This window comes from Triticum urartu, chromosome 3 (assembly GCF_003073215.2).
Source record: "Triticum urartu cultivar G1812 chromosome 3, Tu2.1, whole genome shotgun sequence".
NCBI lineage: Eukaryota > Viridiplantae > Streptophyta > Magnoliopsida > Poales > Poaceae > Triticum > Triticum urartu.
Genome location: NC_053024.1, coordinates 733,452,061 through 733,509,467, shown reverse-complemented (window position 1 = coordinate 733,509,467; position 57,407 = coordinate 733,452,061). Strand labels below are relative to the sequence as shown.

Genomic DNA, 57,407 nt, shown 5'->3' with positions numbered 1-57,407 from the left:
TAATATGGTAATTATTTTAAAAAAGTGTTCTCAGAAATGAGCTATCAAGTGTGAAGATTCATGGCTTTCAAGTCAAACGATCAATCTTATGTCCACATTCATGGCATAGTTTGTTCAAATAATCTCATATTGTGTACAAGGGTGCATATTGGAATGGGAAACAATGTTGCCTAAGGAAGTTTTCATTTTCTTTGGACGAAAAAACCATTTTCCATTTTCCGAGTGCCTGAAATGAGTTTTTTTGTGAAGGACCTACCATATATTTGTTGCAAAATTGGACCAAATAAATTTTGTAAAATACTAGGCCATATTTAATGCACAATTGACAAAATGGTTGGGTGTCAAAATTTTTGATCCACCTCTGGTGAAAAAGACAAATTTCCGTCGATTCAGTTGGAAGCGGGTCAAATTTGAACTGCAGCTGCGTCATAGTTTGCTCTTTATTTTTTTAAAAAATCATTTCTAGGTAAATAAGTATCTATTTAATCATAAATACATGGTTTGATGGAGAGACATCGAGGTTTGGACGGTGGCCGAGGGCCCCAACTCTAGAGCGCGTAAGCTCGCATGCCCGCCACGTGGTCACCGCGTGACCGTGGCGTTGCCATATGTTCTGGGCGGCCTAGGAATGTCTAGTGGGTTGGGCACTCCCCAGGTAGGTGCTAGGAAGAAAATCACAACATAAGATTCTCACGAGGAGACCGATCGATGCTCAAACATGAATAAGCAGCCAAGTGTTTGATTAGCGGTACGGGAAATGTACATGGCTAATGGGCGTGAGTTTTGGCTGAGGATGATCAGTTACTAAGAAGACCGTCTTCACAAATTTTCAGCTCAAAAGGAGGAGCCTAGGTGATACTTGCTTTGCAAACCACCACACTGGACATAAATACGAATGTTGAAGCTCGGCTCAAAATAATGAATGGATTGAGCTGGCATTTGGTGGAGGATGGTTATTTGGGCATAGGAAAGCACTGTAGAAAATGGATACTATTTGGACATGCCAAAGTGGTACTTCCTTCACAAACTGTTACTCTGAACAGAATAGGAAAATGAATATTTTTGAATTATTTTTGAACTAGGAAAGGAAGGTTTTTACATATTTGACGAAGATATGACCCAAAGAATTTATGAGATTTTTTTGGAATTTTGGGAATGACAGAAATATAGGTTGCTTCACAACCTAGGGCAAAAACTGCCATATGGACATGACACATAGGCAAAACTGATGAGGTGGCGCCTAGTCATAGCAACCCACCACAATTTACAAGGCTATGACCATCTATATTGGTCGTTAACAACTAGAAATAAGGCAGCAGAGTAGCGCTGTTTGCTTTATGACCATTTCGTGTAAGGAAATTACGACCTTTCTGACCAAAATGGTCGCAATGGTTTAGGGTTTGGAGCCCCCCGAACAGCTTTTGACCAATTGGTCTGAAATGGTCATAGATCTATGACCAATTCTTCCAGGGTCACTGACAGAAGGTCATAAGTTGACATATTTCTTGTAGTGGGCGAGGGTGGCCGCCCCGCAGCACCGACGCGTCGGGCCATGGGCGCCAAGGAGGTTCGGCGCTTCCTCTTCTTCCTCCTCTTCACGCTCTTCTTCACACTCCTCCGGCTCTCCGGCGCTGCTCGGCGTCAAGGCCGAGCCCGCGGCGGAGACGCCGCTCGGTCGGCGCACTCGCGGCGCCGGCATCGTCATCAACGAGGGCGGCCGGCGCGCCTCGTCCTCGTCGGCTCCTCCGCGCTTTGTCAAGCCAAAGACAGAGCCGGGGCTGGCGCCGGTGAAGACGGAGCCGGGGCTGGCGCCGGTGAAGGCGGAGTTCGACGATGACGACGCGGCCCTCGAATGGGCGCGCCAGGACTCCATTGCGATGGAGAAGGCACGCCGGGAGAAGGAGAAGGAGCGCCAGTGCGCCGCCCTACGCCGCTTCGAGGAGCGCCGACGCGGCTGCGAGGAAGGCGGGGTCGTCGTCTTGTGCGACAGCGACGACGACGACGCGCCGCCGCCTGTTCGCCAAGGCGACGCCGGGCAGGGATCCAGCAGGGGCACCCGCGTCAAGGAGGAGAAGGCCGACGACGACGATGGCGGCGACGGTGGCGACGACTTCAGCCCCTTTCTTTTTTTCTAGATTAGGTTAATGTAATGTTTGGACGAATTTCGCCGAAATTTGCCATGTTTGGCCGAAATTTAACTAGTTTTTATCATAACTTCGCCGAACGGTTTTTTTAATACGCGCCTGGGGGCCGACGGCTGGGGGCCAACTCGCCCCCAGGGCCATTTTTTGCGCCGGCTCACCCCCAGGCGGCGCTTTTAGACGCCCCCTGGGGGGCCAACGGCTGGAGATGCCCTTAGGGATGACCTTATAAGTGGGGTGGCTTCGTCTTGCACATGAGAGGCATCTCACGAACGGAGGATAACACAACGGGACCGGGGACCTGGAGGAAGACTAGCCGGCCGCATGACGGAGAGCGATCTACATCGGCGTCGAGACTCGCGATCGGGGCCCTCGGGGGAATAGGATCGTCGCGGAGCGGCGAACTCGCGATGGGAAGAAGGAAAACAGGGATTTCTTCATGCATGTGCGTCTAGGTCGATGCCTCCTCATGGTCTGGGCCATGGGCTCCTTGCCAACCCTGGAAGGGGCCCCTAGATTTCGGGGGCCCTAGGCGGCCGCCCCCTGCCACCCCCTCAGGGCCGGCCCTGCGAGGGAGCGGGTCGGCCACAGCCTTGGACGCGCCCGAGGCAGGCGGAGCTAGCCGCGACGGCCCCCGTCTTCCCACCGGCCAAGGATACAGCCCCGCGTGGCGCAGCGCGGCTGAAGCGGGCGGAGCTAGCTTGCACGGACCCCATCTTGCCTCCAGTCAAGGCCACTGCCCCACGCGGCGCAGCACGCCGGAGGCGGGGGGCGCTAGCTACGACGGGTCACGGCCCCTGGCGGTGCAGCCAGCCAGAGGCGGGCAGCGCTAGCCGCGACAGCTCCCGTCTGGCCGCCAGCTACGGTGCCGAGTGGCGGACCTCACCTCGTCCTCGTCGGAATCCTCTTCCACGAAGTTGTACAAGGAGTGGCTATGGAGTGTGGAACAGCAGCAAGGCAAGGAAAAAAGATATTCTGTAAATTCGGCATGGCTACGCAGCAGCAGACGGCGCGATTATGTTTCTGATCGAGTTAAAAGCACCAGGAGTCCTAAAACTTGCTCTTAATGTGATAGTTTAGTCCTACAACTTGAAAAAGACCCTACCCAGTCCCTGAACTTGCTCAAGATGTGCAAAACTAGTCCTGGCGAATCAGAGAGCGCCATGTGGACTCGTGGGTGCGCACCCGGTCAGCCCGTGCTCTTTTGCAAAGAACCCCCTGGCGTTGCTCTCAATCAACCCGCACTATCAGCACCAGAGCACACCTGAATTTATTAACCTCATTTAATCTGTCGAGGGGGAACTCCTGTGGCCTATCGCAACTCATTCTTCTCCATCTTTGTCTCTATCGGCGCTTGAGCGGCCGTTGTTGACGTCAACAACAATGGCTGCCTCGCCGGAGCAGTTCGGCGGTGCAGTGCCGCCTCCATCAGCTCATCTGGTCCGGCCGCCTGCAGTCTTTCCTCCAGACTATGGTGAGCTCCTCTTCTCTCCACTTTCTCTCCTGTTCCGTTTCTTGATTGTGCCGGCCACAGTACGGCCTCGTACGGCGGATACGTGCGATTGGGGAAGCTGATTCAAGCTTGTTAGTTGCTTCGATCTAGCCAAGTGGCAATCCTGTCATGAATGCAAGCTAGGGTTATGAGCGATGCATTTAGTCTAGGGTTTACTCTTCATCGTTATGGGTTTGGTGAAGGTGAAGAAGATGGGGTTTTTGCATGAAGCTAGGGTTTTTGCATGTTGTGTTCTGTACATTCGCTTACCATGTTATGGTTTTGGTGAAGTAGATATAATCAATCTGAATTTGTTTTGCATGCAGTACATGTTCAGTTAAGTTTTACTGAATTTTTAACAGAATTTGTGCAGTTCATGTTAAGTTAACTGAATTTTTCATTGAATATATCTACTTTTTGTATGCAGTACATGTTCAGTTAAGTTAACTGCATTTTTAACTAGACTTAGGCAGTTCATGTTCAGTTAACTGAATTTTTTAACTGAATATCTCTCTTTTTGGTATGCAGTGTGTGACTCAGCAATGGGACAGAGTGTTCACACTCCTTTCTTTACACTGGAGCTGGAACATGGTGGTCTTTTCTGCGGATCTATCAGTGCCCCAAAGTATTATAACTCTTCTTTGGAGGTCCTTGACTATATTGATGCTTGCACATTTTCATATGCAGCCTTAGAAGAACACCTAAAATGGTTGGGATATCCTGCCAATGAGCACATTATTTACTGGTGTTTACCTGAGAAAACAATTTCAGATGGGTTGGTGAGAATTAAGGGTGATGAGGATTTGCAGCATCTTATCACAGCTAGTGCTCAGCACCAAGTTCTTGCAATTATGGTTGACCATGCAGACTTCATCAGCAATTTCAGAGAAGATTTGATAATGAAGCTGCCATCTGTTGTAAGCCCAGTCGGAATGGGCAACTCAATTGTTGGTGCAAGCAGTGCATCATGTGGTCAGAGCAATATTTCAATGAATGTTGAAGATCCAATTTCAGAGGTTGCAGTTGATGGGACAACAGAAGATGATGTTCTGACATATTTGCTTAATTCTGTTGCTGACCAAAATTTGCTGACATATTGTGCAGAGCCTGACCTGTTTATAAGTGCAGAGCAAGACCTTCTTAATGGTGCAGAGCCAGACCAGGTTAATGCTGCAGAGACAAATGTGATGGTTGCTGCTGCAGAGCCAAATTTGCAACCTGAAAATGCTGTGCTGTCAGATTCAGAGTTCAGTGACAGTGATTATGACATAGATGATGGAGATGATGATCTTTATGAAGAAAATATTGACTTTGATGTTGATGAAGAGGCTGAGCAAGAGGAGGTAGAGGTTGAGCCTGACTATGTCCTTGAAGATGAAGATCTCAACCTCTCCACACAAGCACAAGATCAACTGAAGTACAAATTCAGAGCTTTCAATTCCAAGGTGGACATGAAAATCCCCTGTATTTAAATTAGGTATGGTATTTGCTGATGTGGTTGAGTTGAGGAAAGCTCTCAAGGCCTATTCAATAAGGAACAGAGTGCAGATCAAGAAGCTTAAGAATGACAAGATCAGATTGGAGGTAGTTTGTCAGGGTGGTGGTTGCCCATGGGTGCTTAAGGCTGGAAATGACAACAGGACTGGAGGTTTTGTCACCAAGGCATACAATGGATTGCATAAGTGCCAGAAGAAGTGGAAGTTAAAGGATATGACAGCAAAATTCCTCTGCAACTTTTTCATTGATGAGTTCAGAGATGACCAGAAGATGTCCATTGGAACATTTTCAAGGAAAATAACAAAGGAATTCAATGTTACTCCTAATAGATGGAAGCTTGCTAGGGCTAGGAAGCAAGCACTTAAGGAGATACATGGTGATGAGGAAGAGCAGTTCAGAAAGCTATGGGATTATGGGCATGAGCTAAGGAGCAAAAACCCTGGGTCTACATTTCTGCTAACAACTACACTTGTCAAAGATACAAAATTTCCAATGGGCAGAAAATGTTTGAAAACATTATATTGGTCATATGATGCTTGTAAGAGAGGATGGCTAAAGGGCTGCAGGCCTATTCTCTTTATTGATGGTTGTCATATGAAAACAAGGTTTAAAGGAGTGCTCCTTAGTGCTATTGGAATTGATCCTAATGACTGCATATTTCCCATTGCAATGGGCTGGGTGGAAGTAGAATGCAAAGGTTCATGGGAGTGGTTTTTGACCACTCTAAAAGATGATCTAAACATTACAAACACAGCTCCTTTCACAGTTATGAGTGACAAGCAGAAAGGGTTAATAAATGTTGTGCACAAGGTTTGGCTAGATGGAGAACACAGGTTTTGTGTGAGGCATATTTACCAAAATTTTAATGAGAAGCACAAAGGAGAGGTACTGAAGCAAGATCTGTGGGCCATTGCAAGATCACCAAACAAGGTGAAATGGAGAGAGAACTGTCAGAAAATGGATGATCACTATCAAGCTGCCTTTCACTGGACTGAGAAGCTTGAGCCAAACACATGGTGCAAGGCATTCTTCAGGGAATTTCCCAAATGCGACATCCTGCTGAACAACAACTCTGAAGTGTTTAACAGCTACATTCTTGATGACAGAGAGATGGCAATGCTTAGTATGCTTAATATATCTTCTACAAGATCATGCACATGCTAGTGAGTAAACAAAGGGAATCTATAGAAAAGTGGGTAGGGCAGAGAATATGCCCAAAGATTCAGAAGAAATTGGATATGAATACAGAGTTTGCTGCAAACTGCCATGTATCTGAAGCTGGCCAACAAATGTTCAAAGTACAGTCTGGTAACAATAGTTGCACAGTGGATCTTGCTATGCACACATGTGATTGCAGAAGATGGCAGTTGTCAGGAGTACCATGTGGTCATTGTATAGCATATTGCAGGGAGGAGAGGATTGACCCAGAGACAATGGTTCATGACTGTTATACAGTTCAGACATATCTCAAGGCATATGGGTACACTCTTGTTCCTCTTGCAGACCCAAAGCATTGGGAGAAACAGAATGGGTACAAGGTGCATCCATCAGTGTTTACTAAATAGTTGGGAAGACCCAAGAAGAATAGGAAGAAAGCACCAGAGGAGAAGATCAAGAATGGTGTTAGGGTTCTGAACAGAAAAGGTGTGACAATGCACTGCTCAATCTGTGGCAGAGCTGATCACAACAGAAAGGGGCACTACAAACGGCAGGAAAGTCTCATTCAAGATGGGATAGAGGTGGTTGATGAAATCTATGATGACCCTACCTTTCTTCAGGTATATGCTACTTAACTGAATTGAACTACATTTGTACTGTACTTATGTCATTGTAGAACTTAACTACATAGCAAACACTTAACTACATAGAACTTAATGTGCTTAAATGAATATGTGCGGAACATTTTCCCAAACAATACAGACCCTCTGTTGGATCCAATTGATTCACCAACAAGTATGGTTTTCACCATGGCTCAAAGGGAAATTGCTACAAGAGCTCCTCAAAGGGCATATGGCCCATTACCACAGCAGTCTGCCGTTGTTGCTGCTGCTGGTGCTGCAATACCTCAGCCAGTGATCACCACAGAGATGCTCATTGGTAGGCAGACAAGGGCAAACACAATAGCTCAAAGAGAAGAAGGAAGATCAAATAAAAGACAAAGAAATGCACCTCCTGTTGCAGACAGAGGAACAGGAGCAGATTCAGCTCCAGGCAAAGGAAGAGGTGCAGCTCCAGCTCCAGGCAGAGGAAGAGGTGCAGCTCCAAATGCAGGCAGAGGAAGAGGTGCAACTCCAGCTCCAGGCAGAGGAAGAGGTGCAGCTCCAAATGCAGGCAGAGGAAGAGGTGCTACTCTAGATGCAGGCAGAGGCAGAGGTGCTGCTCCAGATGCAGGCAGAGGAAGAGGTGCTGCTCCAGTTGCAGGCAGAGAAAGTGTTCCAGGTGAGAGGGCATGGTGGCTGTTGTTTGGAGATCAGATTCAGAGGCAAATACCTGATCTCAATGCACCTGCCAAAGATCTGAATGCACCTGCTCCCTGATTAGCTGGCTGTTGCAAGTGCCATTTTTTTGTAAAGGCCTAGACTGATGTAACTTTAAGACTAGCCTGTTAAGTATGCCAAACTGTGGCATGAAGTGGCAAGATTTTCCTTCTTTTGGTGGCAAAATAGTGGCATTCATTGCCCTTTTTGTAACTTAACTAGTTAATGCCTCAATGTGCTCAATGACCTAGTTAACTGAATTTGCCCTCATTGTGTTGTTCTAGTTATCTGAATTTTAATGCATGTTGTTCTAGTTATCTGAATTTTTTGCCTGCTCTTCTAGTTAACTGAATGTGCATAATGATGTTGTTTAATAAAATAAAATAAAATATTCTTCTACTTATGTGAATGTGCACAATGAGCTAGCTAACTCAATGTGCACAATGATGTAGTTTCAAAAAATTGAAAATATTTTTTTTGCCCGAGGCTCGAACCCAGGACCTCAGGTTTATAACGCTGCGTGTAATGCCAGTGGGATAGAGCTAGTGATTTGTTCTAGTAGCACCTCCGGATATACATATTGTAACTTTTGTGGTCCTGCAGTTATAAGCGTGCGTTACGGCCTCTATCTGACGATCGAGCACACCATAGCGTAGTCGTTTCAGTTTCCTCACTTTAAGACGTGGCAACCTGCCGTTCTCCCTTTCCACTCACCGCTCGCACACCCCACTCCTCCACCACTCCGCCAACCACCCAAAAAACCTCGCACTCACCGTCTCGACGACCACGCCACCGCTGCCGCCATGGAGCAGAGTCTCGGATGGCATAAAGCTGTCGAAGAGCTGGCCGGCGACAACCCGGAGCTTCGCGCGCAATACAGAGAGATCGCGCGGTTGTTCCCAAGTGTTCAGATGATGAAGATCCATGCACGTGGTCTCGTCAAGGTGATGACGGATGCTGAGAAGCGCCGTGCCTTCCCTGGCGGCATCAACGTTCCTCCGGTGACCATCCTCCTCTGGGCAATGCGCGAGGTTCAGCGCTCCCCTGACCCCAGGCAGCGGGCCCGCTGGTGGATGTACCGCTCATCCACTGCGGCACCGGCCCAGCCGGATGCAGAGCGCGTTGTGTCCAGGACCGAGCACGTCCACGACTTCGTGCTTGCCCTGCCGACGCCCGTCAACGCCACCTACTGGGACCGTCAAGGTCCATCTGTCCTCTTCGGGCCTGACGACGACTCCGACGATGAGTCATCTGACGAGGAGGTGCCAGAGGTCATCGTGTTGTCAGACGATGAGCCAGAGGTGTAGATCGTTGCGCCGGTCAGAGCCGCCGTGGATGGTGGCCGCAACGTTCCCATTGAGGTGGACGACCTGCCAGATCTGCCTGAATCCGCTATCATCAAGCATGAGGTTGAGGAGGAGGAGGTGGCGCCGGCTGTTCAGGAGGTTAACAAGAAGAAGAGAGCAGCAGTGAAGAGGGCAGCTGTTGTGGAGGTGCACTGCTCCGAGCGCCTGAAGCTGCTCAAGGACTGAAGAATGATGCGTTTGCAAATGGTGCTGCTTAGGTATATTGTTATACCACAGCATATAAGTTAGAGATATGATGTTGTTTGGTAGGTATGCTGATATATATGACAGCATATAAGTTAGTAAGATGGGGCTGTTAGCTAGTTATGCTGCTATATCATCACAACATATAAGTTAGAACTCTTTTGGACATTCTATGGTTAGGTGTACTACTATATACAGCACATAAGTTATCTGTAATTATCTGAATATGCATGATGTTGGTATGCAACTAGACTGCTTTCAATCTTGCAAATGTGGTGTGCTGCACTGCTATGATGCAAATGTTGCATACAGTATTGCTTTACTTGTTTCTTTCTCTTCTTTCTGCATGTGGAAAAGCTTGATATACCAAATGGAGCACTTACTATAAATAGCAATCTGTACTTACATATGGTACATCATGCAGAAATTCAGGTTTCAGACTCATTTTTTAGTGAAAGTTCAGTTGAGTTTCAGTTCAGTTCAGTTAAGTTAGATTCAGTTTGGTAAAAATTCAGTCTAGTTCAGAGTGTTAGGTTAAAATTCTGTTAAGTTATAATTCCCTTTAGTTAGAGTTCAGTTAATTTAAATTCAGAGTGTTAGTTATAATCTAGTTAAGTTCAAATTCCATTTAGTTAGAATTCAAAGTGTTAGTTATAATTCAGTTAAGTTCAATTTCAGAGTGTTTATTACTTTGGAAACTAACATTTGACTCTAAAATTGGGCTTACCTACCACCATAAATCTACTGCCTACCTACCAGCCACCATTTCTACTATATAAAGCACCCCCATTTGCCACAAACAACAGCCACAATCCCTTCTCCTCCCCCTAGCCGCCAGAGAAAACCCTAGGACAGATAGAGATGGATCTTGGAGAGGTCGTCGATGAAGAAGAACATGTGCCAAGGGTAGCCAGGCGCAGAGAGGCAAGAAGGAGGGAGAGAAGGCACATGGCTCAGCGGATCCTTGCAGCACGCAACCGCAAGGACATGGAGCAGTTCCAGGAGGCATTCCCCCTTGGCTGCAACCCTAGTGATGATGATGTCATCCACTAGGCAAGGAGGAGGGCAAACTTCCATCCCTTTCAGGTCACTAGGATGAGGTGGAGTAGAATTCTATATCCAGATGAATAAGCTGTTATGTGATGCAGTATACAGATTCTCCTGGCTATCTACATGAATTATGTATCCAGATGAATAATTCTGTATCCAGATGAATAAGCTGTTATGTGATGCAATGTAATAAATCCTAGTTCCCCCTTCTATGCTATGTGATGCAATGTATGCAATGTATGAAGTAACTTAATGAAATCCTGGATCTACCATTATGTGATCCAAAATACCAGTTTATGTAACTTTCAGTTAACTGAACAAAGAACAGTTAACTCACCCATATTTAGTTAACATTGTATAGCAAACTTCAGTTAACTTCAAAAATAGTCTTATACAAAAAAGTTGCTAAAATATTTCATTGTATATATAAAAAACACAGTAAACTGACATAACAAATCAGTAAACTGACATAACAAATCAGTAAACTGAAACCATGTTCAGTTAACCAAAGAAATACTCACTTCACTGAATCTACAGTCAGATAACTGAATAATAGTTAAGTTCAACAGAAAAGCAATTCAGTTAACTGGCAGAGCATTGATAATCCAAATTCACTTAACCAAATTTAGATAACATAGTGCATATTAGGTCATTGCAGCAAATAGTACAGTGCATCTGGATACAGGGCATCAAAGATAACCCAAATTAACTAAACAAGTCCACTGATAATCATTAACTAAACAAGTCCAGATGATCACTCAAATTCATCTAGCAGCTCTCTAACCTTCCTTTTCTTGCACTTGGTGTCGTCTTTATGCTTGAACAGGTCACTAATCATATACTCTAGCTTCTTAATCTCTTTCTTCAACACATCCCTTTCTTCCTTCAATTTGTCCCTCTCTTGCTTCATCTCATCCCTCTCTTTCTCTGCCTTAGCCCTGACCACCTGATGAATGTTGGTCACTGATTTGTCAGCCATTCTCTTCTTCTAAAGTTCTAGCTTTAGGTCAGACAGAGCTAGCCTTGTGTTGCCCAATTCAGTAATTGCCTGCTCTTTGTCAGCCACCATCTTAGCAAAATCAAGTTTAAAAAACCTCAGGTCTTTTTCCATGGCTTCCTTCTCTTTCACAACCCTAACATTTTCTTCAGCCTGAACAATAGCTTCCCTAATCCTGGATGTGACCTCATCTTCATACATGCCCCAGATCCTAGCTAGACTGGTCCTCAATTGTGGAGGCCACTCTGGGTCAACCCAATGCACATAGGGGCATTTAGGCCCATCCTAAAATTGGTGAGGAAATGCATAATTCAGTTAACTGAAGAAAATACAGTAACACTGAATCAAAATGCAGTTAACTGGACAAAACTAAGTAAAACTGAATCAAAATTCAATTAACTCACTGAATCAAAATTCAGTACAGCATGTCTATTTGCACAAAACTACATATTTGGACAACTAAAATAAACTAAATGGCACAGAACTATGAACTATGAACATGGCACAGAATGGCACAACACAGCAAGTTCAATATCAAATGGACCAATCATTTACAACCATGAACTAGTACTAGAGCACTACCATCTCAATCTACAACTACCAACATGTACTAACCTTTTGTGCACAACCCAGAATCTTCTTCCACTGTCAACAGACTCAAATGCAACAAGCTTCTCACACACTGCTTAGTGCTCACACCTATCAGGTAGATCTGCAGCAAGGCCTGCCCAATCGGTGCTCTCAATGGTGCGAGGACCCTAAAACAAAATCTGGTAAGAAATCACATTTTTTCCGAAACCCTAGATGCCCATTTGAAGCTGGACAGGATCTCACCCGACTGGTGACTTCGTCGCCACTTGACGCGTACGAGCTGGATCCGGAATCACTCCATGAAACCATGGCCGCTAGCTTGCTTGGTGGCTGCGGCGGGCTGGACGGCGGCGACGAGCTGCGGCGTCGAGCAGAGGAGCAAAGGAAGAAACAGAGAGGGAAGTGAGCTGCGGGTTGTCTGGATCGGGGGGGCCAGACAGTGGTCTCCTTTAATTAATTCAGGTGAAATGGTGGTAGTGCGGGTTGATTCGAAGCAACGGCAGGGGGGTCTTTGCAAAATGCGACGCGCTGACCAGGTGCGCACCCACGAGTCCACATGGCAAGCTCGGATTCGTCAGGACGTGATTTGCACATCTTGAGCAAGTTCAGGGACTGGGTAGAGTCAATTTTTAAGTTGTAGGACCAAACCATCACTTGAGAGCAAGTCCTAGAACCCCCAGTGCTTTTAACTCTTTCTGATCCTTGGGTCAGGTTCTAATAACGGACCTGATCCACGGCTCGGCTCGTCAAGCGTAACGTGCATTTCAAAAAAACGAGCCCGGGCGCTGGCGTACATCACTGTTCATCCCCGTATGCCGCCAGTCGACATCAATTTCTTCCACACGTATTTCCTGCCACGGACCCACTAGCTCTAATCCCTATAGCTGGACGTACCATCAAGATAACATGTTCAGATGCCGCCCATCTCAGTAACGCTGCTCTCGGGTGCCTAGGCCCTGTCTGTTTATGTTTTCTGTACTCCCTTTCTCTCAGTTTACAGGGCGTGCGCGTACCTGACCAACCTAATACAAGTCATATATTACAAAAAATATACCAATATAAATGTTCTATTTTCAAACCGTATATTTTTTGTGTTATATAGTTTATATTAAAGTGATAAAATTGACAACCTAGATATACGCACAGGACTTGTAAACTGAAACGGAGGGAGTACTAGATATTACTATAAATATGTTTTCCGAAACACACTAGAAAATTTACATTGAGATCCTTGGGGTGCCGAAGCCCTGTCTGTTTTAGCTTCAACAGGCCTTAAATTAGTGTTGGATTACTTCACTTGCAAAGTTGCAGTGGTTGTACTTGCAACGTTTGCCGAACACCCCAGTTGCAGGATTAGCTGCATATTTACTCTCAAACCTATATATGCCAAAGGAGATAGTATATACTCCCTCCGTCTCATAATATAAGAGCGTTTTTACACTAATATAAAGCTACAGCAAGAGGCATTTATTATTCTATTTTATTTTCATAAAAGAGAGGCCACCTTTTCCGATTTCTATTAAAGAAACCAGGGTTCAGAACTGACTGTCAAATACATAAACTGCTCAAACCAAATAAGGAAGGGCAGACCCGAACTAATTAACTTGCGGAAGCTCGAGCTAAAGCACAGATCAACATCAAGACCTGGGGGCGGGGGGGGGGGGGGGGGGGGGGGAGGGGGGGGGGGTAGCATAAAGAGAACAATATAAGACTCCAGCTTCATTACAGCAGAAGAGGAAACAGCTAGTCTGTCCACATGAGACATCTACATATCTGAGTTACAACCAGTCTGTTCTTGGCATGTCAATGAATGTAGCTAACTGAAAGCGCGGCAATACATACTTCATAGAAACATGATTCCTACTCCAGGTACCCTGGATGTGCGGAAGCAGCTTCATAAAGGAGCCGCACGCAATCAACAACAGAAGAAATCTCAGAATACGACCCGGCCATATAATCGAATTGAACCTCCTGCTGCTCCTTGGTAGATTCCCAGGGTGATGGTGTCCATATCAACAGCATACTTCTCTCAGCGGAAGGCATTTCTCCATGTCTTGGGCTTCAGAAGACTAGGCTCTGTTTCACAAATGATGTCATGGAAAATTGGTAAGTACTGTATATTAATGCAGCATCAAAGTTTACACTGAAAAAACGTGCACTGAAGAGACGAATAATTTACATACAATTGATATTTACTCCAGTTTTGGGTTGTAGTACTAGTCATGCGGTTATCATTATCTTTGGTGTGTGCTATTACAGTTATCTAAGAACTTGATTAAATATGCTCTCTACTCTAGTGTAGTAGTTAGTGTAAGTGTGCATGAATCAGGACCCCTTAATTATGTAGTAGTAACTAGCTAGAGCAAACAGATCCAGCTCGAGTAGTAGTATATGTGGAAGGATGTCTGAATTTGTTGCTGAGATATCACAAATCAATAGAGAAGCAAACTGGCGCGTGCGTACCTTGATGACGGGCATCTAGAAATTTTGACACAAGGCAGCTTAGCCGTTGCTGCAGGCATGCAGGGAGACTCTTTATGCCAGGGCAGTTTTTAACGGTAAGATATTGGAGGGATGAGTATGCTTGCGGCCCGTCTGGTAGGGATGACAGGGTTTTGCATCGTGCAATGTGAAGGACCTCCAACAATGGCATCTCTCCTGATTGAAATTCTACTGATCTCAACTCACCGCACCCATTAAATATTATTTCCTTGAGGGACGGCGGAAGATTGAGGACCCCTGTTAAGCTGTCACACTCCCGTATGTCTATTTCTTCTAAACATGGAAAGAGAATATGCTCCTCCATGGCCATGGCTGATGACCCTTGAATAATCGACGATGCCGACTCTCCCTGCTGCAGCCTACTGCTGGATATAGACTTGAGCTTGCTGCAACCAGTAATTCTCATTTTCCTCAGGGATGCAGGGACTTCGAAGACCTCTACCATGCTTTTACAACCATATATATTGAGATACTCGAGACGTGGCAGGAGCTCACCCGAGGATTCTGATGCTGTTGGTGGCTCAGCTACAGGAGCTTGTGCATATCCAACCAGTTGTTCACAGGATATAATCTTTAGACTCCTCAAAGATAACAAGCTTCGGAACTCTTTCTCTGGCCAGTGCACAAGCGCAGCAGAATCTTTAATGCATAAGCGCTGAATCTGCACAAAACATGCACATAGCTCAGTTACACCCGACCTAAAGCCAATTAACTCCATATTTGCCAGAGGGAAATCACGACGATTCCATTTTTCCATGACGCCCACCACTTGTGTCAGACTATGATCAGCTGCCACAGAGGTTGTTTCCGAGTCATCATCATGCCTTCGCAGTGTCAGATTGGTCAGTGAAGTCATATGTGTCGCTACCCACAGGAACATTTCTTCCTCACTTCCCAGCATCTCGAATACACTGAGCTTTGGTGATTTAGCTTTTGTTGACAGCTTTGGACAAACATTTTCTTGTTCTGATAATTCTGTCATCTTTTCACAGCCTATAACAGACAACTTCTCAAGCTGAGGAAACATTATCTCATCTTCTTGAGATCCATTGACTGCTCCCCATCTCTCAAAGCTCATTAAATCTCTCAATATGAGAACCTTCAATGCAGGAAATGCTGAGGGTGCCATACCATAATCCCCACCAAACGGTGCTTCCGGTAATGCGGTCAGCAGAGGGCAGTTCTGGATTGTAAGTTCCTCAAGCCTAGGAAATACAATGTGTCCTCTTTGAGTTCCTTCGATTGCCTCCCATCTTCGAAAGCTTTCCAAGTCATCCAAGTAGAGCACTTTCAATGCTGGAAATGCTGACCGTGCCATTGCACCATAAGATTCTGCAAGCAGTGTTGCTTCTGGTAACGCTGTCAGCTTTCCACAGCCAGCAATAGATAACTTCTCAAGCTGAGGAAATGTCATCTCTTCTCCTTGTTCCTCGTTACTTATGTCCCACCAGCTCTCCAGACATTCCAGAGATTTTAGTGTAAACTCCTTCAGATTTGGAAAAGTGAAGGGTCTATCACAACTGAATAACCGTTGCAGTTTTTTACAATGAGAAAGATGGATCTCAACCATGTTTCGCCACAAAGCCATCCATGTCGGAAAGGTGGTGCCTCCGTAGGATTCTATCCTTACAGCTTGCAGACCATCATGAGGTTTGAGACCCTCGAGCACTCTTGCATCATTGATGCAACCAACAGTCCATTTTAATGTGAGTTCTCGGAGTTCCTTCTTCTTTCCGAGATTTGCCGCTTTTGCATCTTCTTCGGTCACATTCTCTAGCTGATGTAGGTCCAGCTGACCACCGAGGTTTAACTGTTGCAACTCTCCAACACTGCTGCACTCAGAGCCAATTGGACCTGCTACAAAACATGTAAATGTCCGTAGGGAAATGAGTTTTCGGAGGTCACTAGGCATGTTCCTCATCTCTGGACAACCATGAGTGTAGAGGTGACGGAGGGCAGTCATATACTTCATTTGTCTTGGAAGCCAACGAAGCTCGCGGCAGAAAGATATGTTCAATGTTTGCAGGTTGTATAGAATGCTTATATCTTCAGGAAGTGATGCGATACCACTTCTTGAGAGATCAAGGTACCTCAGGTGATGCAGATGCTTTGATTTCAAGGGAAATGATCTGCTCCATGTACAGAGCCGTAATGCCTTCAAAGAGCTGTATTTTGATAAATGCTGCAATGGATCTTCCATATAACAATCACACAGAAGTGTCTGCATAGCTGGAGATCTTTTCGCCATAGAATCATTCAAAATAGTTTCTGGTTCTTCACAAGACAAAAGTAAGTGGCGAGCTGTATCTGAAAGCCACTCAATCTGACTTGGTTCCTCGGGTGCATGAGCACATTCTTTTTCCATTGTCGACAGTGCAACATCATGCATAAGATCGTGAATTTTACATGTATGTTGGGAATAACTATCCCCGATGTGCATAGTTTCGTGGAATGAAACTTGGACTTGCTTCACATCCACAAAGAATGACCTTGAGGCTAGCTCACTGAAAATCCGCTTGCCAATGGTTTCAGGACTAACTTCATTTTGGTGCTGAATAAACCCATGTGCGATCCACAGTTGGATCAGCTTGTCCACATCAATCTTGTAATCTTTGGGAAACATAGCACAAAAAGCAAAGCACTGCTTCATCTGCGACGACAAGTCATTGTAGCTGAGCTTGAGTATTGGTAAAATTCCAGATTCCTCAGTGCAAACATTGCTTCTGCTTGATATAGCTTTCCATTCTTCCTCGCTGCTCTTTGTATGGAGCACAGAGCCCAGTGCTGTTGCCGCCAAAGGAGAGCCACAGCATCTCTTGACAATTTCACCAACCATATTAACTAGCACGACAGGCCTTTCTTCTTCTTTCTGCAATCTGAATGCTCTCGTCTCGATAATTTCCTGTATGAAATTATCCTCCAAAGGTGCGAGATTATAGGCTTTAACTGTACCCATTATTTTTGCAACTCCTTCATCACGAGTAGTTGTCAGAACCACACTACCCTTGGCACCATGTGTTAGACGGGCCTTGAGCTTTTCCCACTTATCACTCTCTCGGTTCCACACGTCATCTAATACAAGGAGGAATCTGCGTCCACTTAGTACATCTTGCACTTGGCCTTTGTTGGGACTTGCTGCTTCAGCAATTTTTTTAGCCAGAGAATCAACATTGAAGTTGTCAGAGACACAAACCCAGATCAGCAACTCGAAATGCTTCTGAATTTCAGGTTCATTGTAAATGAGCTGCGTTAAGGTGGTCTTGCCTAGCCCCCCTATTCCAACAATGGGAACAACCATGAGACTTTCATTGCTGACTTGACCAAGTAGTATATCAACAATATTTGAAGTATCTTGGTCTCTTGATCTGCTGATGATTTTCTTTGGATCGAAGATAACAGGATCTGTCTGCCTCCACTGCATGGATGCTGGTACTTGCTGCTGATATTTAAACCCAAAGGCATTCATCTCAGCCACAAGAACCTCAATGGCCTGCACAATGCTGCAGAGCTTCTTCCCCATTTTGTCACGGAATGCAAAACGGTTGTGGGTGGGGAAGAGTTTTACTACCTCGAAGCCGAGCTTGCTGTAGTGCCCATTCTTCTTGGCTTCGCGGCGGAGCGCCTCATACTTGAACTCGTCGAAGATCTCGTTCGCCTCATAAGCCACCCTCTTGACCTCCTCAAGCCAAGCCTTGGCCCCTTCTCTGTGGGACGCCGCCTGCTCAGCATCGGCAACGACGTCCAGGATGGCCAGCAGCTTGCGTTTGAGGATCCTGTGCTGCTGCTCCATACCCTCCATCACCTTGTACTGGTCCAGCAGGTAGCTGGACGCCTTCTCCTTCACAATAGACAGCAGTGGTCCAACTACCATGGTGGCCACCAGCTCTGCCATTGGAGTGCTCAGAGCTCGCGACACACGCAGAGCACAGGGAAATACAATTGCAGTGAGGGTGGAGAAGAGAATGGTGGTGTGAGCAAACTAAGCGTGCAGTACTTGCTTCTGAGCAAAGGAAGCCAGTGCATGTATTGACTTAATGGGGGACAAGTAGATGCGTTTGGTTCTTCCATTAATTACCACAATATAAATTAGCGGTTGCACTTCTTCCGACGAGTAGAGCTTGATCTGCACTCCTTGAAATAATCACAAGTCAACTGTCGAATCTTGCAACAGCTCAGAACTGGGTATTCTTTCTAGGCAATTAGCAGAGCCTAAATAGAAATAAACTAGTCACTGCAGCTGGCAGTACCTCAGCGCAGGGCATTGTTTCTTCGTTGAGGTATAATAATAGGGACAACTAATTGAGCCTTCTGACATAGCACTTTAATAGCGGAGGCATCTTTATTTCTTAACTTGATGATGCCCCGAAGTTGCTGCGGGAATACATGCTACATACCGATGACTTTCTGCAGGCAAACCAAAGAAATGGCTATCAATTAGTGGAAGCAGTAATGTATGAGCACATCAAACCAAAAAAGCACCAAAAACAGTGAAACACAACATTGAAATGGAGTATAGTTGTACCTACAAAATTCTGAGCTAGATATCCTAGAACTACGTCTTCAACAAAAGTAACCCCTACAGCCAAAGTTTTGGGTACCGAATCCCAAAAAAATACCCAGGGGGGGGGGGGGGGGGGGGGGGGGGGGGGCGGTTACCGTGGTTTCCGTTCGAAATTTTTAAATGAGTTCGAATTCAAATATTTGGGGCAAGTCAATTTATTAACGATCTGAAATTATTCACAAACATGTACATGGCGCAGTGGTTGTTTGCTCAGCTTCAGCTAGATGTCTATTGGTGATCTCGAGTTCGACCACTTTTTTTAAAAAAAAATTCTGCTGCACACATCCATATAATTAGCCAAAAAGAAAACCAAGGGAGAATTCGAACCAGCAACGTTGGGTTGGCGTTGAAGGCCGGACGCGCTAGCCACTGCACCATAGATTTATACATGTGCATTGTCGGACGAAAACATCACACTCACCGTGCTTTTGAGCGAAGTACCAGGCCTCGATTATGAAATCCAACGGTACCACCATGGAGGAACTTTGAGATCCCATGGTTCTGAACCACCTTTCACAGTCCGCTAGAAGGCTCTCGACAGCGAGAAACAGAGCACCCTGAGAGGACAAAGTATCATTGTGTTGCGCCCCCATGTCAGAAGCCGAGCAGCACAGCAGGACCATACCATACACAGACATAACTGAAGCCGAAAGTAAGCAAAATGCATCATCCAACCAAATGACCACAGAGCTCAGGCACTCGAGCTAATTGGTAACATTAGTATGTAGGAGATCGCGAAGCTCCCGGGAGGTTCAAAAGCTGTATTCAAGGTTCAAAAGAAAAACTCTAAACATGCTGATTTCACTGCGATAAGCTACTGACAAGAGGATGGATACCTCCAGCAGCGGCAGGAAGTTGTCGTGGGAGATCGTGAAGCTCGCGGGGGGATCGAAGAGGTACCGGAGGACCTGCACGGCGGCGGCGAGGTCGCAGCTGATCCGCACGTAGCCGCTGCCCGATTCGCTGCAGGCACCGTTCAGAGAAATCGAGCTGACTCGCTTAGTCGCTTGCTTGGGAGATGAATCGTTAGCGCAGGAGCCAGGAGGCTGGGTGTTTGCTGACCTGAAGCTGCCGCCGAGGAGGGCGCGGAAGTAGGAGGAGCTCTCGATTAGCCTGCTCCGGTCGGCGCGGACCGCGAGGACGGTCGGGGACGGGAGGGGGCCGGCGAGGGCGGAGACGGGGATGGGGGGAGGTGGAGGCGTGGAGGATGGGGATGCTGCTGCGTCGGTGATCTCGAGGACCACCGTGCCGGCGGCGGCGGCGGCGGCGGCGGCGCCATCTTCCCCGTCGCCGGCGGCGGACATGCGTGGCTGGATACGGGCCGCTTGTTTCGAGCACGGCGGATTTGAGAGTGAGGATGAGAGAAGTCCACCCCTTGGTAAACACGGGCCGGGCCAAAATCAGTTGGGCTGTAACAACTCATGAGAGAGGGGGCGGTGGTGTTAGATCTTGATTACATCACTGCTTTGCAACGTGTTTCTTTCCTAACTAGATGATACCCCGCGCTTTGCGGCAGGAAAATTTAGGTATACATAAAAAATGAAAAGCAGGTGATGAGCATGAATATTAAGTGACATTTGCACCACATGTGCACAAGTATGCATGCCATGCATTTTCTCAAGTAAACTATCACCAAACGGCCGAAATTGTTAATCTAACCACCCTGAAGGGAACTACATTGTGATTTACTATTAGCAACACTACATTTGTTATTTAAAATAACATAACGATCTTGCAGCTAACTGAGGATATTTTTTTTTCTAGTACATTTTTTTAGCATCTGTGCATTCAGATGATGAATGTAAAATTTATTTGTAAATTGGTAAAATCCAATTATTCTCTCTGGGGACCCATAGAGATACAAAAAAGATACTGCGAGCTCCAATCAAGTTATTATGCCGAGGGCCGAGAGCTAATATTACTCAGAGAAATTAATTAACCGATTAAAAAGGGGGAAATGATGTTAGCTCTCGGCATAAGGAAAATAGCAAACCTGAATGCATCACAGATTTCAAAAGTACTTTTAAGGAACAATTGAACAAATTAGAGTGCCTAGCAATGGCATCTGCTTACATGTGGAATCTGCCTTATCTCTAAAGTCGTGGCTGCAATATAAGAGTGTTCCATGTGTGTCACCACATCTCTGTAGGTTGAGCAGGAAATAGGCTACAGGAAAAAAACACAATTAATAGAATAAAAAGGGAATGGCACACGAATAACCTAGCATCTTTTCTGTTACCGTTGCATACCTAGGTTCTTTGTATGGCGGCAACAGCAAAATCAGACAATCATAAACATAAGTAGAAACAAACATTGATGAACTTCTTATTCAGAAATGCAAGCTAGATGTGAGTTCATATTCAGATTGGGGTTTAAGCCCGAATGAAGAGACAAGGGAATTATGTACCATATTGGGCTAGGTTGCTCCGTGGCAATGGCATCAGCAATATTGGGCAGAGGATTCAACAGTGGCGGCCGCATTTTCCGCTGATTTGTTTTTTTTTTGCAATAAAACAAATCCAAATCGTTCCTGGAAGTTATATTCTGAACATCTAGAATGGCGAGAAACTTGCAAAGCATTCGTTAGTATCTTACCTTCTTGATCTGCTAATGATTTTCTTTGGATCAAAGATAAGAGGATCCATCTGCCGCCAGTGCATGGATGCTGGCGCTCGCTATTGATATTTAAAGTCAAAGGCGTTCATCTCAGCCACAAGGACCTCAATGGTCTGCACAATGCTGCCAAGCGTGTTCCCCATTTTGTCACGGAATGCAAAACGGTTGTGGGTGGGAAAGAGTTTTACTAGATCGAAGCCGAGCTTGTTGTAGTGCCCATTCTTCTTGTCTTCGCGGCAGAACACCTCATACTTGAACTCGTTGAAGATCTCGTTCGCTTCGCAAGCCACCATCTTGACCTCCTCGAGCAAAGCCTTGGCCCCTTCTTTGTGGGACGCGTGTGCTCGTCGTCAGCGATGACGTCCAGAATGGCCTACAGCTTGCACTTGAGAATCTTGTGCTGCTCCTCCATGCCCTCCATCACCTTGTACTGGTCAAGGAGGTAGCTGGACGCCTTCTCCTTCACAGTGGATGGCAGTGGTCCGACCAGAGTACTCTTCCAACCACCATGGTGGCCACTAGCTCCATCATCACTTGAAATCATTTGATAGGTGTAGAATGTTGTTGCCAAAGAAGATGGCTTCAGCCTTATTGGTGTATTCTTTTGTAACGTCTTGGTGAATGGAGTAATTAAAAAATGGTTGTATATATGCATCACCCTGATCTAGAGGCCAGGGTCATCGTCCTTTTTGAATTTGTTTTTGAAATAAGCTACTCGATTACCTTCTTCACATTGTTTTTTTCGTTTGACATAGATTAATAGGGACAACTATTCTGACATTGCACGTTAACAGGTCGGGCATCTTTAGTTCTTATCTCTACTTTTATAAAAAATCGAGTTGGTGATGATGGTGTGCCTGCCATCTTACAGTATAGACCGTCTGATCTATATCTGACGGACAGAAAGCAAACTACAGCAATTTTTCAAAAAGATACGCGCACCTCTCTGCACATTTGCAGATAAGCATTTTCATCATTCATCCTTGTCTCCCACAACCTCATTGTTGAGCAATTAAAAAACGAAGCCTCTGAAACAATCTGGCATGGTGGGCGCTGCCGGCATCGGCCATCCCCATGCCTCCGCTCAGTCTGGCCATCAATCACCACCACGCCCCACTCCTCCTCACCTTATATCTCCTCTTTTTCGAGATATCATTAGTTTCTACACATGGGATTACTCCCGCATGGGTCAATCACAACAAGTGTTTTATAAAAAAATGCATCTTGATGTTCCGTACAATGCACGGGCCACAATATAAACTGATGGTTGTACTTGATAAAATACTCCTACAAACAAATCGAGCTTTGATCTGCACTTCTTCAACCAATGGCAATTTATCGCAACTCAACTACCCAAGCTTGCAACAACTCAGCAATAGTTGTTCCCGCTGTCTGTACCTCAGCAGGTATTGTTAATTTCTGGATTGACGTGTAAAAACAGGGACAGCTAACCAAACCTTCCAAAATGTAATAGCAGGTATTGTTAATTTCTGGATTGACACACTCCAAAATGAACGGTTAAAGGGAGTATCAGCTTACACATGCAGCTGGCGATATAAAATGAGCCTTTGTACAACGGCAGTCTTGACTGATCAACTCAATCAAAGAACGGAAATACCAAAGTCCCTTTCTACACCCGAGCTCTCAAATGAGCTCGGGATGAACAGTAACTCGAAAAACATTTAAGGATGTCCAAAAACTCTGAATTTTTTTATGGAAGACTTTGCCAAATTTTCTAAGGGCTTGCAGAATTTCATTACGAAATCACAATTCTGGAAGTCGTGGCAAACAAAATTTAGTGCTCTGAAATGCTTTCGAAAGTACCATTATCAGATTATCGATTTTGTTTTTTTACCATGATTTTCACAAATGTGATTTCATGATGAAAATTTGCAGGCTCTTAAAACATTTGTCATAAAACAAATTCAGATTTTTTTAAATATTTTTCAATTTTACTGTTCACCCAAGCTCGGTTGCAAAAACTTCATGTCCCGGAAATACTACGACTCTACAAGCAGGGAGGGATGTAATAGTAGTACATGAAAAGTTAAGGGGTAACTATTCTCATCATACGTCTGGTGGAAGGAAATCGGCAGACCAATCATTTGCCGTTGATTCATGTTTCATCCCACGGCTATGATGTCGTTGCAGATATGTTGTAATCTCCCATAAGTATTCCTCTAATTTATCGGCATGTTTTTGCCTCCCCAAGGCTGTTAAGTGCCAACTTATGATTGGGTGATTAGGAGGACGGTGGTATAAGTCCTAGACTTACACGGATTCTCGCATTTGTAGGATTTATTTCAGGACATCTATAAATGTGCGTTCAGTGAGATAAGACGTTCTCGTCGACTATGAAAGCGTCTGTGGTGACTTCGTCGATCTCAAGATGATGTCTCGGCTCATTCTTTTGAAGGTACTCATGGGGTAGGGTGTGTGCCTGTCTTCATAGGATGAGAGTATATGCATATGTATGAGCGTCTGCTTCTGTATTGTGTTAAAAAAGTTATTCGGCTGCTTCCACCTCCCACAATCCTGTATATCTTCAACTAAACCATGTGCACTTGCGGTTGCAGCCTTGCAGCCCATGAACGGCAGCTGCGTTTTGGGCTGAATTACTGGCGGTGGGGGTGGCGGATGCGTTTCTAGGCTCGAGTGACAACGGCGTCGGGCGTGGGGGTTTATAGGAGGATTGAGGGGTGGTAGGCACAATGCGCTGTGGTGGCAGGCGACTCAGCGCAATGGTGGTAGGTGCATGCGGCATGTCACAGCGGAAGCGCGGCAAGCGGCGCAGCAGTGGCGTGTGGTAGGCTAGTGTGGTAGCCAGCACTGCGGTGCGTGCGGCGCAACCATGGCGTGTGACAGGCGGCACTGCCGCTCGCTCGCCTTGTGGGAAACCGCCGCCTCGAGCGATGCGATTGACTCGCTAATTGCGTATGTGCCATTTTTTTCATGATAATATGTGTCTCATTCATATCATAAAGAATCACGTAAAGACCGACATGACAAAACTAAAAAGATAGTAGAACATCTCTGAGCTTGACACCAACGCTCGTCAACTGCTTCTGGCACCACCACAGCAGCCACCGAAGAAAAGAATGACGAATCACCACCTCACCCGAGCTCGACGCGGCTCCATCGCTGATATGCAGCTTTGCGGACCTCCAAAGTGGCTCACCAAAAGTGAAGCCCTTGCCGTTGAACGAATCAGACCAGGGCAACACCCCGGACACGCCATCGAACTCCAGATCTGGCACCCCACCACGACTAAGACGCTGAAGGAGGAAACCATACCTGCCATCCACAAACCATGAGCCCAGCAGATATTCCGTCTTCCAGATGTTGTCGATGCAGACCACAATCTGCATCCGCTCCTGGACTACCTCCCAAGCTCCGCGTCGACGCTGGAGCAAACGTCGTCGCAACGGCGGAGCCCGAGGACACAGGTCCACCACGAGGATGCCGCCGCCGCCACACCATCCTTGCTTGAACAGACTGGTTTCCAAATCCATCCCTAACCATAGGACCGATGGCCTCGTCAGGGAAGGATTCGAAGATTCATTATTCAGCGCCGCCATCGTCATCACCGAAGCAAAGACGATGAACAACCTAAAAACCTAAACTATAAAGGAGAAAAATCGATCCACACGCGTGGATCCGGCGGCCCCCCTCACCACCGACGACCGAGGTCGCCGGCGGAGGGGAGCCGCCGGAGAACGGCGTTGGGAGATTGGCCCTGGCGGCGGCTAGGGTTGCAGCCGCCAGGGACGCGAGGCTGGGGCGCTGAGCGAGGCGGTTGGTTAGCTAATTGCGTATGTGCCATGCACACCGGGTCGCTATGTGCGGTACGTACACAGAACGCGTATCGATATGGCCGGACGGGCGACCAATTTTTTTAGAAAATAGACCATCGTGCCATTTATTATAAACGGATGTGGACAGATCTTCGCCGTCGATGTGTTTGTACTGAAGCAGAAGTGAAGCAATATACCTAGGAAATAGTTTAGTTGGGATTTGTGAGAGAGGCCGAGAGGGGTCTATCTTTACTAATTTTTAAATCACGATTTGTGTTGGATCCATATAACAACAGCGATACGATTGCCTTCATCCTACTGTGCATAGTTTCCCAATGTTGTATAATCCCACAAAGGTTCTCTGTGTGCAAGCCACAAACCTTGCATCTTAATCCATTTTGAGGACCTCTTTGATTCGCAGGGTTTGTAAAAAGCAGGACAAGCAAAAACGCACGAATATGTTGTCATGTCATCATCAATATTATAGGATGGCACAAACGAGAGGGGTCACATAATAAGGTAAAGCGATTGTTTGTTGTGATGAGCAAGGTGAGTTGTCTTTATCGACATACGAGGTAGAGCGATTGTTTGTTGTGATGAGCAAGGTGAGTTGTCTTTGTCGACATACGGCTCAGGTGGGCAGTTGTGCCTTGATTGGGACATGGTCGTATCGACGTAAGGGCTGCTGCCGGCCAGTTTGTGTACGAGGTGAGTTGTCTTCGTCTACAATCGTACTACGTAACAACCAGTAGTTAGTACCCAATTAACAAGAGGAGGAGACTATAGCAGCACACATCAAAGCATGGTTAATAGTATAACACCAAGAGCCGGCAATATAAAGTTGTCATGTCATTTATAAATAATCTAATAGCTCATCCATCATAGCATTAATACGTGCCCAATCTTTTTCTCTCACAAAGATTGTTGGGTCTCGTACTATAGCCGATGGTATAAGCTTGTAGCCCGCTTCTCTATCCCCTCGCCTTTCTTCTTCAAATAGGTATAAATTTTATGTGACATCTCTTGTAGCCGTCTTATACTTGCTCTAATGGGGGCGACCAAACATAACACGTGATGCTAAGCAAATAGTACAACGTAGTACTGGAGTAGTAGTACCCCATTAACACCACTGCTGTCCGCCGTGCACCCAAGCCGCGCACGCCATAAATACCTCCTACGCTGCGTGCTCCGCCCAGACACCACAAACGCACGCCCCAACGCGCATCAGCAGCAAGCCAGCAACATCAGCCAGGAGGAGGAGGAGGGCGATGGCGGCGGCGAACGGGGGAGGCGAGGCAGACCACCTGGCAGGTGAGAGGGCCACGGCGCAGTTCGACGTGGACGGCATGAAGGTCGCCTGGGCCGGCTCCCGCCACGCCCTCGAGGTCGCCGACCGCATGGCCTGCCTCGTCGCCTCAGACCCCGTGAGCACCCTTCCCGACATGATTTTCTTCCCCAAACGAATTCGACTTGTTTTGGCACTGGCAGTGCAGCGCACAAGAATTGTCTATAGCTTTAGCTTGTTTATCTGCCGGCCGAACTGACTGTCAACTTCAGCCACCATCGCGCACAGCTTTTGAGGAATAATATGTTCAACTCCATGCACCACGAATATGCTCAACTGTTGGTTTTAGAACACTACAAAAAATCACCCAGAAGCTTTACACGTACTCCCTCCGTCCTAAAAAATCACCCAGAATATTATTTTGTATGTATGCACGCAAGTACTATATATTATTATCTCCATCCCAAAATTGCTGTCTATCGTATGTAGACAAATCTCAAACAAGAATTTTGGAATGGAAGGAGTATGTGTGTAAATTATATTAGATTGCAAAAATTTGCATTATTATATGTATACTAGTCATCAACCCGTGCGGATGCACGGGCTAGTATATTTTTGGAACACATCAAGATATTAACAATAAATTGGGTACAATTTTTTTTACATATTTAAAATATACAAATTAAGAAATTCACCTATAAATCATTAGTATTGAAATCATCAAACATTTGCTTTACTGTAAGGCAAAATGTGTGTAATAGGTTATCTTAGAGAAGTAATAAGTTAATCGCAGATGAAATTCTGAAAAATAATCAAGGTTAGGATATATACTACATATAAAACGTATTTACGTGTCATGCTAAAAGATGTCAGAGGAAATACATTCTCATCTACTGTTGCAAAGTGACATAAATATATTGACAAAGAATTTCACTCTCTCATTTTTTGTCAACTACTGCACTCTCTAATGTATTGCAAGAGCCTTAACTTTAATGGACTATGATCTTTACCGAACTCCATGAGCCACAAATCAAAAATCTCCGGAAAATTAGCCACAAAAAAGGAGAATCATCATGATAGGAAAATTATCTGGCGACTCCACATGTTCATTTGTTTACCATCTGAAATATATCAAATATAAGCAAAAGGGTCTGCAGAAAAGCGAAGGAGACATTAGTTTATATCAGCACAAATAAGATAGCTATGCACCTATAGAATCTAGATGTTCATAGCCGATACAACCTCATGAATTTACAGCATTTAAAAATATCTCAATAACTATATTAGGCAATTACTATCTCTAGATACTTATGAATTTCAATCAGTTTGACTGGTTATTATTATCAAGTAAAATATCCACAAAAAGGTATTAAAAATCAATCGTCTATCAAAACAAAATTTCAAAGGGCCATCTCTGAAACAAAATGTAAATAAGTACATTAGCAATGCATCAACATTAGAAACCATTGTCTTACAAAGTAGTACACCACATATAGGACCCGACAATGAATATGTAAGTTAGATAAAGAAATATACCTATAGTCAGATTAATTGACAAAAGAACCATCTCCCTATAATTATATTTCAGTGCACCCAAGCATGAAATAAAATAGAGCTATAGGAACAATTTTATTTAGGAACATGTAGCTAAGCATACATGCAGTTCTGTAATCCAAAATGGAATTAAATGACAAAGAAACATGATAATTATTGGGAAATACAAAAATACCAAGTGATATACCATATAATAATCGAAGCTAATACGTAGAAGGTGTAGCTGAAAATGTTAGCTTTAGCATTAGATAGCATAACTTGGGCAGGGAGTTCCTTCCTACGTCCAGCACGTAGACATTTGCCATGTACCTATTTTAATTATAGATATAACCTTCTAAGATGATTCCCTTGCTTGTTAGGATAGTGAAATTGTATCATTCAGAGCTATGAACAATATGCAAGTTAGAGTCACATCCGGTTTATTTGAACATCTTATTAAGAAGGACGTAATACGTACATGCAACAACTGCAAACAGAAATTGTACCTCAGGCAAAAGTGACTAGCTCCTGATTTATGAATGTGTACTATATGTTTGCAAAAGGTGAAAATCAAGTGGAAGCATAGCACATCATTGTTCCAAAAGATTAAAAAATTAAGAGCACATCTTAATCCATGGGAGGCTACTGCTCAACACTCGCTCGGTGGCACATATACATCTGGTGCTACAATTGTTTCCAAATATGCTTTGACATGTCGTGGAGAGCATATGTGAACAGAACCTTTGTATTCTAAGTGATGACAATTCTCCATATTCTTGTGTATACAGTTATTGGATAAGCTGCGCAGACTGGTACAGTTCATCTGCTTAACTGATGACAAAGCTAGTAAAAGGTAAGGAGAAAACCAAGTGGAGCAATAGTCAGTAGATACTAATAGGCCAGAATACTAAGGGATGTTGAGCAATGTGATTATTCATAGAGCAGCCTGAAGCCTACAAATATCTCAATGCAGCAGGCAAAAAGTAAACCAATGAATATAGTATGTGTGTCGTAGTTATTTTGCATCATTGTCCGTAATGCATATATATATAAACAACAAAGTACACTTCCTTTACGAATTATTTTATTTAAATAGATGAATTCGGAGCTAAATTACTGAAATAAACTCATTTGTATTCTAAAGAGTACATATAATTAATCAAAATCTCACTTTGGCATGGTTCCAAATTATCATCTAAATGTCTGTTAATTGAACAGTACATAACATTAAAACTAAAGGAGATATTTTGAAAAGATAAGTATTTTCTTCAGGTTTTCATCTATACAAAGAATCAATGTATGGCACATACGTATCAGACCTCTGGAAAAGCAGGAAGTAACCAAAAGGAAAGAAGACACAGAATGGTAGAATTTACAGAACAACAAAAGTGAACAGTCACCTGGCTATTGTACAGGTTTGCTACCGAGGCTCCTTCGGTCCTTCCTGACAAAATCAATCCACCTGCCTGCTTGCACGGCTAGCTTGTGTAACTGTACGTGTTGCAGCCTGACAAAAGCATCGGCCATCAACTAATTCTTGGATCAAGCCTTGCTACTTACGTGTGCAAGTTTTGCAGAGGGCAAGTATTGGACAGGGTGTTCCTGGTCCTATAGTAATCGGGAAGGGCAACAATATATGCTTCAAGTCAGCTACATGGCTGCACCAAACTAATTGTTAAAAAGGAACAGAAGCCATAAGATATAAGATCTTCGTTCTGAATTTTAGACGCATTTACCAATGTATGTTTTCTATATCTTGACATGAAACTGAGTTCTCTTTCTATTGTTTATCTGTCCAATGTAGGGATGATTTGATTAAGTGAAGATTATATGCTCCTATTTTAGCCACTGTAACATGATAGATATCACGCACATATGGTTTGCTGTGCAGAGATTCCAGATATTAATCGCAAGTGTCACGCACTCATGCACAAAATCTACTACAGAATCATGTATTTCAGTGCGACAGCACAACTACATCCTATTAGTTCTACACATAAGTATTATTTCTTACAGATCTAAGGACACCACACGTATGATAAAATTTCTCTTTGGGAGATTAGGCTGCATGCAGTTTTTTGTCAACACAAACGCATCTAATCTGCCCCAACCAATGGTAGGGTGTAGGGTATAGGCATGTTCAAAACATTCTCATTCGAGTAAATATATAGCAAACTAACTTGACAAAAATGCACAATACATCAGATTCTTACCCAACCAAGACATACATACTTGTTGGTCGCTGTGTCCATCATTGGCCTGTGCTGGCTACGGCCAGAAGTGACAGCGCATGAAGAGTTGACGGAGACCTTGACCAAGAGCATAGCAAACCTAGACTGGTTACGAAGAGAGGTGATAGACACAGGGAAGAGGCGACGGAGACCTCGGCCAGAAGCACGGCCAGCGGGACGGAGCCCTTTCATAGGGGCCAAGAAAGCAGCGGGGTAGGCAGAGGCGATCTCTCAAGGAGTAGATGAACGTGGATATAGGGTAGGGAAAATAGAAATTAACGATCCTATAGATACAATGCGACCGATCGGATGAATCTGATTTAACTTGGGAAGAGGCTGTCCAGCGTATGAAGAAAGGAGACCGTGGAGGGAGTTTTTACTTATATTTTCAAAACTGAGAAAAGAGACCAAGGACTTGTAGATAGATTGAGAGGTAGGAGTTTTCTTTTAGGATTCTGATTCCACGAACGACCAAGAAAGGATTTGACTTTTTCTATGACTCAATCTACACCATAATAATTTGACTTTTTCTATGACTCAATCTACACCGTAATAATTCGGTCCCACCAGATGAACGGTTAGTAATTTCTGATTAACGTGGTAATTACTTGGGAGTCTGTAATTAGTATAGGTAGGTATAGGTATAGAGGTATAGATATAGATAGATTTGCTGCATATTAGAAAAAGTTTTTTGTTTCATTAAGAGTAATACCAATGCCACTAATTTATTCTCTCTTTGACAATTTTATTTTTGTATTATCTTTTAGTTTTTATTTCATTTTATTTTATAGGAACAATACCAATGCTACTAATTCATTCCTTGTTTTAAAACTTTTTTATGTAAATTTCACTACTATGTGTAAGTTGTCTGCAAATTTTATCATTTTTTTCAATTTTTTCTTAAAGGGTAGTACCAATGCCACTATACTTCAATTCTTCTTACAAAATGTTTTTTTTTCTGTTTGTAAGTAAGTAGTATACACGCAAGTACATAAACCATGTGTGAAATTATATTAGAGGGAAAGTTTGTAATATATATGCTTATTTTTTTACAAATTACAAAAAAGTGCAGTTTCATGGCAAACTTGTGTGCATTTTTTTTTCATTTTGTGTTCTTCTTAAAGGGTTTCGTTCTTCCCTAGAAAACTTCATTATTTTGTTATTTTTCTTTCTTCTTAAAGGGTTTTATTCTTCCCTAGAAAACTTCATTATTTTTTCTTCCTAGTTTTAGTACTTCTATTTTCTTTCTGCTTAGAGGATTTCATTCTTCCCTAGAAAACTTCATTGTTTTTAATGGGTTTCATTCTTTCCTAGAAAACTATATTATTTAGCTATTTATTTTTTTATATTATTTCAGTTTTTTCTTTAAGGGTAATACCAATATCATTCCACTGTTATATGGTTCTGCTTGCATATTAGGAAGAGCATTTTATGTGTAAAATGTGTGCAATATTTTTATTTGTTATCATTATTTTCATCATCTTCTTCTTAAAGGGCAATACCAATGTCAATAATTCAGTCTTTCTTCTTCTTCCTCCTGCTCCTAAGGCTGTGTTCGGTTGATAGGGTTGTGAAGGGGTTTTGGCAGGGATTGAGATGGATTTAATCCCCTACAAGTCACCCCACCCCCAAAAAAATCCCATCCAATCCTCTTCACAATGGGTGTAACCGAAGAAGGTCTAAAGGGCAATATCAATGGCACAAATTCATTTTTCTTTCAAAAACTTCATTATTATTTTTATGTCCATACAATTACTAAAGATTTATACAAACGTGTGCGTGCCTTTATGACTCATGTATGTACTCATATCCATCAAACCTAAAAGGTTCAACTAAGAATGGTGATGTACGTGCGACGCATCCTCACCCACTTCAAACCTATGGCCTTATGGTTCGGAGGTCGGGTTATCAAAGTCCAAGTGTCATTGCTCTTAATCGCCTTTATCTCCTCATCGATGGTGTGTGTCTAGTTAGGACTCTTGCTCGCCTTTATGAAGTACGCCTATTCCTCAACTCCAAGTAAACACAGTCCGAAGTACTTGAGCATAACAAGGTTTGCATACTTGTAGACTTTCTTGAGGGTCGTTTAGCGATGAGGCCCGGAGGAGTCCGTTGTAGTTTGTGAATGAGACGGCACAAATTCTTTCGGCGTCGATACACTTGAGGAAGTCGACAGAGTCCCGGACGTGGTAGATGCCGGGTCGACGGCATCATCGTCGTGACCATGACCATCATCTTGATTGCCATCATCACTATGCGCCCCGTTGTCAATGTCTTCACCGAGATCTCCACCCGTGTCATGCGCGTCATTGTCTCTATCACTTTGCGACCCATGCTCGTCGTCATTGGTGTCGGCGCCGTGGTGATTGCTGACACCATGGTCACCTTAGTTGGTCATCTTGCCATCCACCTGGATGTCCTCCCCTATATCATCATCACTTGGAAATTCAACCATGAATATGTTACTGTTTGGAGCGTCGTCGGCTGCCATCTTGGTGTCACATGAACGATCGAGTTTCTTCAAACACAATCACGTGAAACTTGTAGACGTTTGATTCGTGGGTCATAGAATAGGTATGCCTTGGTGTCAGAACTTCTCTCGCATCTGATAAACACCATCTTGGTGCTGCTATCGGCAAGCTTTGAGTGATGAGGCTCCGTTGTCTTCACATGCGCCACACACTACATCTTCCGTAGATTAGAAAAATTTGGCCTACGTCCGTAATTTCTTCATATAGAGTTGCCGATCACAGGACATTGGCGCCGCTCGTTCCTCCACCATTGGTCTCTGATTTCTCTCCCTTCTTCACCTTGTCGCCGTTCTTGTTCATTGTATCAGTAGCTTTTGTGAGCATGTTCATCCTGTTACTAGGATACTCAAGCTCTGCTTCTCCTGTTCCAAGCTTGATGATAGTCCGCCCATTGTATGGTGACCAATGGTCAGATAGCCCGCAAGAATCATCTGTAGCATGTGTTTTTTTTTAGCAAAACCGTCTGTCAACATCAATCAAACATGATCGCTCCCAGGCTTCAACACTCCACCTTCCTCATACAGTGCCTCTACTTCTTCAGTCTTCCCCCTTGTGCTTGGCTTGCTCGCTCCTTGACCTCTTCTTCAGAATGCTCCGAATACTGTACTAGTAGCTCTTATAAATTTGTTTGTTAGATTACCCTGTTGTGTATGCTATGTTTTTCCAGCTTGAAAACCGGTAGTCCACCCATTGTATAAGCAGCAGTGAGGCAGTTTCTAATGGCTGTTCTAGCAGTAGCATTTGGTTTTGTATTGAATTTTGTGTCGATGAAATATGTTTTGCTCAAGTAACCTGTGGTGACAATTAAGTATGAAATTCCCCTCGTTGAAAAGGGGTCACTTACTCTGTTACTTTTCGATCTAGGTGTTCCGCAAGGATACCAGGACGATGCTCTCCAGGAAGGAGCTGTTCAAGGATACGCTGAAGAAAGCGGCACATGCGTGGAAGCGCACCGTCGAGCTGCATCTCACAGGTTGCCCAACACAAACCCCATGCTTTCTCCAGCGTTTATTTGTTCTATGTCTGTACTGTTCACTGAGATACGTCCATGTTCTTTTTTGTGGATTAACAGAGGAGGAAGCAAACTTGCTGAGGCTGTACATCGACCAACCTGGTTATGTTGATCTCCATTGGGTATTTCTTACTTTTTCAAGAATACGCACAAGCATGAAATATATAGAAGAAATGGAAAGACACCCAACCATGCCAAGTTTAAAACATGGGCTGCAAAGAGATCTACGGCATGGACTACTCGCGAGCCAACCACCTATACAACTCCCGCAAGAAAACTGTCAACTCCCCTCTAAACAAGCCAGCCTTGGACCATGCCTTACTCTCCGCGCTGAAATCCTACCCAAAACATACCTCATTGTTTTTTTAACCCTACATACCACATTGGTCAACAGATAGATTCTCTTTGTGCAGGTTTCATCCACACTATTGAACTCTGATAAGTTTATCCTCGGTGTGCTTCAATGATATTTGATTTTTTTAGTCACTTGCAACTAAGAATATAAATCATTTTATCAAATTTTAAGCAACACTTAATGCAATAATCCTTGTGTAGGTCATGTTTGTTCCTTCCATAAAAGGGCAAGGAACGGAAGAGCAGCAGAAGAAGTGGTTAACGATGGCGTACAAGTTCCAAATAATTGGAACCTATGCCCAGACTGAACTTGGTCATGGTTCAAATGTTCAGGGTCTTGAGACAACTGCCACATTTGATCCAAGTACCGATGAGTTTATTATGCACAGCCCGACTCTGACCTCTAGCAAGGTAATATTTTGTTAAATTTACTTATTTATTCTAGGACTTTGCTTTCTTAGTTATATTTCCTTGGTGATTTAAAATTCATCAATGGCTTTTTTTCTTGGTTCATGATTTCCCCTCCCCTTGTGCAGTGGTGGCCTGGTGGCTTGGGAAAAACTTCGACTCATGCAGTCGTCTATGCTCGTCTCATAACGGAAGGAAAAGACTATGGCATACATGGTAAAGCCTTGTGCATCGCGGTGAGGTGACGCTTAAGTGGGCTTTTCCTTTGCGAACTGTAACTTATGTGCATCCGTATTTCAGGTTTCATTATGCAGTTGCGAAGCTTAGATGACCACTCTCCGCTCCTTGGCATTACTATCGGTGATATTGGTGGAAAATTTGGCAGCGGGGCATATAACAGTATGGATAATGGTGTTATGCGCTTGGACCATGTGCGCATCCCAAGGGATCAAATGTTGATGAGGTTGGTCCATTGGCATGCCTTGTTTTCTGCCACTTCATTTATGTGTTCACCGAATATATCTTGTTAATTTGATGTAATCCTCCTAAAGTATGCCATGCTTATTTCTTCTAGGCTTTCCCAAGTTACAAGGGAGGGAAAGTATGTGCACTCAGACGTGCCGAAGCAGCTGCTATACGGGACAATGGTTTATGTCCGTCAGACAATTGTCGCAGATTCTGCCAGGGCTTCGTCCCGTGCTGTTTGCATTGCTGTAAGGTATAGTGCTATCCGGAAGCAGTTCGGTTCAAAAGCTGGTGGCCCTGAGATTCAGGTACCATACTACAGTCCGCCTTTCTAATCGTCATTCTCAAGTAATCTGTTACTCTGGCCACACTCGAAACTACTTCCTCCGTTCCTAAATATTTGTCTTTCTAGAGATTTCAACAAGTGACTAAATACGGAAAAAAAATGAGTGAGTCTGCACTCTAAAATATGTCTATATACATCCGTATGTGGTAGTCCATTTGAAATCTCTAAAAAGACAAATATTTAGGAACGGAGGGAGTAGAAGTAAAGAAGTTGGATAAGATGTCAAGACAATTTCTTAGTGATGTTTCCTTAGCTATCTCACCACCAACAAGTGGGTAATGTATTTTACACTGCCTACAGGTCCTCAATTACAAGACTCAACAGAGCAGGCTGTTTCCTTTGCTGGCTTCAGCTTATGCATTTAGATTTGTGGGTCAGTGGCTTAAGTGGCTATACACGGATGTCACACAAAAACTGGAAGCTAAGGATTTCTCAACGCTGCCCGAGGCTCATGCCTGTACTGCTGGGCTCAAGTCCGTGACAACATCTGCAACAGCTGTACGTATATAATCAACTAATCCAGCAATGCCTTCAACAAAATACTCCCTCCATCCCATAATATAAGACGTTATTGCATCCAATATGTGAGTATATTGAATATAATAACGTTTTATATTATGGGACAGAGGGATTACTCGTTTACTGGTTTATCACCTGCATGGTCAAGCCAGTTTATATAATGGATGCATTTCACATTGAATTTTTCTGTAATATTAAAGCTAGCCTCTCTGTTATGCAGGATGCGATTGAAGAATGTCAGAAGCTCTGTGGTGGACATGGTTACTTGAACAGCAGTGGGCTTCCTGAATTGTTTGCGGTCAATCTTCCTGCCTGCACTTATGAAGGAGACAATGTCGTTTTGCTCTTGCAGGTCAGTTTGTTGTTTCATCATAGTTCCAATGCAACGCAGCTGGTCCATTTTAACCTGTTTTTTGTACTCCCACCGATCCATATTGCTTGTTGATCAAACGGACGTATCTGTATTTCATTGCTAGATACATCCGTTTGAGAGACAAGTATTATGGATCGGAGTGAGAACATTGGTTCAGTAAAGTAGTATAACTATGACCACAACCTCTGGTGCTCTCTACAGGTTGCAAGGTTTTTGATGAAGACTATTTCTCAGGTGGCCAGTGGAAAGCAGCCTGTGGGCACAACAGCTTACATGGGCAACATACAGCACTTGATGCAATGCAAAAGCGTTGTAAAGACAGGTATATCTTCAGGCAGGCTTTTTATATGATAGTAACTTCCAAACTGTATGAGACATTTTGTCTGGAGCTACTTTTTGGTTAAGCGATTGACCTTATGATCGATTGTCGTACTGATTCATGCATTTATTTATCATTCTCTATAGTGGAAGACTGGCTTAGCCCTGCTGCCATAAAGGAGGTGTTTGAAGCTAGGGCCCTGAGGATGGCGGTGAACTGTGCCCAGAACATCAGCAAGGCACCAAGCCAAGAAGAAGGTTCGTATTGCACATACTGAAATTTTTTTAAGAACCACATCACGAGGGCAGGAGGTTCCTACATTTCATTAAGAAGAAGAGAGAGATTGTCCAGTTTATAAGGGAAACCGGACGAAAAACCTAACATTTCCGGGCCGGGTTAATAATTAGGGAAAACCGAGTGAAAACCGAAAAACAGGAAAACAAAGACACTAGAGCTTGGGGTAGGCAAAAAAACATAGATGCAACATCAGGGACATCGAGCCAAACACGAGAGCACCAAGGCCCAAAGCCAGTTGGCGTGGCTCCAGTGCAACCGAACTGACCACCACACGCTCAATATAGCTCATCCATAACGAACCTCGCAACCGCCTACTGAATTAGAATTTAGAAACATCAAAGTGTACGTGGGTGCAACCTTGCAAGTAGCATCGTATTGGTGAATTACTAGGTGCACTCGGTTATATTGAATGATCTCGTGTGCCTTGTAGGTTTCTCCGAGCTTTCCCCAGATCTACTCGAGGCTGCTGTGGCTCACGTTCAGCTCATCATTGTGACCAAGTAAGCTGAACTTTGCTCTGGAGCCTGTATTTCCATATTTCGGAGCAACCAAGTACTCATCCATCTTTGTTCGCCCTATGCATATGTGTGCCAGGTTCATAGAGAAGCTGCAGGAGGACATCCCTGGGCATGGGGTGAAGGAGCAGCTTCAGAAGCTGTGCGGCATCTACGCGCTCCACCTGATCCACAAGCACCTGGGTGACTTCCTGTCGACGGGGTGCGTCACCGCCAGGCAGGGCGCGCTGGCCAATGAGCAGCTCGGGAAGCTCTACGCGCAGGTAATAAGAAGAATCAAGGCCAATCGATCTATGTTGGTAGGTAACAACACCTCCGGCAGAGACAGCAGATGACTCAAGTGAATGTTGTGGCGGTTGCAGGTTCGTCCGAACGTGGTGGCGCTGGTGGACGCGTTCGACTACACGGACCACTACCTGGGGTCGGCGCTGGGGCGGTACGACGGGGACGTGTACTCGGCGCTTTACAAGGAGGCGTGGAAGGACCCCCTGAACGAGACGGTGGTGCCGGACGGGTACCAGGAGCACCTCCGGCCGCTGCTCAAGCAGCAGCTCAAGCTCTCCAGGCTATGATATAATGAATCAATGAATCATCCTTCCCGAATCTTTCTCCCCAGTCTACGAGTACAAGGATTCATGTCGGAGTCCGTAATAATTTGATTTGATTGTTCACCTGGCAATGCAAAGGGAGCCACTGTTGTTAGCACAGCTATATTGTGAGAGCATCATTTTTAAGCCGCAAACTCTACATTATTTTATGTATGAATATGTTTCTAATGTTAAAGATCAAAAATGAAATAAGGTAAACATATTATTTTGTTTTTAATGGTTTCAACATCATATTTATACATTTGTTTTCAAGTTAGAGATATTATACTGCAGATAAAAGATATATTTCCAATGATATTTAATACTCCCATCGTAATTAAATATAAGACGTTTTTGCCGGTCGAATATTTAGTTTATGGGCGTCACATGACGCCGCGTGGCAAGGTGGACCCATCGTCGCGTCAGCCTAACCTGTCACATCGTGTGGTGGTCAGCTGTTTGACCGTGTGGATCATGTCGGGCCGCGTTTCCGGTCCAGAGTCCAGACATGCATTGGGCGCATCGCTTTGACCCGTCGAGTCTGTCTAACCACGACTTGGCGTGTGGACGACAGTTGGGCACCGCGAGACGACTATTGCCGACTCCGGAGGCCACCATTGATGGTGCCTTGTTGGCTTCTGAGGCTACCATTGATGTTGGGTCTCGTCGACCACCGGCCTCCCCGGTTTGCCCGGCCATAAATAGCCTGAGTACGCCGTGCTGCCGATGCACCCCTGCCCTCAACTGCCTTTAGCCAAATCTACTTCCCTCCTCGCCTCTGAAGAACTTGCATGGACCCGACTATGATGTCGGCCAGCGGCAGCGCCGACAGCAGCTGTAGGCGCGGAGCAGCGCCGGCGGGGTTCTAGCCATTCTCGCTGACAGTGGGTCAGGCCAACGACCCCACGCCATAAAACATCTTCGTGCCGCCCGCCTCCCGCCTGCAGTTGTGCTGGCATATCGGCGGCATCGGCTACGTGGTCGAGGGACCCGCCGTCCGCCGCGCTCAGCAGCGGCTTAGCCTTAGCGGCTGGTTCAACACGCCGGGCTGCCGCGAGTTCTGGGACGGCAGGAACTCTGACAAGGTCATCGTCATCTAGCTGCCCACCTCCTCCGGCGCCGCCCGCGGTCGTCTCCCCAACAGCAGCGCCGGAGATCCCACCCGAGCTGGTGGCCGTTTGAGAACCCGCCGACCCCGAGGACATGCCGGGGCATTCTTTTGCCGTCCGCGGGACCTCGATGGCCCCGGGATGGGTTCTGCCGCGCGCGCCCAACGACCTGAAGGACATTTCGCGACTGGGCGAGACGTGTCTGTCCGTGGCGGTGCCGGCGGGTGATGGCTTCGACTTCATCGGCACAGGCTGCAGCGTCGACAACGAAGATGGCGTGGGCTCCGTCGACGCCAGCGAGGTGGATTTCATCGTGCTCGCCGCCGCAAGCGGCGACGATTAGATTAGGTCATTTTATGGTTTAGTCAAAATTTTGATCGAACCTCTGTAAAAAAAATTCTAAATATGAATAAATTTTTTACAGTTCGTCCATATTTTGTTTGAATTCGATTGGAAAAATATATTAGAAAGGACCGCCAGAGCGGTCCATAATCTATGTCAATTCTTTGAATAAACTTAAAAATATTGGAAATATGCCCTAGAGGCAATAATAAAGTTGTGATTATCATATTTCCTTATTCTTGATTAGTGTTTATTCTCCATGCTACAAATGTATTAACCGGAAGCTCAAATACATGTGTGGATACATAAACAAACATTGTGTCCTGGTGAGCCTCTAATAGACTAGCTCGTTGATTAAACATGGTTAAGGTTTCCTAACCATAGACACAGTAATATCCCTGGTGAGCCTCTACAAGCAATTACCAAAATTGAATATATATAACTTTATCTTTACTTTTTTCTTTCAGAAGATGATTTGGTTTAAATATTTTTTAAAGGTGCAAAATAAGAAAACTAGTATAGCTTTTGTAATGCCAATATACTTGATGTGGTTGTGATTCAACAAAATTATAAAGGTTTAGTATAATTGAAAATATTGAATTTTATGAGAAATGTTTAGTATAAGTAGTAGTATTTAATTTTAATTGCCAAAAATAATATTCATCATCGCAGCACAACAAACCAAAGCCACAAATGAATGTAATTCACAAAGTTCCACCACTTGTCCCAAAATAGGGAAGGACCACTTCAGATTCGTCCTCACATTTAGTATGTATATCTGGATGAAATATGTCATCATTGGGTTATTTAGTGCATAGGAATTTGTTGTGGCGTATCAGTTCCACGATTGATACTGCAGTAGCGAAGGAGGGGCGTCTGCCTTGAAAAAGGACAATGCTTACAAGGCTGTTAAATATGAAGCTTATGAACACTCAAGACCAATTTCAAGGATTCATTGTTGTGTTGAACTGCGTCGCCAAGAAGATGGAGACCACAAAGTCATAGAATTTCTTTAAATAGCCATCATGTGGCCCCACTATTTTTCCTTTCTCCAATGTGAAAATAAGATTTTCCACCATTGATTTTGAGATGGAAATTTTACGAATCAAGTCATGGACATGGCAGGAGTCGATTCCTTTCATACTATACATTGACTGTTGAGATGGCAGAAGCATGCTCCTGCCAATGAGTTCTATGAAGTAATATTCCAAAACTTCCTCCATAGACTTGCCATGCACCTAACTTGAGTAACCCTCTGCAATCCACCGATGCAATAAAAGCCAGTTCTTTTGAATTGTGGCTTATGCATAAGTTCATGCGAAAATAAGCCCCAGATAAGATCCTATGAAATAAAACCCCTGAAAATAAGCCTGCGAGATTTTTTCAGTTCATCTCCCTCCATCATAATTTTGATATTCAAATTGAAAAGTCGGCAATGCACTTGGTTTGTAATTCGTTCTGATATTGAGTTGTGTTTTAGCGTTTTATCGCCCATATGAACATAAAAAATTGAATTTTTTTCAAACATCATTGTCTCACATAGAGATATCATAAAAAAATATTGTCTCGCATAAGAGTACTGCAGATAAAGGCATGAATAGGACGATCTTCAAAGTATTACATGTTCTTCCAACAAAAACATAAGCAAAGGGATAAGAATACTTATTTCATGAGCATAAGATCCATTCTCCTCATTGAGCGCATTAAAGAAATCATGATGTTGCTTCTTTGTGAAGATATTTAGAGCATGGAAATACACTTCACTTCTAGGTAGAGTTCCACTTTCACCACGATGTCCTTCATCTCTTTGATCTCATCCCTCATAGCATCCTCATTCATTTCAGATGTCACTGAATTGTGACTAGTCTCCCTCTTTTCCCAGAGGTCAGCAATACGGTTGAATGCAATCTTTGCACCATAGCAGGACTAGGTGAATATGGACACGATCTTTTTCTCCGACCATTAGCTTTGGTAGGTGTGACATGGGTAGCATCTAATCACAGCCTGAGCCATCCACGTCATCATCATCATCATTGTGAATTTGAGAGCCCCCAAATTCAGACTAGGGAAGTGGCGCACTCACATAATTATTTGTCAACACTAACATCATCAAATATCATACTCATTTTCTCCTCATTCTCTAGTGACAGGTCCACACAACTTGAGAAGAAGTCCATGACATGTCCACACAATTTTCTTAGTTTCATTATTTTTTCCTTTATGTTTTCTTTTTAAATTTTGTTAATATATCGAAATATTCTAAATAAAATATATGTAAAAAATGATTTAATTTAAATTTTATAAAAAATTTCACTGTGCGTTTCATGAAATGTAAAACAATTCACACAGTTTTCAAAAATATTAATACCATTTAAAAAATTGTGACATTTAAAGACATTTCACACGTAAAAACTATGTACATGATTTAAATATTTATGATTTTTATAAAGTGTAATTTGTAAAAAAAATATCTGTGAAAAACATGTTACATAAAGTTTTGCAATAAACAATTAGGGAAAATTGTTCTCGCAATTTTGGAAAATGTTCGTAAACTAGAGTTTTTTTAACATGCTCCCTCTTACCTCTCCTTTTCACATGCGAGGTAAGTGTATAAAATAGATCTGAGCTGTTAATTGTATTAAGTAGTGAGTTTGATTAACTCTTAGCTTCTTACCTCTCATGTGAAAAGAGAGGGTAAGAGGGAGCATGTTAAAATTGCTCAATAAACTATAAAACAATCATTGTATCATTAAAAAAAAGTTATGAGATTTAAGAAATGTTTGCATGTAAATATTAAATGCGTGTTTAAAAATGTTCACTTATATTTTTTAAATGTCCACTCTATATTTTTAAAAAATTCAATGCACATTTCACGAATGGTCAACATGTATTCGACTAATGTTCAACGTGTAATGACAAAAATATTCGACATGTATATAGAAAAAGTTCAACCTATATTCAGTAAAAACTTGACATGTATTTGAAAAAAATAAAGAAAAAAAGAAACCAAAATGGAGATAACGAAAAACTTAGAAAAGAAAAAGGGAAAAAATGCATGTAACCTTCCGAAAACCAGACAAAACTAGGTGAAGGGTTCTGCAAACCGGACGTTAGAAGCTTCTCGAAAGCGCTTCTGGGGCCGGCGCACTACAGTGATCCTGGTTAGCGCTGGTGCATTTCGCTGTAAGCGAAAGATAACCCTCTTGTTTTTTTTTTGTAGCTGCTGAAAGGATATCCCTCTCTACTCATACACCTTTCGTAATTTATATTTGCAACAAAGACATAGTTCTAATTTTTGTGTGTAGTTGCACACATTTTTTCCATTTCTCCCACTTCCTTTTTTTAGGAAAGTGAGATTTCATTCAATCAGAGTTGTCCAACTTGGATGAATCAACAGAACTCCCTATTGTCAGCCATCAGGTGTGTAAGAAACTTTAAAAAAGAACAATATTCGGAGCTGATTTTTTTGTATGAGTTCCTCAGATGTCGAAACACCACGAAACTTGCATGCGCCTTGCACGCATGAGCATCTTGAATTCCTAAATTTTTAGATCTTTTATGTTTTTTTTTTAATTTACTGTTCGTCGGGTGTATATGAGCCTTGGCACCGTTTTGAATTATCAGGATACACCTAATATTATTGTGCGTGCTTCATTCCTTTTCTTCAGAAACTAAGGGAAAGTTGTAGCTATGTGGCCATGTAGCTACACCTCTTATCTAGGTCACACTCACTAACTAATTAACTGAGCACACCATTGCAAGGCTAGCTGACCACACCATTGCAAGGCTAGCTGACCACCGAGTCCAGGATGCAGCTGACAACCATGAGTGTTTCAGTAGGTTCTGTAAATGCTTTCTCTCACTGAAACCATATTATAAAGGTCTCACACAAGTGTTCCAAATCAGAGGCCAACACGCATATGTTCATGCCATAACTTGGTAGTACATTCTTTGGGACAGGAAATACAGTGACATGCCCAAATCAAATGTCAAAGAATTCTTGGCATATGAATGTTGGCAAACGATATCGCGACAATACATACTCTTTTCAAACATGATCTCTACTCTATCCAGGCTGTATGGACAGAAACAGTTCTGCGAAAAGGCAGAGCCGTGCACAATCAACACCAGCAGAAGATATCCCAAAATATAGCGATGGCCCATGCATATAATCAAATCTTTTGCTTGACTGCTGCAGCTTGGTAGCTTCCCATGGTGATTTTTTTTTCCGATCAAAGTAGGCCACATGGCCCCCATTTTCATTGAGAAAATGGAGTCTTGAAACAAGTAGCAAACCATAACACAAAGCGGGGCGAAAGCCTTTTTCGGTATAACACAAAGCCTACCAACAATGCTTCCCATGGTAATGGTGTTGCATACCGACAGCTCACTAATCTCTGCGGATGGCATTTCTCCACGTCTTGGGCTTCAGTAGTCTGGGCCCTGATCAATGATCACAAATGGTGTCACATACAGTAAATTTGTAAATGATAATCTAGCATCAAAGTTGACACTGTAAAAGCATGCATCGAAGGAACAGAGACTATAGGTAAAAGGAATATTCACTTCCAATTGTGGGTGTCGGGTTGTAGTACAAGTCACGCTGTTACTGTTATCTTTGATTCCTTGGTGTGTGCTGTTATCCTTGACATCAATATAAACTCTACTGTAGTAAGTAATAACTATTAAGTGTACATGTTTCCTGTTACACCCCCAAAAAATATTCAAGACCCTCCTCATTTAATTATGTACTATCTACGGAGTATTAGTTAGAACAACTCTGCTCAAGCAGTAATATATCTGGAAGGATTCTGAATTTGTTGCTGAAATGTGACAAATTAATCTGATATTTCAGCTCGAGACTGCTTAGAGATTGCTGCAGGCATGTAGAGAACCTAAGGGCAGTTTCTAACAAAATTCTAACAAAAAACAGAATTTGCTAGAAGGATGTCTGAATTTGTTGCTGAGTGTGAAAGATTAACAGACAGCCGGACTGACATGCGTACATACCTTCAAGATGGGCATCTAGACATTTCTTCTCGATGCTGCTCATACGCTGCTGCAGGCATGTAGATGTAGGGAGCCTCTTCATACCAGGACAGTTTCCAATGTAAAGAGCTTGGAGAGACGAGCATGCTTGCAGCCCATCTGGTAGGGATGACAGGGTTTCACATCCTCCGATCTCGAGTTTCTCCAACAACGATGGCATCTCTCCCGAGTGAGATTCCACTGATCTCGACTCACGGCACTAACAAACAGTAATTTCAATTTCATTGTGCGACGGCAGAAGATCAAGGATCCCTGTTAAGCTATGACACCCCCGTATGTATATAGATTCTAAACATGGAAAGAGAGAATGCTCCGCCCTGGATACAGCTGATGATGACGACAACTCCGAACATACAGGTGATCGCCCTTGAAGATTCGATGATGATCCCTGTTCCAGTTGCAGCCTCCTACTGAATATGGACTTGAGCTTAGAACAATCAAGAATTTCCATTTTCCTCAGGGATGCAGGGAGTTTGAAGATCTCTACCATGCTTTCACACTGAAATATCTTGAGATACTCGAGGCTTGGCAGGAGCTGAATCGAGGAATCTAATGTTGCTGATGGCTCAGCTGCAGGAGCTTGTGCGTATCCAACCAGTTGCTTGCAGTACGAAATCTCTAGATTCCTCAAGGATACCAAGCCTTGGAACTCTTTCTCTGGCCAGTGGACAAGCGCAGCACAATCATTGATGCACAACCATTCAAGCCGTACAAAACATGCACATAGCTCAGTTACACCCGACTTAAAGCCACTCAAGTGCATAATTGCCATAGGGAAATCATCTTGATTCCATTTTTCCATGGCGTCCACCACTTGTGTCAAACTATGATCAGCCGCCTCCAAGGCTGATTGCGTGTCTTCAAGGTTCTTCAGTTTCAGATTGGTCAATGATGTCATATGTCTAGGTACCCACAGGAACATCTCTTCCTCATTTCCCTCCATGTGTAACATGCTGAGCTTTGGTGATTTAGCTTTTGTTGTCAGCTTTGGACAAAACTCGATACGGATCTCCTGAAGGCTAGGGAAGGTCCGTTGTCCACATAAAGTTGTCATATTTTCACAGTGTATGACAACCAATTGCTCAAGCTGAGGAAACATTAAGTTTTCTCCTTTATATCCTTCGACTGCATGCCAACTCTCGAATCTGCTCAAGCATTTCAATTTCAGAACTTTCAATGCAGGAAACGCTGACTGTGCCATACTATAATCTCCATCAGCCGGTGTTTCCGGTAATGCTGTCAGGATAGAACAATTCATAATTGTAAGTTTCTCAAGCTTAGGAAATACCATGTGTCCTCTCTGTGTTCCCTCGGTTGCCTCCCATTTCCAAAAGTTGTCCAAGAAATCCAAGTAGAGTTCCTTCAATGCTGGAAATGCTGACCGTGCCATTGTATCGTGAGGTTCTCCAAGCAGTGTTGTGTCCGGCAACGCTGTTAACTTTGCACAGCTAACAATAGATAACTTCTCAAGCCGAGGAAACATTATCTCTTGTCCTTGTACCTCATTACTTGTTTCCCACCATCTGTCCAAACAATGCAGATCTTGTAGTGTAAGCTCCTTCATATTTGGAAAAGTGAAGGTGGTATCACAACCGAATAGCCATTGCAGTTTTTCACACTGGAAAAGTTGGATCTCAACCATGTTTCTCGACATAGCCATCCATGTCGGAAAGGTGGTGCCTCCGTAGGATTCTATCCTTACACCCAGCAGTCCGTCATGAGGTTTGAGACTCTTGAGCACTCTAGCATCATCAGCACAACCAACACTCCATTTTAATGTCAAGCCTCGCAGTTCCTTCTTATTGCCGATATTTGCCGCTTTTGCATCTTCTTCTGTCACATTCTCTAGTTGAGTTAGCTCTAGCTGACCACCAAGGTTTAAATGTTGCAACTCTCCAATGGCACTGCACTTAGAGCCAGTAGGACCTGCTATAAAACATGCAAGTGTCTGCAGGGACATGAGTTTTTGGAGACCACCAGGCATGCTCCTCAACTTCGGACAACAATGAGTGTATAGGTGACGGAGGGCGGTCAAATACTTCATTTGTCTTGGAAGCCGACGAAGTGAGTAGCAGCAAGATATGTTCAATGTTTGCAGGCTATATAAAATGCTTATATCTTCAGGAAGTGATTCGATATAACTTCTTGAGAGATCAAGGTACCTTAGCTGATGCAGATGCTTTGGTTTCAAATGGAATTGTCCGCCCCAATTTAAAAGGAACCGTAATGCCTTCAAAGAGTTGTATTTTGATAAATGCTGCAACCGAACTCCCATTTCTATATAACAATCACACATAAGTGTCTGGATAGCCAGAGATCTTTTCGCCACAGATCCATTCAAAATAGTTTCTGGTTGTCCACAAGACAAAAATAAGTGGCGAGCTGTATCTGGAAGCCACTCAATCTGACGTGGTTCCCTAGGTGCAAGAGCACATTCTTTTTCCATTGTAGAGAATGCAACATCATGCATAAGATCTTGAATTTTACATGTATGTTTGGGATAATCACCCACCACCGGGCGCGCATATTCATACCGTGAGACTCGGACTTTCTTCACATCCACAAAGAATAACCTTGAGGTCAGCTCATTGAAAATCCATTTGCCAATGGTTTCAGGACTAACTTCTTTTTGGTCCATGATAAAGCCATGTGCGATCCATAGTTGGATCAGTTTGTCCACGTCAATCTCGTAATCCTTGGGAAACACAGCACAGAAAGAAAAGCATTGCTTCATCTGTGATGACATGTCATTGTAGCTGAGCTTCAGTATTGGTAAAATTCCAGACTCCTCGGTGCAAATGTTGCTTCTTCTCGATATAGCCTTCCATTCTTCTTTGCTGGTCTTTGTACGCAGCATAGATCCCAGTGCGGCTGCAGCCAAAGGAGAGCCACGACATCTCTTCGCGATCTCACCAACCATATTAACTAGCATGACCGGCCTTTCTTCTTCCTTCTGCAGACTGAATGCTCTTGACTCGATAATTTCCTCAATAAAGTTATCCTCCAAAGCTGCGAGATTATAGGCCTTAACTGTACCCATTATTTTTGCGACTCCTTCATCACGAGTAGTTGCCAAAACCACACTGCCCTTAGCACCATGTGTAAGGCGGACCTCGAGCTTTTTCCACTTATCGCTCTCTCGGTTCCGTACATCATCCAAGACAAGGAGGTATCTACGCCCGCTTAGTACAATTTGGAGGCTATCCAATGGGCCCTTCTTAAAAGGTGCTTTAATTATACTATTTTTAAGATGAAAGTCAACAATTCTTCGAGCCAAGGAATCCACATCAAAGCTGTCAGAGACACAAACCCATATCAGCAACTCGAAATGCTTCTGAACTTCAGGTTCATTGTAAATGAGTTGCGCCAAGGTTGTCTTGCCTAGCCCCCCTATCCCAACAATGGGAACAACTGTGAGATTTGCATTGCTAGCCTGACAAAATAGTGTATCAACAATATTCTTAGTATCTTGGCTTCTCGATCTGCTAATGTGTAGAAAAGAACGTTGTGCAAGCACTTTGTTTCTTTCAGAAAGTAATTACGACAATAGCTGTACACATCATGCAGGAATCAATTGCAAGGCTACGTGGAGGTAAATCCTGGACTAGCAAGTCCAAGATAAAGGAGTTGCATATATACTGAAGATTAAGTAATACTACATAGCACACAAATATGAACATTCCAGGCCAGTTCTATACATACTTGCTCTGACTGAAACAATACTGAAGGAGACGTATAAACGTCATGGAAAACTTATTTAGAACAAGAATGCAGAGACATACCTAAACCAAGTGTCACGGAATTCTTGCCATAAAGCATGAAATACTCCAACTTTATCCAGACATGAGTCCTACTCTACCTAGGTTGTGTGTGAGCAAACAGTTCCACCATGCACAACCGACATCAGGAGATAGCTCTCCGTTTTAAAAAAAAGGAGATAACTCAAAATATATGTATAGCTTCACATGGTGATGGTGTCACACACACGTCGACAGCTCAACTATCCTCTACAGATGCCATTTATCCATGTCTTGGGCTTCGACAGAATAGGTCCTGGTCACAAATGATATCATGAGAAAATTTCTAAGTATTAATGTAGCATCAAAGTTTACAATGAAATTAAAGTGTGTGCTGGAGGAACAAAGGATTTACACGAGAAAGACATCTGCTCTGATTTTGGGTTTTGCAGTACTTATTACCATTCATATCTAAACTACTCAATTAAATGATACTCACTTGTACATGCCTTCGCAACGCGTGTTTGCTGTTACATGGAAAAATTGAGACACGATTCTTTTAATTAGGTATCTCGCTAGCTGGAGCACTAAATCCAGCTCTAGCAGTAGCGGACTAGCGGTAATCTGGAAGGAATTAAGAAAAAAGGGGTATATCTGGAAGCAAGGGATGTCTGAATTTATTGCTGAAATGCAGCAGCTAAAATAGAGGAGGACACTAACCTTGATGATGGGCATCTAGAGTTACCCCCTCGAGGCTACCTATCTGTTGCTGCAGGCAAGCAGGGAGCTTCTTCATACCAGGACAGTCGTAGACCTTGAGCACTCTGAGAGACGGGTACGCTCGTGGGCCATCCGGTAGGGATGACAGGGTCTCGCAGAGCCCGACGGAGAGGCCCTCCAGCGACGGGAACTCTCCCGAGTGAGATTCCACTGACCTCAACCCGCCGCACCGATAAACGCTGATGTGCTTGAGGGATGGGGGAAGATCAAGGGCCCCTGTTAATCCGTCGCAGCCACGTATGTCTATCTCTTCTAAGCATGGGAGCACCTCTGAATATACAGGTGGTGAGCCTTGAACGATAGATGATGCTGATGGTTGTCCCTGCTGCTGCAGCCTCCTGCTGAATATGGACCTGAGCTTCGCGCAATCACGAATCGTCATCTTCCTCAGGGACGCGGGGAGTCTGAAGACCTCTACCATGCTCGTACAGCCATATATCTTGAGAGACTCCAGGCATGGCAGGAGCTGGCTCGAGGATTCTGATGTTGTTGTTGATGGCTCGGCTGCGTATCCAACCAGTTGTTCGCAGGACATAATGTTTAGACTCCTCAAGGATACCAAGCTTTGGAACTCTTTCTCTGGCCAGTGGACAAATGCGGCACAATCATTGATGCACAAGCGTTGGAGCTGTACAAAGCTTGCACATAGCTCTGTTACGCCTGACTTAAAGCCAATTAACTCCATATCTGCCAGAGGGAAATCGTGATGTTTCCAATTCTCCATGGCGCTCATCGCTTGTGTCAAACTATTATCAGCCGCTGCTGCCGAGGTTGTTTCCGAGCCTTCACAGTTCTGCAGCTTCAGATTGGTCAGTGAAGTCACATGTCTAGCTATCCACAGGAACATCTCTTCCTCACTGCTCTGCATCTCTAAAACACGGAGCTTCCGTGATTCAGCTTTTGTTGTCAGCTTTGGACAAACCTTTTGTTGTCCTGATGATGCTTTGATCTTTCCACAGTGTGCAACATACAACTCCTCAAGCTGAGGAAACATTATCTCTGCTCCTTGAGGTCCATCGACAGCATCCCATCTCTCAAAGCTCCTCAAGTATCTCAATTCAAGAACCTTCAACGTAGGAAATGCTGACCGTTCCATCCTACCGTAAGATTCTCCAAGCAGTGTTGCTGGTAATGTTGTCAGCTTTGCACAGTCAAGAATATGCAACTTCTCAAGCTGAGGAAATATTACCTCTTTTCCTTGTTCCTCATTACTTGATTCCCACCATCCCTCCAAACATTCCAGACCTCGAAGTGTAAACTCCTTCAGATTTGGAAAACTGAAGGATGCACTAGAACTGAATAGCCATTGTAGGTTTTTACAATAGGAAAGATGGATTTCAACCATGTTTCGCGACATAGCCATCCATGTTGGGAATGTGGTGCCTCCGTAGGATTCTATCCTTAGAGACTGCAGGTCATCATGAGGCTTGAGACACTCAAGCACCCTTGCATCATCCCTAGAACCAATAGTCCATTTTAATGTCAGTTCTCGGAGTTCCTTCTTCTTTCCGAGATTTGCTGCTTTTGCATCTTCTTCTGTCACATTCTCTAGCTGATTTAGCTCTAGCTGACCACCAAGATTTAAATGCTGCAACTCTCCAACATTGCTGCACTCAGAGCTAGTACGGCCTGCTACAAAACACGTAAGCGTCTGAAGGGACATGAGTTTCCGGAGGTCACCAGGCATGCCGCTCATCTTTGGACAATCATGACTGTAGAGGTGACGGAGGGCAGTCATATACTTCATTTGTCTTGGAAGCCGACGCAGTTCTTGACAGCCAAAGATTTTCAATGTTTGCAGGTTATATAGAATGCTTATATCTTCAGGAAGTGCTTCAAAATCACTTCTTGAGAGATCAAGGTACCTTAGGTGATGAAGATGCTTTGATTTTAAGGGGAATGAACTTCTCCGCGTATGGAGCTGTAGTGCCTTCAAGGTGCTATATTTTGACAAATGCTGCAGTGGGTGTTCCATATAACTATCACACAGAAGTGTCTGAATAGCTGGAGATTTTCTTGCCAGAGAATCATTCAAAACAATTTCTGGTTTTTCACAAGACAAAAGTAAGTGGCGGGCTGTATCTGGAAGCCACTCTATCCGATTTGGTTCCTCGGGTGCAAAACCACATTCATTCTCCATTGTAGACAGCGCAACATCATGCATAAGATCATGGATTTTACATGTACGTTTGTAATAACTACCCCCCACCATGCGTTCATAGGATGTGGCTTTTCCTTGCTTCACATCCACAAAGAATGAACTTGAGGCCAACTCGCTGAAAATCCGGTTGCCAATGGTTTCAGGACTAACTTCTTTGTGGTCCTGGATGAAGTCATGTGCGATCCATAGTTGGATCAGTTTGTCTACATCAATCTCGTAATCCTTGGGGAAAACAGCACAGAAAGCAAAGCACTGATTCATCTGTGATGACAAGTCATTGTAGCTGAGCTTGAGTATTGGTAAAATTCCAGACTCCTCGGTGCAAATGTTGCTTCTACTTGATATAGCCTTCCATTCTTCTTCACTTGTCTTTGTACGCAGCACAGAGCCCAGCGCTGTTGTGGCCAAAGGAGAGCCACGACATCTCTTCACGATCTCATCAACCATATTAACTAGCACAGAAGGCCTTTCCTCTTCCTTCTGCAAACTGAATGCTCTTGTCTCAATAATTTCCTTTATGAAGTTATCCTCCAAAGCTGCAAGATTATAGGGTTTAACTGTACCCATTATTTTTGCGACTCCTTCATCACGAGTAGTTGTCAGAACCACACTGCCGTTGGCACCATGTGTAAGGCGGACCTTGAGCTTTTCCCACTTATCACTTTCTCGGTTCCAGACGTCATCCAATACAAGGAGGTACCTATGCCCGTTTAGTACGTCTTGAAGACTATCCAGTGGGCTTTTCTTGGAAGCTGCTGCTTCAACTACATCTTTTTCTAGATGAAATGGAACTATTCTTTTAGCCAGGGAATCCACATCAAAGCTGTCAGAGACACAAACCCAGATCAGCAACTCGAAATGCTTCTGAATTTCAGGTTCATTGTAAATTAGCTGCGCCAAGGTGGTCTTGCCTAGGCCCCCTACTCCAACGATGGGAAAGACCGAGAGATCCGCATTGTTGGCTTGACCAAGTAGTGTACCAACAACATTCTTAGTATCTTGGCTTCTCGATCTGCTGATGATTTTCTTCGGATCGAAGATAACATGGTCCATCTGCCTCCACCGCATGGACTCTGGTGCTTGCTGCTGATACTTAAACCCAAAGGCGTTCATCTCAGCCACAAGGACTTCGATGGCCTGCACAATCCTGCACAGCTTCTTCCCATCCTGTCGCGGAATGAAAAACGATTGTGGGTGGTGAGGAGCTTTACTGCATTGAAGCCAAGCTCGCCATAGTGCCCGTTCTTCCTGGCCTTGCGGCGGAGCGCCTCGTAGTTGAACTCGTCGAAGAGCCCGTTAGCCTCGTAGGCCACCCTCTTGACCTCCTCGAGCCAAGCCTTGGCCCCTGCTCTGTGGGATGCAGTCTGCTCAGCGTCATCGATGACGTCCAGGATGGCCGGCAGCTTGCGCTTGAGCACCCTGTGCTGCTCCTCCATGCCCTCCATCACCTTGTACTGGTCAAGCATGTAGCTGGACATCTTGTCCTTCACGACTGAGAGCAGTGGCCCGACCACCATGGTGGCCACCAGCTCTGCCATCTGAGCTCGCAACACACAACTGCAGTCCAAGGTGGAGGAGAAAAAAATGGTGGTGTGAGATCCCTGATCCACTGAAATACTCTATTGCATATCTTGATCGCCCGGGTCTGCAAAACATATGTACTCAAAGTAAGATTACCAGGATGTTACTATAAATGATGCATTAATAGCATCGCTTGGAATGTAGCAGATTTACTGCCTGTGGATTAAAAGGCTGCATTCAGCTCAAAACCCTGGGTTATCCAGCAAAGTAGAACTGCAAACCAAAGGGGGATCCTGGGCGTAAATAGCATGGTATTGTAACACATAGGAAAATAGCATGGTGCCTGAGCCCTGAGCTAGTAAATTCCAGAACATCTCCAACTCCAAAGGCAGTTCCTGGGCGTAAATGACACATAACAACCCATGCAGCAAGCAATGCCTTATCTGGTGCCTCATAGGCATGTGAACAGAACGATGAAACCGACACTTGTCTAGTTCTCTGATGGTCCTATACTTTGCATTAACTGGTTTCAGTTCAACGGTACAGTCTGATGGTTGTAGTTCTATACTGGCACTTCTCTGATGGTTGTAGTTCTATACTTTGCATTAACTGGTTTCGGTTAAACGCACAAATGAACAGCATACGCCTGGGACAAATGTACTGTCTCTGATCTAACAAAGTAATTGCGACACATGTGGAAACAGAAAATAGCATGACACTTGAGCTGGAAAAATTCGAGAATATTCAGAGTGAAGGTACTCCTGGGAGGTCAATGCCATGGAACCACAACAACTGCAGCAAGCAATGAAATATGTGGTGCGGTGCCTCATAGCACTTAGCAGTTTGTATCCCTACAGGTATGTGTCTATGTGAACAGAGTTGATGGTACTACTTCTCTGATGGTCCTAGGCCTTTGCACATTAAGTGGTTTCAGTTCAACGGAAAATAGAACAGCATACTGCACATTTCCTTGTATCTGTAAACACACAAACCCCGGTTCTACAGAAAAGATACAGGCTATTATTTCCCTGCATTTAGAGGCTGCATTTAGCTCAAAATCCTGGGTTATCTAGCAAAATAGAAATGCAAAAAAAAGGGAGATCATGTAACAACATGGTAACTGTAAGACTGTAAGAGTGTAACAGATAGGCAAATGGCATGGTGTCCGAGCTAGTAAATTCAAGAACATCTCCAAAGGTAGTTCCTGGGCGTAAAGCGCCAGAAAACAACGAATGCAGCAGGCAATGACTTGTATGGTGCCACATTACAGCTAGCAGTTTGTATCCCTACTTCTCTGATGATTGTAGCTGTATACTTTGCATTAACTGGTTACAGCTCAACGATACAGTCTGATGGTTGTAGTTCTATACTTGCACTTCTCTGATGGTTGTAGTTCCATACTTTGCATTAACTGGTTTCGGTTAAACGCACAAATGAACAGCATACACCTGGGACATATGGACTGTCTCTGATGTAACAAAGTAATTGCGACACATGTGCAAACAGAAAATAGCATGACACTTGAGCTGGAAAAATTCGAGAATATTCAGAGTGAAGGTACTCCTGGGAGGTCAATGCCATGGAGCCACAACAACTGCCGCAAGCAATGAAACATCTGGTGCCTCATAAAAGGTAGTAGCAGTTTGTAAGTTTAAAGATATGTGTCTATTCGAACAGAATGGATGGTACTACTGATTCTCTGATGGTCCTAGGTCTTTGCACATTAAGTGGATTCAGACTTTCAGTTCAACGGAAAATAGAACAGCATACTGTGCAATTTGCCTGTATTTGTAAACATTCAAAAACCGGTCCTATAGAAGAAGATACAATACAAGCCATCCCCAGCATAGTATACGCCCCTCTGGTTTCAGAACAGTTCCACAGCACTGTGCTTGTAGAAGTTGAGATCGCACAATTGCGTCGTGTGAATAAGAAAAAAAATGTGTGAGGCTTGGAATCACATGGCAACTACTCCCTCCGTTCGGAATTACTCGTCCAAGAAATGAATGTATCTAGATGTATTTTAGTTGTAGATACAACCATTTTTGTGACAAGTAATTCCGAACGGAGGGAGTAGAATAAAAGGTTACAATTTCATCGCCCTCGAAGCTAGAACATGCCATTAAATGGCCACACTTTCGTAGGGTCCAGATTCTAGTTCAACCATATTCCCAGGCACCAACATATACCAGTGTTAATACGGTTCAATCTGTCTTGATTATTCTGTGAATTCAGTTCATAGAGCCCTTTGTTTTCAGTGAAATGATTTCATGAGAAGATATCGGGATCCCATCCCAGTGGCATCTTATCAGTGAATAATTGGTTATGATTGCTTCTGAAGAAAAATGGAAGCAGAGGATAGTACCTTCGCGCACCCAACGGTGAGAACCTTGGCGCTGAACCTGGAAATGGGGTGGGAGAGGCCCGCCCCCGCGCCCGGCGGCCGTCTCGTGCCGAACCCGGGGGCGCTCCAGGGGCTAGGTGAGGTCCGGGTGTGGACACTGTCGAGGAGGTCGGAGGCTTGCTCCGTACCCGGCGGCGCCGCGCTCCGATTCGTCCGGCGGCGCAGCACAGCACGGGCTAGGGGATTCAGATTCTTGGAGGGGGATTTTTGTGTGGGAAGCACCATATCCATCCACGTATGTTTCCAAGCTGATAACATTATTTATTTTGGACCCCTTAGCCAGAGAGAGCGGCATTTGCCACTGATTCCCGGGCAGTTTTCTTAACACACTAAAATTGAAGCTCACATACACGAGCATACACTCATCTCTATGAACACATGCACGTATATCGTACCTCTATGAGCACCTCGAAGAGACTGCGTCGGCATAGCATATTGAGATTTTACGAAGTCACCATAGATGCCTCGCAGTCAATGGAAACGTGTCCTCTCACTGAACGAACATCGCCAGAAGTCTGGAATAAACCCAGGAATAACCATGTGAACTCTGGTTTGCTGGGATACCACTGTCCTCCTAACCAACCAATCACAAGTTGCTTCTCGATTCCGTGGCGGTTTTAGTTGAGGGGGTGGGGAGAGGTGGCAGTTTCTTCAGGCGACATGGCAATTTCTCCCCGAGAAGGCAAATCTTCGTTTAAAATCTACCGTCGTTTGGTCTCGTTTTACAACTAAAACTGCCAACAAAGATGGTCCGCTTACCATCTCCCCTGCAACGAACATTCGCCCGGTACAATTACCATATTTAGAAAAAAATTATGAGCATGTTTGGTTACCTGCATCTTTTTTGCTCCTTGCATACTTGTCCTAGTTGGGCATCAGACAACTAATCATGATCTGCACATCGTTTGGTTACATGCATTGCGGGAGCGAATTTTGCCTGGCGTTTGGTTGCCTGGGTTGGCTGGGTTGATACAAATACATGGTGTCTGATTGTATACATTGGACATGATTAAGGGTTAACGCCACATGACACAGCTACATTAGAGTGCCTCGACAACTGCGCTGGATGGTGGCCGCGGCTTCACGTCCAACGCGACGAGCACAGATCAGTCTTGTCATTGGCGCGGTCGCTTCCGCAGAGAAAAGGGACGAATAGGAGGACACTCTTGTAAAGGATGAGGAAGAGAAATTCAGTGTGATCATCCCAACGTTTTCTAGGCACGACGGTTACAAGGCGAGTAAGATGACGAGGCTTGGTCTGCTGTTCGGTAGTTCATGGTCTCTCTATGTTGTGAGGGGAATGCGGTTCTTCTTCTACGGCCACAACTCCTTCAACCTCCAGCTCCAGGCCCTTCTATGGGTCAAAAGGAGGCCTTTGTTGCGGCCTTGTGGGCACATCTCTACATCTTTGGTGGTGACCAGAGATGTGCTTTGTTGATGGCTCTTCTGACCTGGGTCAATGGCGGTGGAGAGCATTCGTCTTCGACCCAATGGGAGGCCGTGTGACTCCCCTCGCTGCTTATTGTGACGCTTGTTCTAAGATGCTTAGAGTATGTAATTATTATTTTCATGGAGCTCCTTGTGCTGCTCATTCAGACCTGGTGGCCGAGATTTCTTACTGCACAGATCAGACGACCATGATGAGGTTGAGTGAGAATGAGCCGAGAGCACAACATTCTAAGCGGCGGGTGAGTTTAGTTCCTATATAGGCCGGCCCATGTAGATTTTGGGGGAAGGTTCCATTGGTTTTTCTAGGGCGGTTTTCCTCTGCGCTTTTTCAGGTTGGTCTTTGTTTGTTTCCTTTTTCTTTTTCCTATTTTAAAGACGAACTTTCTGAAAATCCCAATCTTACTGTTTAGCTTTGTGAATTTGTCTATTGTGGAATTTTATTCAATTCACCCAAAAAATCAAATTCATGGACATTTTTTAAAGCTGTTTACACTTTTCATCTTCATGATTTCTTTCAAATTCATGAACTTTTTCTCAATTCAGAGAACATGTTTCAAGTTTGTGATTTTTTCCAAGTTCATGAGCATTTTTCAAATTCATGTTTTTTTTCTAAAAAACTTATAGTTTATTTAAAGTCAATTCTCTACTATTTCTTAAAAAAATTCCACCAAAACCTAGGAAAATCTAGGCAACAGCTGAATAAAAATCCCAAATACGTGTCGAGAAAAGGAAAACAAACCCGTGCTCCCGCGTGGTGCGCTGGCGTGCAACACATGTCGGCGTTGGGGGTGTGCCACATGGGTGCACTGGGA

General features: G+C 44.1%; 2 protein-coding genes and 4 pseudogenes across 6 annotated transcripts; 1 reads left to right on the top strand and 5 right to left on the bottom strand.

Annotated features, from left to right (window-relative positions):
* Positions 1-13,491: 13,491 nt before the first annotated feature.
* LOC125546289 (disease resistance protein RGA2-like) lies at positions 13,492-18,189 on the bottom strand. Its single transcript, XM_048710506.1, has 2 exons — positions 14,259-18,189; positions 13,492-13,871 (listed from the first exon to the last, which is right to left on the bottom strand). Exons 1-2 carry the CDS (start codon positions 18,187-18,189, stop codon positions 13,825-13,827), a joined length of 3,978 nt encoding a protein of 1,325 aa, XP_048566463.1. The 3' UTR covers positions 13,492-13,824.
* A 91-nt stretch (positions 18,190-18,280) lies between these two features.
* Positions 18,281-20,243, bottom strand: LOC125546292 (BTB/POZ domain-containing protein FBL11-like). 5 transcript variants are annotated; one of them, XM_048710507.1, is made up of 5 exons: positions 19,921-20,242; positions 19,695-19,821; positions 19,280-19,415; positions 18,545-18,701; positions 18,281-18,420 (listed from the first exon to the last, which is right to left on the bottom strand). In XM_048710507.1, the coding sequence occupies exons 1-4, from the start codon at positions 20,160-20,162 to the stop codon at positions 18,637-18,639; spliced, it is 570 nt and encodes a 189-aa protein (XP_048566464.1). In that variant the 5' UTR covers positions 20,163-20,242; the 3' UTR covers positions 18,281-18,420; positions 18,545-18,636. The 5 variants fall into 5 exon arrangements, with proteins under 5 accessions (XP_048566464.1, XP_048566465.1, XP_048566468.1 ...); XM_048710508.1 differs by having other exon boundaries at positions 18,301-18,428; XM_048710509.1 differs by lacking the exon at positions 18,281-18,420 and having other exon boundaries at positions 18,586-18,701; positions 19,186-19,415; positions 19,921-20,243.
* A 747-nt stretch (positions 20,244-20,990) lies between these two features.
* Positions 20,991-22,129, bottom strand: LOC125547361 (annotated as a pseudogene).
* A 4,485-nt stretch (positions 22,130-26,614) lies between these two features.
* LOC125546291 lies at positions 26,615-38,028 on the top strand (annotated as a pseudogene).
* Positions 38,029-43,417: 5,389 nt separating this feature from the next.
* On the bottom strand, positions 43,418-48,081 carry LOC125547360 (annotated as a pseudogene).
* LOC125546290 lies at positions 48,076-55,372 on the bottom strand (annotated as a pseudogene).
* Positions 55,373-57,407: the final 2,035 nt, after the last annotated feature.

Coding starts and splice junctions, on each gene's coding strand:
- LOC125546289 (XM_048710506.1), bottom strand. CDS start 18,189: ATGGCAGAGCTGGTGGCCACCATGGTAGTTGGACCACTGCTGTCTATT. Junction 13,872..14,258: donor TCTAGATGCCCGTCATCAAG/GTACGCACGCGC, acceptor TTTGTGAAACAG/AGCCTAGTCTTCTGAAGCCC.
- LOC125546292 (XM_048710507.1), bottom strand. CDS start 20,162: ATGTCCGCCGCCGGCGACGGGGAAGATGGCGCCGCCGCCGCCGCCGCC. Junction 19,822..19,920: donor CTCCTCGGCGGCAGCTTCAG/GTCAGCAAACAC, acceptor CGGTGCCTGCAG/CGAATCGGGCAGCGGCTACG. Junction 19,416..19,694: donor ACTTCCTGCCGCTGCTGGAG/GTATCCATCCTC, acceptor TTGTCCTCTCAG/GGTGCTCTGTTTCTCGCTGT.